This window comes from Canis lupus, chromosome 23 (genome assembly GCF_048164855.1).
Source record: "Canis lupus baileyi chromosome 23, mCanLup2.hap1, whole genome shotgun sequence".
Taxonomy (NCBI): Eukaryota; Metazoa; Chordata; class Mammalia; order Carnivora; family Canidae; genus Canis; species Canis lupus.
In genome coordinates, this window is record NC_132860.1 from 1,165,073 (window position 1) to 1,237,161 (window position 72,089).

Consider the following 72,089-nt stretch of genomic DNA (forward strand, 5'->3'; position numbering starts at 1 on the left):
TTGACATGGAAATTTTCTCCCAGACCTTTGCCAGTCTACTCAGGAATGTCTTTTCCATCAAGATGGGGCCTTATCTCCCAGTCTCGGCGAGAGGGCAGGACCCTAACAAACACAGATGGTCTAGTCACCTTGGCCAACCTTCCCCCTAAAGCCCTCCAGGGCTTGTCCACGGGCTGTTGGCCCCCATAGCAATCGTCCTAAATAATGTATCGTTTGCCTGTTTAGCTGCACCCGGTACAGTTTTTCTTTGACATGAGCAGGGGATGGTTCCGTCAAGAATCCGCAGTGAATGATCGCCAGGGCTTCGCTGCAGAGTCACTTGGCTTCAGATCTAGTATTTTCTTCCGTCATTCCCTTTCCTCTCATCCTCATTTGTTACTGATATTTGTGTCTCTTGCCTTTTCTTCTCCAATCTAGCCGTTAGAAGGGGTCGCTTGTGAACTCTCCTTTCATTGGTTTGTCAGATGGGGTGACGGAGCCTCGGTTCAGAGCCTCAGCCTTTCCTTCCTGTAAGAGAGGCTCGGCCTCGGGCCCGTAGACACTGTTCATAGTCTCAGAGGATCGCTTTGTTTAATACTCTAGAGGGTGCCCCAAAGCCTGTCGTTTGAAACAGTAGTAATGTGGACCCGAGATATTTTTAATTAAAAGTGTATTGTTCGGAGCCAGCCCTTGGCCTCCTATTCATCAGCAAGTTCCCAGCTGAGCGGTCTGCGAGGTCCCCAGGATACCAATGCCTCCTCGCTCCACAGGATGGCGGTATAGGTTAAGGTTAAACCTCATCCAACACATCCCTCCAACACCCCAGCAGGGTTTTGTTCCGAGCTGGCCCTCAGCTCTCCTGGTCCCCCTGCGTCCACAGCCGCCCGCAACCCCTGCTTTACACATTCCCCTCTTCCCCCCTCTCTGTTTCAAACAAAGGCAGCCCCTTCAGTTCAAAAAGGACGTTTATGAAGGCCGACTGCTGCAACCTCCAGCTGCATTAGGAAGGGCCCCCGGACCCAGGAGGCCAGAGGCCAGAGGCCCACAAAACCACATGCGACCAAGCCCTAGTTGGCGGCCGCTGAGTCGTCGTCCACAAAGAGCAGCGGTCAGTCACCCACTGTCAGCGGCTTGACCTAATCACTGTTGGTCAATAAAGTCACTGAAGTGCACTAGTCTCATCGGCGGTAGCCCGGCTCAGGTCCAGCTGGAAGGAGATGGTTTTGTGAGTGGTCAAATGGCAATTATCTCATCAGAGCCGCGTGGCCTCCAGCAGATCCAGTATCAAGAAATGACTACCAAGTCACATTTGAAAGCTCCTCCCTTTACTCCAGAAAAAAAGAAGTGAGGTTAATAAAATACTTTTGAAGTTGGGAAAATTGGGTACTTCTGCAGACTTTACGCAAGAAGGAACAAGGATGTCCCTGGAACAAATAATTAGAACTACATCCTATTCTTTATAGGGCAGCAATGTTCAAGACCTATCTTCTCTTCTTCTATCTTTAAATAGTAAGATGATCTCCTTAGATATACGTAGGTCAGGTATTACATCTTCTGGAAAAAAACAACTTCCCTACACATGAGGCTTCTTCAACTCCCACAATAATAATGCTTTCACATTTGGGAATTAATCAACAAGAAGTTATGATATTACTAGAAATGTGTCCTTTAAAGTATTTTTTTTTGTACTGTTCATAGAAGCATCTTTGCTAGTATTCCCTTTCCACCGGTCCTTTTTAAAAATGATATTATAAATTATTTATGTCTTGTTCTTCTTCATCTTCTACAGTGCTTAGTACAGAGTCATGACAGCCCTTTCTCCCTAAATATGAGTTGATTAGCTCATTGCTTAACAACATGAAAATAAATTGCTGGAGATCTTTATCTAACCGGGAAGTAGGGACCTAACATTTCCAAATTGAAAACTTTATCAAGGCCAGAATAGATACTAACACTCTGAAAAATCACTGCCCAGACTTCTTTTATTTTTAAATATTTTATTTATTTATGAGAGAGAGAGAGAGGCAGACACAGGCAGAGGGAGAAGCAGGCTCCATGCCGGGGGCCCAACATAGGACTCGATCCTGCGGCCCCAGGATCACACCCTGGGCTGAAGGTGGTTCTAAACCACTGAGCCACCCGGGCTGCCCTGCCCAGACTTGTTCAAGAAAATCTTACCCCAAAAAAATTCTTGGAAAGAATCTACTAAGATTACCATGGAAAGACCTAGAAATGAACAGAAAACAGGGTAATGTTTAACTTTAGCCTTTCTTTCAGGAAATAGAGGAGAATTATTACGGTATTATATGATAGAAGCAATTTTCCTAATATTACTTTCCAAATCTCAAATGTGTGTGTTTGTAGGCTTGAGGGAAATGATGTATTTTTGAATGCAACTGGAGAGGTTTAACAAAGAAAGCCTTTTCTGGTCCCTATGGGGGGAAAATCAGCTTTAGACTGTTAGCACTCACATCTAAAAGTTCAATGAACTTCAGTTAGTTGCTATGCCAACCAGCAGAAGACCTGTCCAGATATGAATTGATCACACAAATAAAATCTCCCCAAAGATGATGCTTGTTTGGCTTAAGGGCATAGTCTTTGTAACAACCCTTGAAAAATCATAGGTCTGTCAGGTTGGAGGATTTATTTGGACCACTATCCAAATGTCCTCAGTGTATTATAAAATACTTTAATTTTTAAAATATTTTATTTATTTATTTGAGAGAGAATGAGAGAGCAGAGAGGGAGAGGGAGAAGCAGACTCCCTGCTCAACAGAGAGCCTGATGGGGCGCTTGATCCTAGGACCCTGAGATCTTGACCTGAGCCAAAGGCAGATGCTTAACTGACTAAACCGCCCAGGTGCCCCTAATTTTTTCTTCATAGGAAACTGAGTAGTTACATCTAAGGGGGGGGGAGATATCTCAATTTTTTTCTTTTCCTTTCCTAAAAGTAGCAAATATAGGGGCAGTTACCTATAGGTTCTGATTGTGAGAAAGAAAGAGCAGATAGGACTAGAGCAGCACTTCTTAGGAGATGTTTTAAATTCCAATATATTATTTTATGAAATGAAGTTGGGCAACTTACCTTCATATTTTAATGTCACACCTCCCATACCCTGCCGTGGATAGTGTCCTTAGGCACTCTGTGAAAAGTCTCTGATGAATGTCTTTTGAAGAATATCTTTGTAGGATTTTCTTTGAGGTTTTGTGTGCTCCATATCCAGAGTGAACTAATTTGAGACTAAATAAGTAGGTGACTTTGGTATTGTGGTTATTGATACCAACTTTCAAGGGAGAAAACAGTGAGATGCCATCATATGGTTTCCATGTACATCCCCTTATTGTTCCTTTGGAAACCTAATTTGGATGATTTTGCTGTGGTCTTTAGACTACTCTTCAGGCATCTGAGGTGTGTACAATTTAAGAAGTGGAAAACAGTAGACAAACATTTTGGGAATTATAATGGCATATACGCATGTTCTGGATACATACCTCAATACATATGCCTGGCAACAGAAACCCATGAAATAGAGTCCCCAAGCATTTATTATGTCTGTTTTGTATATGACAAAACATATTGTCATGTTTTGGATTCAATCACATCCTTATTTTAATTCCACTTCCCTACATTTGTTCAGAAATTGGCTTTTTAACAGTTATCTCGCATTGCTACCACAACATTCACCTCTTGAATTCAAACATAAATTTGGATTCTCTAACGTTGATCCTTGGTGACAGATGCAGGACTCACTTTTGTAAGAATTACTAGTTTTTATTTCTGGATCATCCCACTTATTCCTGACTTCTTAATCTACTTTGCATAAGCTAATCTCGCCTTTGGCGTCTTCAAGAGCGGCTTGGATTTCCCCTCAAGGGGGTCCAACAAGGTGCACAGAAGATGGAATGGGATAGTAAGTGATTTCAGATAACGGTCCTCCTATAGTTCAGACTAAGAAAGAGATCAGTGACAACTGGGCATGGGGACTGCGATGGAAATTTGTGGAGAAAGATTATGACTAACTGAAACATGCTCAATGAAATTCACATTCAGTCTATGGGAATAAGAAAACAAGAAGCCAGAAGTGAACTGCTACATCCCAGTGGGTTTCCCTTATTCTGAAGCTCTCTTTTACATTATTGGTACATCAGTAACAAAGGAATGCCTGCCTTTAATAGGCAGATTGGTCTGTTTTCCCTGGATTGTCAAAATGGGTTATAGCTCTAACAATAAACTCATGGGGCTATTCCTCTTTGGTTCCCATCTCACAGGAAATAATACAATTCTCTGAAGCCCAAAGCAAATTTATTCCAGATTTATATCCCAAAGTAAGCCTGGCACTCAGAGATACAGAGCCTTCCACCTTTCTGCTCTTAAGTAATGGTTTAGATTCAAGAAATCACTTGGAGGGGAAAAAAAAGGGAAATATCTACATTAGATATATATTCACATGGTTACATATTCCCATAGGTAGCTCAATAAAGGCTGAGGCTTAGGAAACCTGCAAGCTGATGGCAATTCTTAACCTCTTTCTCTCTCTTTCTCTGCAATAAGCCAGGATCAGGCTAGTAAAGGAGAGAAATCTTAAATTAAAAGGTATTGCTTAAAAATGCTTCCAAAAAAATATTGCTGTTCAAGAACCAAGCTGTGCAGAAGCCACTCCTCATAGGGCGCCAACGTTTCATAACCGTTCATCCCCACCCAGTATGTCCTGGACTAGTACTGTGAAACCAGAATTGTCACGAGCGTTATTCTCAAAAGATGAATGTACATTCTTCTATTCCTAGTTCTTCCTCACCCCGTTCCCCATGAAAAATAGTGGTGAGGTAAAAGGGGGGCATTTTGTAGGGAATGGTTTTGGGGGCTGCGATGGAACAACTGGAGAGAGAAGTCTGGATGGCGAACAGAACCTTCTGATAAGTTGTGTAGCTGGTGACCATGAGGGGGACGGCGGTTATGGTGACGGCTTCATGCTTCCATCTGCTCTACGGCTTAGGAGGTCTGCACAGATGGTTCTGTATTTGCTGTGGAAATTGGTGGGGAGTGAGGAAGGACAGGTGAGCTTCACTTTAATCAGAGTAGCTTTGTTTTCACATTTTACGTATTGGGGTCCTGCAAAGGATTTTATTGGAAGAATTGGGTCTAGTTTTAAAAAAGGGGGAATTACCAATAGCAATTTCCTGTTGCTCATTGGAGAGCCCCGAAGGAACATCTGGGTCTTGCCCTTAAGTCAGTGAAACAATAAAGGGTGAACCTCTATGCCGTGATTCTTCATATCAGTAGTTCATAAAGTACAGTCCCTCAATCAATAGTATCAGCATCTCTTGGAAACTTGTTATAAATGTAAATTCTTGGACCTGACCCAGACCCACCTGAAACAGAAACTTTGACGTTGGGTCTAGAAATCTATATTTTAACAGACCTTCAGGTGGTTCTAATGGATGCTCAATTTTTTAGAAGAATTGCCTTAGAGCCTAATTTAGTTTACCAAGTAAAAGAAATGAGGTAAAATGAAAAGAAGTTATCAGTGCAGTTTCTAAGGAAAACCTTTTCCAAGTACTGAGAAACAGTCCCATCCAGTCTAAATATTCAAAGAGGATTGTTTTTCAGTTTCAGAAACAAGAAAATGGCTCTAGTCCTTCTATTCCTCACGCCCCACAAATATCTATCAAAATAAGGCAAGACCCTTACAATTTAAACCTATCAAATATCCCCTTGGCAACTCAACTTCAGCTCAAATATGTTCATTTGAAAATAGGTAGAATTATGTAGGAATCAATAATAAAATCACCAACAAATTCTAATTACCACTGGGTAAATTCATTCTTGTATTTTATAGATTCACTTAAAAAAATATATTGTCTAGGGCAGCCCGGGTGGCTCAGCGGTTTAGTACCGACTTTGGCCCAGGGCGTGATCCTGGAGTTCTGGGATCGAGTCCCACGTCGGGCTCCCTTGCAGGGAGCCTGTTTCTCCCTCTGCCTGTGTCTCTGCCTCTCTCTCTCTCTCTCTCATGAATAAATAAATAAAATCTTTAAAAAAATCATTGTCTATAAAACCTACCCCACCTGGGTCACTAGATGGTGTACACCTTGGAAGAGTGCTAAAGGAAGTTGTAGTCAGAAGGAATGAGTCAGTGTGAGGATATCCATTGCTTTCCAAGGACCAGGACATCCTCGGGGCAGGTGCCTTCCTAAAACGATGATACCTCTATGTGAGGTTGTTCCGAGAGTCTGATTCCACTAGAGTCGCATATGGACTTCTTCAAGGCTAACTAACCCCAGCCCTTCTCAACGTTTTAGATCAATGATGTTGCACCACTAGATGGCTCCAGAGTGTCTATCCGGCAGCACACGTAAGTCCAGAAATTTGAAAATCGGAGTGTACTTTGTGAGCCATCCCCAGCCTTCTTCCTCCACTATTGACTCCCACTCAACCAAAAGTGATGTCTCATTCTCTCCTCCATCTTCCAAGAGTAGTCCAGGGATGGCGTCTCTAAGGAAGAAAAAAAAAAAATGTTTCAGATCAGGAGAGTGCTTGGCTTCTCCAGGCTCTAAACTGTAAAACTCAGCTTCAGGCGAATGATACGTGTGTACTCAGAGTGTGAAGTCACGTCCTGTCCTTAAGCTTGATTGTCTCATTTCATGACTTGGAAGGTTGGGGTGATGAGGGAATGTAACCCTGCAACACCAGATCGAGGATCCCCAGTGCTCAAGTCTTGCTTCATCAGGGGAGAGTTATAGATAAGTTGCTAAGAATGATCACGATCTGAGCTGCCCTTTTATATCCTTTTTTAGAGGTCTGAGAGTAGAAACTGAAGTTGTGGGTTTTTTTTTTTTTGAATTTTAAAAATTATTGCAGTTGTTATTCTTTTCTTTTTGATCTATGATATGAACTCAGTTTCTCGTGAGCTCAGCTTTCTCTTCTAAATTGTTCTGATTTGATGACAGACTTTAAAATAGGCAGTCATGTCTACCAAACCCTACCAGTGTGGTAATAAATTGTTCTGGGGGTAGATCTTTGAACCAAGAGAAAAGAAACCACACACTGAAATTATCATTTAGATGCCTGAAAGAGAACTTGAACCAAGAGACAAAAAGCCTACGTTCGGAGGAAGATGGTTCTAGGGTTGGAAAGTCACTCTGTCAGGAGGAGGCTCGTGCAGACCAACACTATATAAGTTTGAGGTTGGGGGCACTGATGGTATGAATGGGTGGAGGAAGTCAGTCTGCAGAGTTGAACGGAACATGAATGGAGAAAATACCAGGTAGAGAAAATATAGACTCCGAAGGATAGACAGTGTAACTGTCTTAAACATGTCCAGTTCCTATCATCACTGCTTATATTTGGTTTTGTCAAATTCCACACGTAGTTCCCCGAGTCTTTTCACATCATCCCCTCTACTATCTTTTAAATTTTTTTCTTGAGCTGCTTGGCAGACATCTCAACAGGTAACTTTGTTTCCCGCCAACAAAGATCTGGAAGGCATCTTTTATCATGAGTTCACTCAATATTAATTTCCTGATAGTTGAGTTTACGAAGTAGAAGGAATTTCTGGCTTAAAAAAAAAACAACACTAAAACTTGCTGAAAAAAAAATCATGTTCACATTTTTCTTGCCCCTTGATTCCAAACTGATGCACTAACCTGGTAAGCAGAACTCAGGGACCGTGGTGAGTTGCTCTTCAGGCTTGTGGTCAGGAAATGTGCCCCACCCTGTCCACAAGCACGGTCTATGGTTATGCTACGTGTAGAGACAAAAGAACTGATTGAAAAGAAGACTGTCCCTGAGCTGTGGCCTCAGTTGATTTTTGGTTCTTTGTCACCACCATCTCTTGAAGGGATGACAGTATTGGTCTTTGACCTGATTTTTTCTTTGTTATTCTCCACCCTACATAAGAGTAAAATCTTCAAAGTGTATAGAGCTGTTTTTTTTTTTCACCTCTTGATTTAAGCCATCTAGCCCATGAGAAAAAATAATAACATAAACCAAACAAAAATAAAATAAGTATGAAGCTGTCATATGACCCTCAAGATCCTTAGTCTTGATCCTGCTCATTTCTCCAACCATATCTTAGAGGACTTGTTCCCTTCATTTTCTGTGCTTCAGCCATTCTGGCCTTTCAGACTCTAGGAAAAGCCACTGTCTTTCTAGCCCTAGGACCTTTGGATATTCCTTTCCTTCTTCCCACAATTTCCATTTACTTTTCCACTTTTCCAACTTAACTCTTTCACCCTTCATCTCTATCTCAAATGCTCCTTCCTTTGGGAAAGAACTCATAAACCAACACCAGAAAAAGTTCTTTGTAGCGTGTTGCTGGTTTTCTCTGTAACACTCATCTCAATTTGAAGTATTTATTTATTCATTTGAGTCTTGCCACCTATTCCCCCTCCAGACAGGAAATTTTATGAAAACAGCAAATTTTTAATGTTTTTGCTCATAATTATAAACCCAGTTACAGGAAGTTCAGTACATCTGACTTGAAGGAAGGAATGATTGAATTTGTGAATACTTGAAAACAAGGTCTGGGTCCTGGAGCCTATTCCATGGAGATTTTTTGTTGTTCTGCTTAATATTTCAGCTTCCTTTATTTCTGATATTTATTTGTTTTTGTGAATGTAGGCTGGTACAATGTGTCTACTTAGCATTGTATGGTTCTTGGAAGACCTTATATTTTGGAAGCAAAAACACATTCACTCTTCAGAATGTTTCATTATAAACAATCTCAGGGATACAAACAATTTTGTGAATTGATGTGTATTTCTACTTGAAGGATGAAGTAAGCACAACTATCACAAGAAGAGAATTGAAGGATATAGGCAGAGGTGTTGGGAACTCCAAGGTTTTAGAGACCTTTGGTTATTAACAAGATGGATTTAAATACACAATTCTTCTATTTCCTGGATATCTTTGGTCATTTCTCAGCCACTACCACAATAAAAGCTGACTGCTGGAATTACTTCAAAGGCTATGAAAAGCAGGATAGTCATTGCCTGCAATTTATCAGAATTTTTAAAAAGTAATGAATTTTTTAAGATGTAAAGAATTTTAAAAAAAATGTAAATAATTACCTACAATTTTTTCAGCATTTAAAGAATTTTTACTACTTTGTCTTCTGGGTGTGAAAAGAAGTCAAACATGTTCTAAGATAGCTTTTTAGACTGTCTAAAAAGGAGAAGAAAGCTTTGTGTCACTAAACTTTATCCTGAGTTGAATTCACAGAAAATTTCCTCAGTCAGGAAAGTACTTTGAATTTACTATTTTCCATGTTGTTTATTTACTTTTTTGTCTCATTCTGATGTATTGACTCTTTCTTTTTAAAAATCAATAAAATATACAGCCCTGTAGATAATTAGTCCTCCACTGCCCTCAATATTCAAAGTTTATAAAAGAAGTCTCCCTGTATCCCATTCTGGAATGTATTACTTGACATTTCTTCTTCTGAAAACTCAATACCATCCCTCAGCTTATGAGTATTGCTGTATTTCTATCAGTATTGTGAGATGCCTCTTTGCCTTTTGGGAAGTTTCTCTTTTTTGATTCAGCTGAGAAAATTAAGCCTTCACTTACCATTTTCCCTTTCTGTATTTTTGGAATTTATAACGCTAGACTGAAATCAAATGAAGCTGCCAATGTTTGACTATTTTTCATGCAAAAATGGCAATTTTATGTGGTTCAATCTAATAATAGCTAATATATATTGAGGAATTACTACATTTCACATATAAATACTTTGAATACATTATTTTATTTAAATTTCTCATTTTATACATGTGGAAATTAAGTGTCAGAAAAGTTAAAATAAATTACCCATAATCAAATCACTATTTGTGAAACTGGGATTTAAGCCTAGGTCTGTCTCCCTGTGAACTCCAAGCTGTTAAACCCTGTACTGTCTATTAAGGGTATTTTCTTTCTTTCTTTTCTTTCTTTTCTTTCTTTTCTTTTTCTTTCTTTCTTCTTTCTTCTTTCTTTCTTTCTTTCTTTCTTTCTTTCTTTCTTTCTTTCTTTCCTCCTTTTTTCCTTTCTTTTGGTAATTTTTAGAATATCATTATTGAATACTCCTTTTCAGGGGTGCTATCATTATCTCAGATAAAAGTGATAATTTCGGACAAAACATCTCCATCGTTCACAGACACAAAGCCAAATACAATGTACTTTCAAGGAGCTATACTTAGCCAGATGTTTCCAAATCACTGAACCATAAATTGCATTTTTCACTTTTTATTGGAATGGTTTCTCATTTTGTAGATAAAAATATTTTTATATGTTCCTAAAGCAATTTCTTTCTTTCTTTCTCTTTTCTTTCTTCTTTCTTTCTTTCTTTCTTTCTTTCTTTCTTTCTTTCTTTCTTTCTTTCTTTCTTTCTTTCTTTCTTTCTTCTTCTTTCTTTTGTTTTTTAGGAACACAATGATTTACAATCTCTAGAGACAGCATTCAATCCCTAAAAACGGAAAACATATTGACTACCCATAGTTGGCACTGGAGGAGAACACAAGTATCTGGGAAAAACAACCATTCACGCCATATCACTTGCCCTCACAAATCATCCTGGAAGTAAATCCACACTCTCTGTTTGTTAGTAGTTTTGTCTTGTTTTTTAGAAGTCTTTAAAAGTCATTTTTAATTACTGGGAATGAGGTCTATGTGTGGCTTTAATAATTTCCTTTTTAAATGTGGAAACTATAAGTTCAAAACTCAAATCAAACATGCTTTGTGAGGTTTAGAATAGGGGATTGTACAGCCATCTGGCCCCCAGGCCATCTCTGCATATAAGACATTAATAACATTTTAATTTAAATAATAGATAAATCTGTTTCAAGTGCCTCAGCATCCACTCTCAACATTGCCTGCAGATCAGTTGATCCTAAATAATATTTTCAAGCTGTGGTAAGGTTATTGGTGTTCTGAGCAATCTGGAAATACCAAGTTCTTATGCCAGGAAATGGGTCAAACTGTAATCTCTTCATGTTACTGTTTTGATTTCAGAAATAGCTCTGTCCTTCACATACTGGGAGCCTGTATATTTTACCCTTCCCATGGATTTGATTACAGCTGCCATTCTGTGTTTCAGTGAAAACTTTATTAAATATCTACTTTTAATTAACCTCACTGGTACTGGAGCCTCTCCACAACCTCGTTCTATTTTTAGTCTCTCAAAGCAGTTTCATTTTTCTCCTTAAATAGTCATTCTATGATACCCCATCCTCTAATAATTATTAAAAAATAGCACAGAACTTGCTCAGCCAAGAGAGACTAGACCACATGCGCTTCAGAGTCGGATTTACCTTTGGAGCTTAGCTCTACCTCGTGGGGCTGTGAGGTCCTGGGCAAGTTACACTCTACTTCTTGATGTCCTCCTTGGAGAGCTGGAGACTTCCTAGGAGGTTAGGAGGATCTCACGACGAGAGCAACATCAGGTGCCCTCAGTGCTGAGAACAGTTACTGGCTTTGATGCTAGTTCCTTTCCTTTCTGTTCACGCATCTCATAAAGAAAACAGATGAAATAAGACTTTTCTTTCATTCTCTTATTTTCTTAGTTTTAACTTTCCTGTTGGAAGAAGCTTGTGTTTCTTATTGTTGCTGATTGTTTTGTTTGAGAATTGTGCAAAGTCTGGTTTGCCCTATTCTTTTTATTATTATTATTATTTTTTAAGATATAGAAGTGCTGCTTTCTGAGATCATTCCTGTAACAGTAGGCCAAGCATGTGCATTTATACCGTACATATCTCTATCATGTGGCTATATGACAGCGTCTATGGCCTTATCTTTGGCTTTTCTCTTCATATTACTGGTGGGACTAAGGGTCAAGACTCAGAGATAAGGAGGGACCACAGACATTTGAATATGAGACTTGACTCTCTTTGTCGAAGCAGCACAATAAATCACAATCAACCACACTTTATTCACCTCTTTTTTTCTTTTAATAGATAGCACAATAAAGTCTCTGGCCAATACCAGGCTTGATATACTTACCTCCACTCCAATGGTGTCTATGGAAAATAGAAGGTGGAAACCCAAGAGAGCTCTTTATGGCTTGGAGGGTAAGTTTACTCTCAGCCACAGAGAGAAGATGGTGTTATCTAGAAAATGTTTCACATTGTTAGTGCGCCAGCTTGGCCTTGAAACATGGTCTTGAAACAAATTAGAAGTGGTTTAAAAATAGTGATTAGGGGATCCCTGGGTGGCTCAGTGGTTTAGCGCTGCCTTCAGCCTGGGGCGTGACCTGGAGGCCCAGGATTGAGTCCCACGTTGGGCTCCATGCATGGAGCCTGCTTCTCCCTCTGCCTCTGCCTCTGTCTCTGTCTCTCTCTATCTCTCTGTGTGTATCTCATGAATAAATAAATAAAATCTTAAAAAAGAAAAGAAATAGTGATTAGGTTGAAGGATTAGATGAAAGCGTACCCAACATAAAGGAGTTATCTTAGGGCTATGTTTGCATGCAAGCACATGTTCTTTAGGTGGGCCACCACCCAACTACCTGTAAGCCCAATGGTACAGCTAGAATGCAGAAACATAAAAATCTAGCATAACAAAAAAAAAAATTCATGGATGTTAAGTGAACTCTTGACTCTTGACAAGATCTGTCTCCCAGCCACATTTGACAAATATTTTAAATCTGTGGCTCTGAGATACCCTGATCAAGCAGGCTTGTCATTCTAATGGGTTAATTAATGACCCAAATTTCAGTATACATCTCTGTGAAATAGGAAAGGCGTTGGAAAGTCTTGTTCTCCTGCTTGTATCTTTGATCCTATATTCCCTTTGAACTGCTTAGTTGCAGGTTGAGTAGTAAATGCTAGTGAACAAGCTCATGGTAAGTGTTTACTATCAGTCTGCCAACTTGCATTTGCAGTTTTTTTTTTTTTCAATTTAGTAAGTGTGTTTATTTGTGGTCACTTTTGAGAAGCAATGGATAGAATGGGTGACTTTGTTTAGGACCCACCATGGTGTTGTCAGTCCCTTTTAGGATAGGTAAGTCTTGAAGAGAATCACATGTGGAAAGAGCAGCATATGAGAACAACAATATATCAAAAGAGAAGCCACAACTGAAGGGGAAAGGAGGAGATGATGCTGGAAAGGAGGTTTAATGAGATCCTAGAAGGTCTTGAATGCCAACTCAGTAAAACCCTAGACTTGTAGCAACATGGTTTTAACAAAGACACAGCTGTGTTTTAGCCACAGTCATAGGGAACCAGCAGCAACAAAAATCAGCTCAAATTCACCTAGTAAGGCTTAAGAAGAAATTTGCTAATCAAATGAAAGATTCTCATGTTATTCTCTGGACTCATTTTATATTTACAGCACGTAATTAAATAAAATGTAAGGCTTTGTAACAAAATTTCATTTTACTAAATAGCTGTCAGATAGCATTTATTTGCAAAGTCAAACTATTTATACACATACTTTACAAGAGTCAGTAATTAAGTCTACATGCTAACGCTTATTTTGATAGTTGTTTCCATGGTGTAGTGAATTTTTTTTTTTTTCATCTTAGAGCTTCAGTTCCATTAGGTGATTTTTGTTTTTTGTTTTTGTTTTTTATTGTTGTTGTTTTGTTTTGCTTTTTTTTTTTTTTTTACAAAATTGATTATTTTTAGGCTCTTATTCAAATGATGTAATCAGTAAACTAAACTGGCCATTTAAAATGTGGTAATTGATGATATAATGATTAATCTTCAATCCACCCTTTTATTCAACAGCAAGCTTACATGGAATGTATTACTGCGACCCCCATTCTGTAAACCTATGATGTAATATTTCCAACAATTTAAAATTTACCTATGTTTTGGGGAGAACTGACCAGATTATAGGATTACCAATATGTACTGTGGGTCATAGATCTGTTTCAAAATGGAGCATAAGCCAGAAGATTTATTGTTGGATCAAACACTTTTGTTAGAACTTTGAAATAACGTAATTCCAAAGCTGATCTTTAGATAGATTTGTTGATCATAAACTTACTTAAAAAGATCATTTTGTTTTTCCCCCTTTCTCTTTTTCTTATTTGTCAGGCCTAGGACAATGATAGACCAATAATAAGCACTCATTAAATATATGAATAAGGACTTTTCATGTTTTGCAATTGTTATGATGTTAAAAGAGGTGCCTGCTTCAAGGAGGAGCTCTGTAGGGTGGATATTTAGTATCCCTCAGACCCCATTACTCAACTCCTCCCCTTCTTTTAATTTAGGAAAGAGGAGATCAGGTTTATATATTTGAATGTAAAATCCAGCTCTGGCATTTTAGCTATGAGATCACGGGCAGGTTGTTTTCCTTCTCTGAGCATCACTCTCAGCCTTTTCCTGAAGATGGTCACATGTGAGGGCTGAGATTAACTTTACATATGTAAAGAACCTAGTTCCGTGTCTTGAATATAAAGGTACAACAGATAAATCTATGTCTTAGTAAAACAATGCTTAAGATTGAAACATACGGGCTCCTGATTCTGCGTCTTTGTTCCATTTCTAGCTCTGTGTATGATTCACTCTGGGAGGTAGGATCAACTAGTCTTCTTCAGCCAATGCGCGCTGGAGACGTGCCACAAAGACTGACATTTCATAGATGCTCAACTTTATCGACACCTTGCAATGCACCAGATCTCCTCACATACACTGTTGCATTTATTTTATTATGCCTAAAACTTTAAAAATACCCTAGTATCTCTGATAGCTTATTAAATGTTTGTTATTTCTATGAATGTTAAAAAAAATGGTCTTGAGCCTTTTTCTAGGTAAATTTTAGTCAGAAGCATTGCTAGTAGTACAGTTAGAAGAGAACAGTTTCCCCCAGGTCACAGTGCCATTTGGAGCGTTGTCTGACTCCTTATATTTGAGTTAAAGTGGTGCTGTTGCCACATGTAGATAAAAGTATTAATAGGATCTCAGGATGCATCCTCGTCCATGACTAGGTTCAAAGTGAAGTCTGTAATAAACTGGGGTAGCCTAGTAATGGCCCCAGCCCCAATATCCTAGATGATGCGCTACTATAGACTTTAAAAACCACTTGAAGATTCTTCCCATTACACCTGGAGCCATTTCCTGATCTTTATTTTAATATTGTTTGTACATGGATATTGTGTGATGCATCATCCTTCCCATAATGCATATTAAGTCATAATGCATATTAAAATGATGCCGTAAAGCATTTTTAGAGACAAATACCCAATCTCAGATGTCCCTGTAGAAATAGGGATGTTCTTTTTTGATACTGCTGGCACATTTGTTATATGCACAAAAACATGTGTTTGGAAGATGCAGCCTAGAACTTTGAGATGGGTGTTTTGCTACATGAAATTGAGTGAATCAATGGGAATCATACCCATGATGTAGGCTAAGTCATAAGAAGAATAAACATTTATTGAGGCAATACCAGATACCAAACATAGTACTAAGCACCTTTTTTTTTTTTCTTTTAAAGATTTAATTTATTTATTCATGAGACATGCAGAGAGAAAGAGGCAGAGACACAGGCAGAGGGAGAAGCAGGCTCCATGCAGGGAGCCCGTCATGGGACTCGATCCCAGGACCCTAGGATCACGCCCTGAGCTGAAGGCAGACACTCAACTGCTGAGCCTAAGCGTCCCAGTATTAAGCACCTTTATGAATTAACTTAAAATTTTTATAAAAATTTTGTAAAATTCATATCATTTTTTTTCCCTTCTCTTCAAGGTATGAAGGCTGGGGCTCAGAAACACAAAGTACGTAAACTTTCAAGAGCATACTTCAACTGAGGCCCTTCCCATTCCAAAGCCCATAGGGTAATACAATGTTATAGCTTCTGATTTCCATTAAGGCTGGGGAGAGCTCACCTATGCATCTTGCAAACTTCCTAAGTCTGAGTTTATCCCTACAGAGAAGGCCTTCATGGTGGTGAAGTTGTGTGTGGAGCCCTATTATCCATCAGCCTTCCCAGCCTGTGATTTCGGTTGTCTATGAGCAGTCACTCACTGGCTGGGATGGCTGGTAACAGTCCCACAGCACCCTTCACCCCCAGACTGCTGAGGCTAAAGGACTCCTTCCCAGCTGTAGAAAGACAATTAATTAGTTCTAAACCAGCCCACTCACATTAAACTCTTGTATGAACATAATAAATGACAAAGGAGTTTGAATCATCTATAGTGCATCTGTGGAACTTGAGGAAACTTTGCCACAAGACAGAACAGACAAAGCCAACTAGCATCTCTGATTAAAAATGATTTTTGCTTTAATTGAAATGATTGCTATGAACAGCTGCCAGGTGAGCTGGGTGAGTGTGGGTGGGAGGTGACTAGGAAAGTCTCCACAGCTGAGACCAGATCTAGTCTCATTTTTTTTTTAATTTCTCCCTTCCTCTCGTCTTTCTTCCTCCCTCTCCTTCTCCCCCTCTCTCCCTCCTTCCCTCTCCCTGCTCTCTTCTCTCTGCCCTCCCTCCCTCCACCTCCTTCTACCTCCCTTCCTTCCCCCTCTCCCCACCCTTTCACTCTCCCTCCCTTTCCTCCTCTCCCTCCCTCTCCCCTCTCTTCCCTCTGCCCCCCCTCCCCTCCTCCCTCCACCTCCCTTCCTTTCCTCTCTCTCTCCCCCTTTTTCTCTCTCCCTTCTCCCACTCCTTCTAGGGGTGAGGTGGGAAAAGAAAGGCAAGTATATACTGCAGAGTAATTTACTGAATCAATGAAAATGTCACCAAAAAAAAAATAAAATTCAGAATTGGACTGTGTGGGAGACAAACATGACTTTAGATTCTGGGAGAGGCTCAATATTCAGTTTCCACATAGGCGAAGAGAAATTCTTCACAAAACTTCAAGTAAGCAGATGAAGAGTACAGGATAGACAAACCACTTACAAAAATCTCTGGTATGATTAATTACAAGGGAAGTTAAGTTGCACATTCTCTCTTCCTTTCTTTCTCTTTTACTAAGAACAAAATAAAAATAAAATAAAATAAAATTCTTATCCAGGAGGGCTGCATATCTGAGAGTCCTTTGCTTCAGTTTCCTTAGCTTGAATGGGTAATAGAAACTTGGAACCATAAATGGTCATACACGTCACCTGACACTCACTTTACACAACACTGGGGCCTACTTCCCCCCCAAGAAAGGAAGAAATATATCAATTTACATAAATACTTGGTGAAATAGGAGGAATAAATAAATATTAAATAGATTGAGCCAATTGAAATGATCTGTTCTGGATCGCCATGGTGACCTTATATGTACCTTGGTCTTGTTTTTCTTTAGTTAACTTGCTACTTGTGAATTATGCTATCTCGTTTTAACACCATTTAATTGTTCCTCCAGTCTAAGAGGGGAAAAGTATAAGTCCTCCAGGTTAGTTGTGTTTTTTTTTCCTTCCCGCATACTTGGAATACGTAGCCCTTCTTTTACTACTTAATCTTCCCAGGGTAATGACTTATTTCATTAGTAGAAACATGGAAAGAATAAATGTTAAGTTGTAATTTGGATATACTTAATAGCTAGCATTTATTAAGGGTTTACTATTTGCTGGGCATTGTATGAACTATATATTCAAGCTTTTAAAATCCTCATAGCAGGCCTGTAATATGTGTGCAATTATTCCCTCCATTTTGTGTTTTAAGGAGCCCAAGACACAGAGAGGCTTGGTAACCCAAGTTGGACACTCAGCCCCTTATTCATTAACGGTAGTTCAGTTAGCCTGTAAAGATCACGTTTTTATTTTTATTTTTATTTTTATTTTTATTTTTATTTTTATTTTTTTTAAGATGGTGTTTTTAACACGTATGCTCTACACTTTCTTCAGTGTGAACTCTTTTTGCAAAAGAAAACCGATGTAAGAGATTAAATCACTTGCCAAGGCCACAGAGTCAAGAAGTAGTGGGGCCGAGACATGACTATAGGTCTGTCTCTTACCACGATACTGATCATCATGAGCTTCTAGGAACATCAGATGTTGGAGAATAAACAAAAGAGAAAGGCCAGCAGGATGTAGAGTGGGGCCTTATAGGGATGCGGTACTATAGAAGGAGGTTTTGGGGTGAAGCTGTAGTTATGAATTTGGAGGATCAGTCCCAGATTTTGTCAGTGTACCACCACAGGGTCGTTACAGGCTTGGGAGGGCCTCTAACTCATGGAACCCAGACGGGCTCCAGTCCAGTCCTGTTGTGTTGAGTTTCATAGCGGAAGAGATGGAGCACTTATGCCCTCTTCACTGCAGGGGAAACCAATAGCTACCGGAGTTCACAGATTCCTCAGTCCCCAGGCCCCTAGAGGGTGAGCGTGGCTGCCTCTACTGAGGGCCAAGAAGCGTGCGGGTCGTTCTGACTCAGAGATTCTGCCCTTTAATTTCTCAGCCGTCTTGGATACTTCTATTTACGGAGGCCCCAGGCCCGCACGCCCAACCCCAGCTGCCCCAATCCAGGTGTATTTCCATACAGCACACAGAGCAGAACCAACATTCCACATTTATCTTAACTCTGTAGTTTCCAAGGAAACAGTACTGCAAAGACAGACACTGAATTCCCAATTCCGTATCTGCCCAGGCCTGGAGTTAACCCTTCACACACAGGTAAGCAGACCGAAGGAAGCCTTGCCCCGTGCTGGCACCAGGTGGGCATCCAGGGAAGGATGAGGAGGGTGGGTGACTGTGTGAGGGAAGGTAGGTGCCATGAATGATGCCTGTCTCTTGATCATCGTGTCACGGTGACTAAACCCACTGATTTACGGATCGATTACTGTATAGCTAAGGAGGTCCTGGCAGATGAGTCAGCTCTGGGTATTTGCACAAATAGTTTTGTTTGTCATATATGCTAATAAAGAAGACCAAGTTTCGGATCTGAAGGTCTCTGGGTGACCAGGAAACCAGAGCAAGTATAACAAAAAATATACTCTTAATGAATCATTCCTCTTTTTAAGGTCTAGTGAATTCCCTTTGGCATTTCTCTCTCCACATAGTTATTATCCCAAGTTACATGTATGTTCTCCCTGAGTCGTCCTAGAGTATTGCTGGGAATTTCCCATTTTCAATCTATTTATAGTCACTTATTAACTCAATGAATCATTACTGAGCTCCTTTGGTATACCGTGCCCTCTGCTCGATGACGGGATACGGTGACTGGCGAGAACACTCATCTGCCATCATGGGGCTTGCTTTCTAGAGGGAGGATGTGCATTCAGCAAATATTTAAACAAATATATACAAGATGATGGAGACTATACATGAGGTGAGAGATGTTAGTGAACATACAAGAACATGCGTTATGAAGACGTGGATTTGTGAGTGGTTAGAGGACGGGGGCCTGAGGAGGGCCTACATCACCAGGTGTCGGCCTGGAAAGTAAGAGACGCTGGGAAAGCATTCCAGGGTTAGGCAATAACAGGTATAAAAGTCTCTTTTGTTGTGTTTTTATTGGAGTTAGATTTGCCAACCTATAGTGTGACACCCAGTGCCCATCCCCTCTGGTCACCCTCCTCCTCAGGGCTGTCACCCCATCCCCTTCTCACCACCCCTTCCGCGACCCTTTGTGTGTTTCCCAGAGTCAAGAGTCTCTCATGGTTTGTCTCCCTAATTTTTCCCACTCATTTCCCTCCTTTCCCTTAGAATCCCTTTCACTATTTCTTATATAAAGTTCTCGGGGCAGGACAGAAAGTGCGGGGCATTTGCTGAAAGTCTGTCCTTATATCGTGATGGGTAAGTTACGTGTGCCACTGCCAAGGCGAGAATGCTTTGAAGATGTACGTTTTCCGTAATTCTTTCAACAATCTACTTTGGCGACTGAACACATACTATGTATCGAGCACTGTGCTAATTGCTAAGGATACGTTATCCAGACATGTGGTTCCTTTCTTAAAAGTGCATATCAATGGAAACTCAAATGTGATGATTGTACCCATTGGGACAATACAGGTACAAATAAAAGGCATATGATTCAAATAGGGAAATGTCTTAGGGGAAGCAACATCTCAGTTGAGGTGTAAATGCAAATCAAACACTGATCCTCAGAGAACTTCCCAAAACACTTGCCTAGACTTAGGTAGAACCTTGCCCTTGTGAATAAGGGCAGTCTTGCAAACCATGTTTTAGCCTTTTTAAATTTTTATTTTATTTTTTTAGCCTTTTTTAAAGACAAGCTTTTATTTATTGACAGAGACAGAGAGAAAGAAAGCACAAGCAGGCAGAGGGAGAAACAGGCCCCCACTAGAGCAGGGAGCCTGATAGAGGACTTGATCCCAGGACCCTGGGATCACAACCTGAGCTGAAGGCAGGTTCTCAACCGACTGAGCCACCCAGGTGTCCATTTATTAGCCTCTAAAAAACTCAACGTATAGTTGACACACGATGTTACATAGGTCCACGTACACGACACGGGAGCTCAGTAAGTCTCTATGCTACGCTCAGGGCAAGTGTAGCTACCGCCGGTCACCATACCACCATTGATTCCATTACCTTTTATCCCCACCATGTATTCATTCCACAGTTGGAAACCCGTATCTCCCACTCCTCTTCACCATTTGGCCCTTCTACCCATACCTCTCCCCTCGGGCAACCACCAGCTTGTTCTCTGTATCCTAAGTAGGTTTCTACAATTTGTCCATTGCTTTGTTCTTTAGATTCCACATGCAAGTGAAATCACATGCTATTTGTCTTTCTCTTATTCCACTCAGCATCATACCCTCTAGATTCATCTCCATAGTTGCAAATGGCAAGATCTCATTCTTTTTATGGCTAATATTGCATTTATATTTGTGTGATACGTATGTGTGTATGTATACACGTCCCACATCTTCTTTATCCATCCATCTATCAAGGATCGCTTTGGTTGCTTTCATATGTAGGCTTTCATTGTAAATGACTCCCCGATAATTACAGGGGTGCATTTATCTTTCCAAATTAGTGTTTTCATTTTCTTTCCATTACAGGTAGGGTGGGTACCCAGTAGTGGAGTTACTAGATCATATGGTATTTTTAGTTTTAGTTTTTTAAGGAAACTGATGTTTTCCACGGTGGTTGCACGCCTCTATATTCCCACTAGCAGTGCAAGAGGGTTCATTTTTCTCCACATCCTCACCAAAACCCATTGTCCTTTTTATTTTAGCCGTTCTGACAGGTATATTTCCTTGATGACTAGTGCTCTTGAGCATCTAGTCCTGTTGTCTGTTGGCCATTTGTATGTCTTCTTTGGAAAAATGTCTACTCAGGTCATCTGCTCACTTTTAATCTGCTTATTTGTGTTTCTTTGGTATTGAGTTGTACAAGTTCTTTATATATTTTGGATATTTACCCTTTATCAGATGTATCATTTATAAATATATTTTCCCATTCAAAAGGTTGACTTTTTGTTTTGCTGATAGTTTCCTTCATTGTACAAAAACTTTTTATTTTGGTATAGTCTCAATTGCTTATGTTGTTTCCCATGTCTAAAGTGACATATCTAGAAAAAAATGTTAAGGCCAGTGTCAAAGGGATTATTGCCTATGTTTTCTTCTACAAGTTTTATGATTTTATGTTTCCAATTTAGGTCTTTAATCATTTTGAGTTTATTTTTAAGAAAATGGTCCAGTTTTCCCAGCACCAGCTATTGAAGAGACTGTCTTTTCCCCATCGTATATTCTTGTGTCCTTTGTTTAGATTAATTGACCATATAGGCATTAATTGACCATATGGGCTCTCAATTCCATTCCATTAATCTGTGTGTCTTTGTGCTGCTATACTATTTTGATTCCTACAGTTTTATAGTATATTTTGAAATCCCCTCCTTACTAAGAAGGTGGAGGGGGACATAAACCAAGGCACTTGCAAGCCCCTCTAACCCAGAGAGAATTCCAGTAGCTCCTCTACTGTTTGGCAGGATACAAGGGCTAGTCCCTTTATATTCCTGTGGCTCTTTTAAACCAGAGCCTTTTTTTTTTTTTGTGCCCCAGGTCAAATGAATCTGCTTACAGTTCCAAAGTACTATCCCTCCTACTACAGTTTGCAGCACCAGAGGTAGGTGTTCCTTTTGTTGTCATGTCTTGGCCTCGCTTGCCATTCTTTTGGTGTGCTGGAGCTTTTCTGTCAGCCTTCAGTTCTACTTGAGGATGAATTGTTTTATAAACAAGTATAAATTTGGTGTGTCCATGAAGGAGATGAGTTCAAGGTCTTCCCATATTGCCATCTTGAACTAGAACCTTGCCATATTGAATTAGAACCTTAGGTAGACTTTTGATTTGATTTCCCAGTGACTGTTTCACAGATGATTAATTTCATAATGTTGATTTTTTTTATAGCGTTAAGCATTTTTCTGACTCTGTCTCTAAATATATAGCCCAAAATTTTTGTACTTAATATATATGTGTATATATAAGATATAGAAACAGATACAGTTATGCAGAGAGAGACATATTGTCAAAAACATATTTTAATCCACATGTCTCTAAAATATTCAGAACTTCATTTTTAAAATGTTGAGTGACTGCTGGTTAATGCAGAGCCAAGACTAGAACACTTGGTCTGGTGTTATAAATACCTTTCCTCAAAAGGAGAAAGAGCAGCCCCCTTGAAAGAATTGCTATTGATTGGGTCTTTTCTTTGAATTGCTTAGAAACTGAAGTTGCTAGCAGAGATGTTATGAAGGATTTGCTGGAATCAACTTTGGTGAGATTTTCTTGGGAGAAATTTTGCAGCATATTTAATCAGGCGACCAAGAAACAACAGCTGCTTGTGTATGAAGCATCAGTAAAGCTGCTAAGATTTATATAATCTTTAGTGTTCAACAGATTGCTAGCATTTATAGGACAGTCAATGTATGCCTATGCTCATATGCAGTCATATAATACTACCTTTCCCATTGCCTCTGAATAGAGGGGCTTCCTAAGAGAGAAATGCTTTGCAGAGAGATGAAATGAGGATTAGAGGACAGAAGAACTGGTGGTCAAGTTCCAGGAAAGTGGTGATAATAAATTGCCCACAGGAGACAATGAGGGAAGAACCTACCTGTAATGGAAAAAAAAATCTTATTCAATTTAGCCTATATACCTGTAGACATCTATCAGTATAGCAGCAGAATCATTCCTCTGACATTTCTCCTTGTGGCAAAATCAGTGTAAAAATATTTATGTGCTGGTCTAAGTATGGGGACACTTCTAACTCTAGATGGTTATCAATCAGTCACTTCATTAAAAAGCTGATGATTATCAATTGTCATTGGTTTTAATTTTCCCTAAATAGGACTAGTGAATTCTCACAAAGGAACTTTGAGATGTATATGTGAAGACATACAGAACTAGGAGGGATTTGGGGACTATTCATGCTCTACCCCACACTTTAAACAGGAGATCCTTGTGGCCAGCAGAGCTGAAGCTATTGACAACAGCATGAACAATTCCAGGGCTCTGGACTCTTGGTCCAGTGCTTTCTCAGCCATTTTTTACTGTCCTAAAATAAAGTTCCTCACTCAAGCATTGAAATCCTCATGAAAATAGCTCCTCTTGCACTCTAATCATATATTCTGTGGATTCCCAGCATATATATCTCCTCTTCAAAAAGACTATTCTCCTGCCCATCCCTAAGGCCTGGTTTTATACAGCTTCCTTTACTTTTTGTTGATAATGCCCTACATTCTTCACCATTCATTTCAAGATTCAAGTCAAAGCCCAGCTACCTTACCATCGAGTCCTGGAGTTAAAAATGCTATCTGCTGCATGCTGAGTTTTTAGGCCATGTAAACTGAGTCATCATATAACAGATTTTTTTTATATTGCTTATTCGAAGTTGTATAATACAGTAGAAAGGGCTTGGTCTTTAGAGTTAGGAAAGCATAGACTTCAACATATAATCCTACCCTTTGACCACTGTATGTTCTCAGTATATTAGTAAGATGCGTGTGCATTTATATATGTTAGGATAGGCTCTGCTTTTTGTAAAAGTAAATAAATCCTGAAATCTCAGTTATTTAGTGCAAGAAAGATTTCTTGTTCATAATAAGTCCAATGCGTATTGGGCAACTCCTCCAAAAACTAAGGGATAGAGGGTGTTCCCATCCTGCGTCTCTGCCATCCCAATATGTGGCCTCCAAGTTTATTCAGAAAAAAGTGTGGAGGTACCATACAGGCTCATAAAGTCCTGGCCAGAAAGTGGCTCTTTGCACTTCAACTCACATTTCACTGGCTAGCTCTAGTCATATGGCTTGGCCTGACTTCAAGTCATTGGGACTTGTAGCTTTCCATGTGCCAGAAAGGACATGAAAACTGGCTAGATCACAATAGTCCTTTAAATAAGCTGAAATATTTGAAAAAAAAATAAATGGGCTGAGATGACTGATTTTTTTGTCAGAATAAAATGAGATAATAAAGTGCCCAGTAGCCAGTGGGTAGAAGCTCAATAAATGATCATCTCTCTTAAAAGAGCTTCTTAAGGCCAAGTAAAATCTCACATATTTACTTCTTTGGTGCTGAGCACATACCTGGCTAAATATTACTAATTTGTAAATTAATGCAGGGTAGGTTTTGATCCAAGAGAGCAATGTAGGAAGACCATGAGCCGCCCCTCCTTGCACCGACACACCAACTCTATACCTATCTATACAGCAATTCCTCCTGAAGACTATGTAGAGGATGGCAAAAAGACAGAGATGGAGACAGAGTAACAAAGGGAACCCGCACCTGGGACATGGTGACCCTCAGTAGGGAGAGAGTGTACTTTCGGACTATGAGCACCTTCTTCTGCTCAGAGCACAGACAGAGCCATGGTTCCGAAGGGCAGCGAGAGTAATGGAATCAGCCCTACCCCACTGTCAATGGAGAGAGAGCTGCTGGGGCTCTCTCTGGGTCAGTCGAGCTGGTGAGCCCTACAGTTTGTGTCCCTTCCACCCTGATATTGCGATGGGAGCGTCTGGGCACCCTAGCCACTCTGCCGCACAGTGAGTCACAGTGCCCGAGCCCACACCGCTGCCAGCCAACCCACCACGGTGGCTCTATCTTGGCATATACTGGGCACCCTTGGTCAGTGCTCACTAAGGTTCCTGCTGTCTCACCAAAGTGACACAGGCACAAAGCCCCCTGAACATCCGAGACTTGTACCACTTCAGGTGCAGATGACTGGCCAGGGCACCCCCGTGCTGAGAGCCCTTGGGCCACCCAGCCTGTATTGCTTTCACTCTAGCCACCCTGCCAGAGTGTCCTGTTCCAGCAACCTGGAACCTGCCAGAGCATACCCATCTAAGCTTCAGTTGCCACCAGGTGCCCCCAGCACGGAACACCCTATGACCTGCCAACAAGCACCTGCTTTGATTCCAGCTGCCTCACCAGGGTGCCCCCTCAGTACAGTGCTCCAGGATACTCCAGTTTGAACACACTTAAGCTTCAGTTTTCCTTTTAGGTTGCTTTTGTGCAGAGAGCCTAGGGACTATCCTGGCCCAGGCCCAATTCAGCTGTCCAGCCAGGGCACACTCTGTGCAAAGAGCACTGGGACTGCCACAGTCCATTCAAATCAGGCCATGACACCAGGGCAATTCCAGAATGGAGTGCCAGGGGAATCCCCTCCCCGCCCTAGCTCCAGACAACCAAAATCATTAGACACAAACACAGCCTGTGTAGAGGACAACCAAAACAAAGACCATTCCTTCAAGTTTAGGAGATGTAGCTGTTCCATCTAAATCTAGGAGAAAAAAAAAAGAGACAAACAAAATGAATAGACAGACACATACTCCAAATGAAAGAAGACATAACTTCAGAAAAAGAACTAAATGAAATAGAGATAACAAACAAGTCTACCTGATAGAATTCAAAGTAATGATCATAAAAATGCTCACAAGACTGTAGAAAAAGTGGATGAACTCAGAACTTCAACAAAGAGATAGAAAATATATATAAAAAAGTACCAATCAGATAGGAAAATACATTAGATTAAATGAAAAATATACCAGGAGGAGGCAGCAGTAGATTAGAGGATGCAGGAGAATGGATCAGTGATCTGGAAAGCAAGGTAATGAAATGTACACAATCTGAACCTTAAACAGAAAAAAAAAAGTTAAGAAAATGAGGGTACATTAACTGAACTCTTGGGAAACATCAAATGAACAAACCAGGGGTCCCAGAAGGAGAAGAGGAAAGAGGGTGAAAATTACCTATCTGGGGGAAGGAGATAGACATCCAGGTTCAGGAAATGTAGAGTACCTTGCAAGACCCATTAGTATGTTGCCTACAAGAGACTCACTTCAGACCTGAACACATACAGTCCAGAAGTGGGAAAAAAAAGAAAAAATCAAACAAAATAGACATTAAAACAAAGACTATAACAAGATGAAGGACATTACATAATGATAAAGGGGGTCAACCAACAAGAGGATATAATAGTTGCCAGTATCTACGCACCCAATATTGGAGCACCTAAATTCATAAAGCAAATACTAACATACATAAAGGGAGAAATTGAGAATAATACAATAATAGTAACACCTGCTTATATCAATGGATAGTTCATCCAGGCAGAAAAGAAATGATAATACAGTCTCTGTATGGCATGTGAGTCTAGATGGACTTAACAGATATATACAGAGCAGATTATGCATTCATTCAAGTGCACTTGGTACACTCCCCAAGACAGATTGCAGGTTAGGCAAAGAAGCCTCAATAAATTTAAGAAGATTAAAATCATACCATGTATTTTTTTCTGACCACAGTGGTATGAAACTAGAAATTAATCCCAAGAAATTAATCCCAAGAAAACTGGAAAAAAAGTAAAAACATGTGAAGGTTAAAGACATGCTACTAAACCACCAATGGGTCAGTAAAGAAATCAAAGAGGAAATTAAAAAAAAAATACATGGAGACAAATGAATGAAAACACAATGGTGCAAAATCTTTGGGAGTCAGATAAAAGCACTTCCAACTTCCAAGAGAAAACTTAAAATGATACTAGTCTACCTCAAGAAAAAAGAAAAATCCCAATCTAACCTTAAACTTAAAATCCTAGAAAAAGAAAAAGCTCAAAGTTATTAGAAAAAAGGAAATAGTGAAGATCAGATCATTAAAAAAATGAAAGACTAAAAAAATAACAGAAAAAAAATCATGAAACCAAGAGTGGATTCTTTGGGAAATATATGTGTATTCCCAAAATTATATATATTTTGGTGGGCTGTTATATATATATATGATAATATATATTATCATATATATGATAATATAACATATAATTATATAATACCTTTATATATATCACCTTATATGAAATATATATTATATATATATATATATGTATATATATATATATATATATGATAACCTTTAGTCAGACTTCTCATGAGAAAAGAGAAAGAGGACTCAAATAAGGGAACTAGGGAAATAACATTGACATCACAGAAACAATTATGAAAAATTACTCTGAAAAATTATATATCAACAAACCTATAAGATATGGATAATTCTTAGAAACATACAAACTTCCAATGCTGAATTAGAAAGAAATAAAAATCCCTAATAGATCAACTAATAGTAATTACAAAACAAAAGTTCAGGACCAGATGGATTCACAGGTAAATTCTACCAAACATTTTAAGAGTAGTTAATACCTATTTTCCTCCAACTATTTCAAAAAAAAAAAAGAAAAAAAAAAGGAGGAAGGAAAACTTCCAAATATATTCTACAAAGCTAGCATTGCCCTGATACCAGAAGCAGAATAACACTAATAGATTAAGTTAGATGCAAAATTATTCCACAAAATATTAGCAGAAAGCATTCAACAATGCATTAAAAGTATCATTCACCAAAATAAAGTGAGATTTATTCTGGAGACACAGGGATGGTTCAATATTCACAAATCAATGTGATACACCATATTAACCAAACAAAAGACATAAATCATCTAATCATCTCAATAGATGCAGAAAAATCATTCGATAAACTTCAACATCTGTTCATGATAAAAACTCTCAACAAAGTAGGTTTGAAAGGAACATATTATAATAAAGGCTATATATGAAAATCTCATAGCTAATATCATACTCAGTGGTGAAAATACAAGTGGTGAAAATGCTTTTCCTCTAATTGAGCATCAGACAAGGATGTCCACTCTCACCACTTGTATTCAACCTGGCATTGCAAGTCTTAGCCACAGCTATCAGACGAGTCAAAGAAATCAGTTATCCAAATTAATAAGGAAGAAGTTAAACTGTTGTTATTTCTAGAAGACATGTGACTGACTACACATGGAAAACCCTAAACAGCCCACCAAAAAAAAATTCAGAAGTAGTAAATGAATTCAGTAAAGTCGCAGGTTACGAAATGAATATACAGAAACCTGTTGCTTTCCTAAATGCCAATAACAAAGTAGCAGAAAAAAATTTAAGAAAATAATTCTATTTATAATTGCACCAAAAAAATAATTGCACCAAAAATAATAAAGTATCTAGCAATAAGCTTAACCAAGGAGGTAAATTACCTGTACTCTGAAAACTATAAAACACTGATGAGAATAACTGAAGACAACACAAACAAATGGAAAGATAGTCCATGTTCACGGACGGAAGAGTATTGTTGAAATATCCACACTACCCAAGGCAATATATAGATGCATTGTGATCCCTATCACAATACCGACAGCATTTTTCACAGTACTGGAAAAAAAAAAGGATAAAATTTGTATGGAACCACAAAAGAGTTAAAGAAATCTTGAGGAAAAATGAACAGATCTGGAGATATCATAATCTCAGATTTCTAGACATACTAAAAGGTATAATAATCAAGCAGGATGGTACTGGCCATAGAAATAGAAATGTAGATCAGTGAAATAGAATAGAAAGCCCTGATATATGTCCATGGTTAATTAATCCAGAACGGAGGGGAAGAATAATAATGGGGAAAAGACAATCACTTCAGTAAATGGTGTTGGGAAATTGGATAGCTACCTGCAGAAGAATGAAACTGGGCCACTTCCTAAAACCACACACACACACAAACACACACACACACACACCCTCAAAATGAATTAAAGACTTGAAACAAAATATAGGCAGTAATTTGAATATTTTCTTTTTAGTCTTAGCAAAATTTTCTAGATATGTCTCCTCAGACTAGGGCTACGAAAACAAAACCTATGTCAAAAGATAACTTTTGCACAACAAAGGAAACCAACAAAACAAATAGGCAACCAACTAAATGGGAGAGGATATTTGTAAATGACATATCCAATAAGGGGTTAATATCCAAAATATATAAAGAACTTATATAATGCTAAACCAAATCTAATTAAAATGGGCAGAGAACATGAATAAACATTTTTCCAAAGAAGACATACAAATGGACAGCAGACATATGAAAAGATGCTCAACATTACTTATCATGGGGGATTGCAAATCAAAACCAGTAAGATATCAGCTTACACCTGTCAGAAAGGCTGGAATCAGAAAGACAAAAAAAAAAAAAAGTTTGACAAGTTTGTGGAGAAAAAAGAACCCTTGTTCATGGTTGGTGGGAATGTCAATTGTTATAGCCACTGTGAAAAAGAGTACGTTTCCTCAAAAATTAAGAAAGACCATATATCCAGTAATGCTGTTACTGAGTATCTATCCAAAGAAACTGAGAATGGAAATTTGCAAAGTTATAGGCATCCTTATGTTTACTGCAGCATTATTTACAATGCCCTAAGAAATGGAAGCAACCCAAGTGTGAATTGATGTCACACACACACACACACACACACACACACAGAAGAATATTATTCACCTATATAAAGCATGGAATCTTGCCATTTGCAACAACATGAATGGAGCTAGAGTATAATGCTAATGAAGTCAGTCAGTCAGAAAAAGAAATACCATATGATTTCACTCACATGGAATTGAAGGAACAAAGGAAATATTAAAAAAAAATTAAAAAGGCTACAAACCAAGACACCGACTCAAATAGAGAACAAATAGGTGGACACAAAAGGGGAGATGTAGGTGGAGGGAGATGAGTGAAATGGGTGAAACGGGAGAAGGGGATGAAGAGCACACTTATCCTGATGAGTACTGGGTCATATATGGAATTGCTAAATCATTAGATCCTACATCTGAAACTAATGTAACACTGTATGTCAAGTATACTGGAAAAAATAAAGTAAAAAGGATGAGATTTTTGTCATTTTTGACAACATGGATGGGGCCAGAGGGTATTATACTAACTGAAATTAGATAAAGACAAATGTGATACGATTTCACTTATTTGGGGAATCTAAAACAAAACAAAACAAAACAAAACAAAACAAATGAACAAAGAAGCAAAACGCAGAAATAGATGTGTGATAGCACAAACCGATGGATGCCAGAGCCGTAGTGGGAGAGGAAAGCAAAAGGGATGAAGAGCACTGGGAGGACTGGGAGTTACAGGGTTCCAGTTATGCAGTCCTAGGGATAAAAGCAGAACGTGGGAATATGGTTAATGGCATCATAATAAATGGTAGTTACTCTTGCGGTGAGCGTGGGATGACACACAGAATCACCATGGTGTAAGCCTGAAACTAAGTGACACTGAACGTCACCTCTACTTCAGTAAAGAATTAAATAAGTGTATTTAAGCAAATTTAAGCTTTCAGGGAGTCTTTCCGTCATGCCATTCCTTCACTTGGTCCTATCTTCTCTTCAAATTTCTGTTGCTTTTTTCCAAGACATGAGACACCTGATAACTTTACTCAATGACTGTCTTACTTCCTTTCTTCCAGTGTAAAGTCTCTTCTTAAGACGGTGCACATAATTATGTATTTTTCATTTGTATTTATTCTTATCTGCCTACCTGGAAACCACATCATATATGGGTCATTCTTGGTGGAAGATTCTGGTGAATGTACCCCAGGCTTATAATCTCCTAAACGGTCGATCTGCACTAAGTCAGGAATAAGAGTTCAGTGAAATGAGCTTTTTTTCTTAAAGAAGATATGAATATTTCATGATATATGTTTTCTGAATGTTAAGATTCTTAAATACAGTATATAGATAAATGGGAAGAAATCTATCATAAATACAGTGAGGTTATACACATACAACCAAGTGTTGTTGATACCTTGTGCTCTGTTTACTTTGTGTGTGTGTGTGTGTGTGTGTGTATATATATATATATATGCCCATTAATCACAAATCCAATTAAAATAAATTTAAACTAGAATTATTTAACAATAAATTTAGTTCCATCTACATGTATCATTCTATAATTTGTTTTTTCCCTCAATTTTAAAGAATAATAAAAGCATAGAATTAAATTTTAATAAAAGTGATTCACCATTAATCTATCCACTCTCACGCAAGTGTTTCAAGTTACTATTAATAATCTTCCCCACTCTCTCTTCCAAAGATGAGGTAATTTTACATTCCGATCAGAAAGGGGCAGTGACTAGTTCATGGAGAACTTGCTGTCAACGGAAATTAGATTCTTTCTTGCTGTCCTTACCTATTCTATCTTTGGATCCTGTGTCATCCTCCTATTGAGAAGCCCCTCCACTGGAAAGGATTTGAACGTGTTCAGGCTTTTTATGATCCCCAAAGAGGGAATGAGCGTTAGCTCTTCCTTGCTAAATGGAATTCGTCTCTCACCTTTGCTTCATCTTTCTTTCCTCTTGGAACCTTCACTTCCTTACTGGTAATATCACCATATCTTTCTCCTTTTTTTTTTCAAGTTTAATTTAGATTTTTTTATTAAGTTTTTTTTTTTTTCTTAGCATCTGTGCTTCAGACAAAATTAAGCACAGCAGCACCAAAGAGGGTTAGATGTTAGTATTTTGATATTACAGTTTGGACTGAACACAGCAGTCCATTTAGAGGTGGTCATTCTAGCCATGAAGGGGTATATTTCTCCATTTGGGCCAAAAGATAAGGACATTTTCATAGCTTAGAGAAATTGCTTTGAGACTTTCCAGGAAATACACTATAAAAAAAGAGACATTAACACAGAAAATGTAGTGAGAGAAACCTTCAGTATTTCTGCTGAATAAAGAGCTCTTGGGCTCAAATCATATTAGTGATCACATTGGTGCCTTCAGTTATGAATGACTGAGGTGACTAATGGGTCACGGCCAGAGTCTGAGATCTCATACCATACCAACAGACCCATTGTAGTTTATTTCAACATTTTCCTCTATGTGAAGGCTGTTTGCTCCAGATTCTTAAAAGAGAAGCGTGAAGCCACTTACAAAAAATATTTCTAAATATATCCTTGGAAATATTGTTGCGGGCAGGTGAATCTTCTGCCCAGAATTTTTTGACTCTGGCTTTCAGAAATGCTCAGACCGATGGGATGTCTCCCCAGAGAGACCAGAGAGAAAACAGCAAGGGTTCCCAATAGAAGGATGCCTATTTATTTCAATAAAACAGAGAATTCAGATTACATGGTTCCCCTGGTTAGAGCCCTCCAAAGGCTCAGTCACACTAAAATGTGTAGTCTCTTCACCACATTCTGGAGGTTCCATGTTATTTGGCATCTGCTTCCCTCAGTAAACTCTTCTTCCACCACTTTCTCCTTTTCTCATATCCTCTGGTCCAAGTGACTTTCTAAGTTAGGATCCAACTTGTTACTCTTTTTCAAGGATATTCTGTTTTCATGTTGACAGATGAGCCTCCCAGGGATCCTCCATTGACCCTAACAAATTGGAATAATTGGTCACTCCACTTCTAGGAGTTGTTGGCACATACTTGTTAGCTCCTTGGGTCTTTGCACTCGTGAGTCTCTTCGCTTGAATGGTGCTTCCTCATATCATCACATAGCATGTATTCTCATTTTTGAACTTTGCTTAAATGCAGCTTCTTTTTCCTTACCATTTTGTATCTTAGAATAGCCTTTTCTTCTATCACTTGCTGTACCCTAAATCCATCCCTCTCTTGCCAGTTTTAACACCTAACACTATCTGCAATTGTGCTCTGTTTATGTTTGCTGCTGGTTACCTCTGTGAGAAAACAAATCCAATGAGCTTAAGGACTTAGTATATCCTGTTCACCTCTTTTGCTAGCATCTAGAAGAGTGCTTTGAATTTAGTAAGAGCTCAACAAATATTAGTTGAAAGAATAAGTAAATAAAAATTGAGGAAAATTTCATTTGTAAATTGGTAACAAAAATTAGCTTCTTGTGCTCAATTTACTTCCTAAATACTTTGTTATCAATATGGATAAATTACAAAATTTGCAACAAATAGGAAGCCAGGAATAATCAGCAGACATTATTTCCTAAGGAGACAACTGGTAGAAGTCCTTCACAATTTTAGAGTGTAAAGAATTCACAAATTTCCTATGTGCCTAATTTTTCCCCAAAACTATTTGTCATGCTTGTAGAATGAATGACCTTTATTGTATGATATTTCTGAGATTACAAATGGCAAGAGTAAAGCCATATAAGGCATCTGCACCGTAGCCAAAGTCAGCCTTCCATTCTGAGTCATATTTTGACCAGAGAGTGTGGATGGGGGAGAAAGAAAAGAAAAGATAAGAAGAGAAAGAAGAGAAGAGAAGAGAAGAGAAAGAAGAGAAGAGAAGAAGAGAAAAAGAGAAGAGAAGAGAGAAGAAGAGAAGAGAAGAGAAGAGAAGAGAAGAGAAGAGAAGAGGAGAAGAGAAGAGAAGAGAAGAGAAGAGAAGAGAAGAGAAGAGAAGAGAAGAGAAAAGAGAAGAGAAGAAGACAAAACAAAGCAAAACTCCACCATGCTGATTGTATGTAACAGAGTAAAAGGACCAGGAAGACATTAGTGAAAGAAAATTATTAGAGATACTTTTGTTTGAAGTGTCTTGGCAAATTTCCTTTAATTACAAAGCTGGGATCCTGATATATTGATTTGAAAAATGTGGTCATGGTAGCAATTAATCTCTTTCTCCCCAGTGGTCCCACAGCACTTGGTGTGTGCCTTTATTGGGGCACTTAACAATCTCTCTTGAATAAGAGTTACTTATGAAGGGTCGTCTTCATCCAACAGATTGTGCAGCCCCGAGCCAGGGGGCTCTGATTCATTGTGTGTGTGTGTGTTTATAATTTGGGGGGTTTTGCTATAGCATTTATAATTGGGAGGCAATAAGTAGTCAATAAATGGTTGGGTTGATAAGAGTGAACTGGAATCACGGGGAGAGAAGGCATCTGCGTCAAACAGAGGAGAGAGCTCTTATTAGATGCTCCTCTCATTTTCTTCCTTTTCGACAGAGAGCAGCAGGGGAGTTGCATCATTAAATAAGTGACTTCAAAGGTTTTCACGTACTACCTTGGAGCGTATGATATATTTCCATTTCCCTATATCTTTGTTTGATATTCCACTTTGGCAATCTTTCAACCTTATGTGTTAGATGGGTAAAAAAACATGTTTTATTTCTGTTTGGGTTTCCCTGATTATCAGTGAGATTAAGTTTTTCCATATTTCTCTTTTTCTGTAAACTATATTTTCATATATTTTGCCCTCTGGGAGGCTTGTCTTTTTTTTTCTACTGATTTGAAAGAGCTCGTTATGCATCGTGGATATTTATCCAGAATGCTAATGATGCTTATGCTAACCTATTTTTAAAAAATATTTCTGTTCATTTTTATGAACAGAGCAGAGGGGGTAATGTTTTTCTTAGACTTTATGGGCTTTGCATCTTTCTTAAGGAAGCCCTTCTCTACTATAAAATTATAAGATATTCTCCTATATTTCTCACAATATTTATGTAGTTTATTATAGTGCTTTGACCCATCACAAGTTGAACTTGATGCATGTCTGAGGTACAGCCTGACTTTATTATTTTTGTAATAAAAAGCAAATTATCTGCATATGATTTAATAGTCCATCTTTTGCTAAGAAATTTGAAATGTCATTGATCTGGTCTATTCCTATTCTAATAATATGATCTCTATCTCTCTATCTCTCTCCCTCCTCTCCTTTATCCCTTTCCTCTCTTTCTTTCTTCTTTCTTCTTTCTTTCTTTTTCTTTCTTTCTTTCTTTCTTTCTTTCTTTCTTTCTTTCTTTCTTTCTTTCTTTCTTCTTCTTTCTTTCTTTCTTTCTTTCTTCTCTTTTTCTTTCTTTCTTTCTTTCTTTCTTTCTTTCTTCTTTCTTTCTCTTTCTTTCTTTCATCTTTCCTTCCTCCCTTCTTTCCTTCCTTCCTTATTCCTTCTTCGCTCCCTCCCTCCTTCCCTTCCTTCTCTCGCTTGCTACTTTTGGTAGAAAAGTATTGAATATACTGAAATACTTTTCTACCATTTAAACTTGAAATAAATTGCTAAAGTTATATAATTCTTGTTTCCATTTTGATTAAAATCATCAATTACCTTGGGAAATTTTTTTGTCTATCATATATCTTCCTGTTTATGAACTTGGTATGCTATTTAATTTATTTGATATCCTATTTGATGGTTTTCTTAATGTAAGCCTTGAGCTTTTTTAAAGATTTTACTTACTTACTTATTTATTTAGAGATTGCAAGCAGAGAGAGGGGCAGAGGGAGAGAGAGAGACTCTCAAGCAGACTCACCCCTGAGCCTGGAGCCCACTGTGGGGCTTGATTTCACAATCCTGAGGTCATGACCTAAGCTGAAGCCAAGAGGTAGATGCTTAACTGACTGAGCCCCTCAGGTGCCCCTTGAGCTTCTTATATTAGGTGTGTTCCTGGGCATTTTATTATATTTTTTGATATTGCAAACAGAATTTCTTTGTTTTGGCACATAGAAAAAGCATTCATCTTTTAAAAATATATATTGAGTATGAATATGTCCTTTTTACTGAATTCTCTCACTCACACATCTCTTGGATGACTTTCTTGTTTTATAGGTAGATAATTGCATATGCACATAGTCAAAGTTTTGGTTCTCCCTTTCTGTTATTTATAACTCATTTATTTTCCTTGTTCTCTTTCATTGACTTGGTCAGCTACTATCATACTGAATAGTTGTGGTGATAGCAGGCAAATTTGACTTATCCCTGCCAAAGTGTCATCTGTTTAATAAGTATTTATTAGACTCCTGTGTGCCAGGAACAAGTTCTTGTCATTAAATAGAACAAGAAAAATTACCTGCATTAATGGGACTTATATTTTCATAGGAATGATACAGAATACATAATGCCCACAAAAAGACATAAATTAGGTAAAATGTTGGGAAGTAAAATTAATATGGACAAAGAAAATCCAGCACAGTTGGGGGGTTGGTCAGGGGGTAGTGGGGAGGTACAGGATAAACCTCAGAGGAAATGATATTTGAGTAGAGCCCAAAGGTTGGTAAGAGGGTTAACCATGCAGATGGATATCTGGATGAAGAACGGTTCAGGCAGAGGGAAGGACAGTGTGAAGGCCCCGGTAGGAGAGACGGTCTGGTACAATGGAATAGCAGTGAGCAGGGTGGTGTGGCTAAAGCAGAAGGAACAACAAGGAGAAAAGGAGATGAGGTTCAGCAAGTCATAGGAGAAGATCTCATAGGGCTGTGGAGAAAAGGACCCCGGCCTTTGTGTGGAATGGAAAGCCACTACAGGGTTTGGAGAGACAGAGGACATTTTCTGACATATTTTGAAAGGCTCACTCAGGTTGCTATTTGAAGATTTGATGACAAAGACCAAAGATTTTGTAAAATCAGGAAGACCACGTAGGAGATCATTTAATAATGCAGCAAGATATATGGGGCAGGTCATATGAAAAATGGCCACAGCATACTTTGAGACACAAGATGTGCTGCTCGCTCAGCAGTGAAATGTGAGAAAGAAGCCTCAAGGCTGCCATCCTAATGTCACTGTTTATTTTTTCTCTCACAGCTAGAGCTTGGGTTTCAGTCAACTGAGATTATGCAAGTTTGGAAGTGGGATAGAAGTTCATCTTTTGTTATGGTGAGTTTGCGGAGACTGCACAGCCCGATGAAATGGCCGGGTACACGGCCGGGGGTATACCTGGGGAGACAAAGCTGGGCGTCATCAGCAGAGACTGTGACCAGAACCATCAGTCCAAATGAACTCTTTGAGGAAGTGCAGGTAGGAAAGAAGCGACCCGAGGAACGAGTTAAAAGGTGTCCTCATGAGCCAAAGAGACCAAGAGGAGAGGCGGTCAGTGAGGTAGAGCAACGTCAGCAGAGCGGGCTATTCTGGAAGCCAAGTGGGCAAAGGGTCTCAACGTACAGGAGGATCGACTCCATCAAGTATTATCGACTTGAAATGTATTGGAGATTTAAATTCCCTATTTCAAAAGAAACTTTATCAATTTTTGTTTTCATAGAAACTTCTCATAGCACAGAAACGCCAGAAGCCAGATGAAGACACCTGTCCCTATCTGCATGTGGAGCCATAAGCAGTCATTTCTAACTTGGCAGCGCTCCTTCCAAGTGACATTTCCAACACCACCTAGAGGACCAGGAAATTCAGTCAGGCTGGCGACGCCAGAGGTGGGCCCGATCAAATCCCTCTTGGCAAATTCTTATTCAAGAAATGAGAAAAAATGGAAGACCTGGGCATAAATCCTGAGATGCTATAGAAACATTTTTGGAAGTAACTGCCAATTTATAAATATGCAAAGTTTTCAAGTTTTGCTTTTTTAGATATGGGAGAAAATAGTAATAATAATAATAATAATAATAATAATAATAATGACAGTCTTATTCTTTTTTTTACTATGACTACCAATACAGAACAAAGAGAATCAAGGAAATTAATTTTAATGACTCAAATTTTTTCCCTTTTAGAAACATATTTTCCCTCATTATGTGACTATTTCAAATAACCAGATCCTCAAAATGGCTTCTAGATCTCCCTTTCATGGCTGGGTAGCTTTCCTGTTTCTTTCCTTCTTCCCTCCCTCCCTCCCTCCCTCTGTTCTTTCCTCCTTTCCTTCCTTCAATTATTGAATACGTATATTCATAGATTAGGATACATTCGTAAACTTTATAGACATTGTCTTTGCCCTCAGGACTTCGTCCGGTGAGAGGATCACCCATCAAATTAAAACTAATACAAAGTGTTATATAATTGCAGTAGTTTGTGTGATAAAATATAGTATTATATTATATTAATTTTTAACAAGTCTGTAAGTTCAGGGAGGACTTTCCCAAAGGAAATAATAATATTCATGTTGAGACCAAAAGGATAAATAGTACATAAAGTAATCTCAAATGTAGGAGCCTCCCAGAAAATGAAAATAGCCACTGTGAAGACCTAGAAAATGAACAAAACTGTTTTTGATATAGTCTAGACTTAGGCCCATTGTCAATATTATATCAAAGATCGGTGATACTCTTTCTGCGATCTCCTTTTGGAATCCTATTCCAGAGAAAAGAGCATACTGTTAAACACCAGAAAGAATGTCATCGATATAAACAACCTAAATCTACCTGTAACCCAAAGCTAGATGATGTGTGTAGCTAAAAGAGCAAATAACAGCAAATATGTCCTAAGGAGTTAATATGACTGCTTTAACATACCACCACTTTGATTTATATTAAACCTTTTTGGAGGGGCAGAGGGAGAGACAAAATGTTAAGCAGGCTCCACACCCAGCACAGAGCCTGACGTGGGGCTTGACCTCACCGCCCTGACATCTTGACCTGAGCCAAAATCAAGAGTCAGGTGCTTACGTGACTGAGCTGTCCAGGCCCGCCTCAATTTATTTTATATAAAACATTTTATGTCCAAATATAATTATTTGCATCCCCAGTATCGAAGTACATTATTAGGGTGTAAGTTTGACTGCCATGATAGAGACTTAACAGAAGCTTAAATATGGTGGAAGTTTGCCTTTCTCTCCACTAACAGTCTAAGAGTACCAGAATTAGGATGGTAGCTCCATGGTGTGAAGGCACAGTCTCCTCATATCATGTTGCCCCATGTTCCCTAGAATGTTGACGCATCTGCATGTTCCAAGATGACTCATAAGGAGGGGAAAATAAGTCAAAGAAAGGTACAACTTTTCCCTTTAAGAGGTACAATCCAGGATCTTCTGATGTCATTTCTGGTATTAAATCATGACCTAGATGGACGTGGCCACAGGGCTATACCTAGCTTGGGAAATACAGTCATTATTCTGGGAAGTCATGTGTCCAAGTGAAAAAATATGAGAAAGTGATACCAGATAATTGAGGGAAACTAGCATTCACCACCACAATGAGAAACATGGAAAATATTATGATGGCCCAAGAGATACAAGAATGAGTGGGACTAGGTTCCTGACCTGAGGGATTCCAGGATCCAGTGGGTGGGAGACGCAGTAGGAATGTTGTAGAAAAGAGGTAGTATTTTAGTGATGAGGGAAGGCCACGCATTGATGCTTTGGGGGGGGGGGATTATTAAAGAAAAAGTAACAGCTAAGTTGGATTCTAAAGAATGCATCAGGTTTCGACAGGAAGAGATAGGTAACAACCTTTCAGGAAGAGGAAACCATGTTACAGCAATTTCCTTGTTGGGTCCACATGTACTTAACGTGCTTACTGCTGTGTCTACGTTTTATCTGTAGTCAGATGATTTAAAGGATTATCTTAATTATGAGTCTTAGTCAAAGTAATCAGTATCATCCATCTTAATATAAAAGTGAATCCTGAACGTCGTTGAATCATTCCAGAGCATTCCTGAGTGGCGAGATGCCACTTGAGAGAGACCTAACAAAAAGATTCTTCTTGGAACCATTAATCCACAAAGTATGTAGCCATAAACATAACTTTTCCTTTTACATTCTAAAGACATGCCCGAAGTAAGGTAAACAGAGAAGAAGGATCTGTAAAATAATCCGTTTCAATAACATCACAACTCATAAAAATTGAGTTAACTAAATTCTGGCAAGACGAGAAAATAGTGATCATAATTTCCACTCGTATATCAATTATGGCTTTAAAAAAGGGTATTTTACATACATCGCCAGTTGACTCTTAATGTAAATTTATAAGTACAAGTATTGTTATTTCAATTTTAAGAGTGATACGACCAAAGCTAAAAGACACAAGGAAATCAATAGCAAATATGAAGTGTTGCAGAGGTGAGATTCCAACCCAAGACATAACAAGATTATATATTTGCGGTTGTTGGAAAATAAAATTGTCCATATGCGTTATTCTCACAAGGAAGGCAGAAGTCAAACTAAATGTAAAGGGTTAAATGCTAATCGTCTAAATATATCCCCCATTAGCTCCTTCCTAATGCTGCCATCACGAAAGGACCATAGGTGCCCAAGTAAACTAAACCAATCGATGTGCTTCCTGAGAATCCTAGAAAATCTGGAACAATACTCTCATTGTTATATGTAAATCTTCCCAACAAGATTGCATGCTAGAATATTCTGGTAGGAGATTTATTCTATAAAGAGACAGTTTAATAATTTATTCAATTTAGTCATGAGAGTTTTATTTTTTTAATTTATTTTTTATTTTTTTGTCATGAGAGTTATAAAACTGTGTTGCTACAAAAGGTCCCTGATAGAAAGGTAGTAAAGATTCATCAACACACTGCTGGGTCCAATTAATTGGGGATGGTCTATTTTAGTGAATTAGTTAAAAGTCTGAACTTAGAACGTTTCAGTAAAGTATCACTTCTTTAATATTTTAGTAAATAGGAATGTACAATCTAATTGGAAATTCTGCTGAGTATATTTAACAAAACTTTTCAATTTGCAGTGCACACAAACAATGCCTAGAGGTTTTTAAAATGAATCTTCTCTATTCTTTTTTTTTGACATTTTAGTGTAGTTATTTTTTTAAGATTTTATCCATTTATTTGAGAGAGAGAGAGAGAGAGAGAGAGCACAAACAGGGGGAGCGGCAAAGGGAGAGGGAGAAGCGGACCCTCCACTGAGCAAGGAGCCCCATGCAGGGCTCGATCCCAGGACCCCAGGATGATGACCCGAGCCAAAGGCAGCCGCTTAACTGACTGAGCCACCCAGGCGTCCCTAAATCTTGTATTTTCTAAGGTAATATTTCTATTTGCTTAAGAAATCATTATTCTTTAGATACGTAATTGTTGCAAAGTTTAGCCAAGGCAACAGCTTATAATTTAAAATGACTAAAATGAGTGACGTATCATGTATTGAAGACAATATAGGTCATGATGCCTTTGAAATACGATTATCAATGGTAATGGTTCCTGTTTATTGAACTATATATGCCCCCCACGTACACGCGCGTGTGCTTATCTGTATATACCGATCGCACAGTCACACTGAAACGCACGTTTCGTCATTCCCACTTTACAGATTTAAGTGCTGAGGGTCAAAGAGATTAGGTGGCTTGACCAAAATCCCATAGGTTGTAAGTGAGGGAAGCACAGTTATTCCCAGGTCTGTGTGATCTTAGAATCCGTGTCTTTTCCACTATGTCACTATTTCTACTTACGCTTGTGACTGTGTCTCACACAAGAACATCGGTGTTGATAGCAGTACTTTATTTCTTGACTCAGGTGTTAATCGCACAACTGTCTGCATTTTAACTATTACTCTGTACCTCTTTTATATTCGCTTTTGTCCTTCTCTATGAGATACAATAATGATAAAATATTGTGTTTTTTAAGGGCAAGGTCATTGTGACAGAGCAATTTATATGTAGGTTAGGCTTTGGCAATAATCTGTTCCTGAGTAGATTGAGGTTGGGGCAGAGCACGGCGGGATGATGTCATTTATGTCCATTTGGAGCACGTAGATCTGGGGTGGGGAAAGTGGGGAGTGAGTGAAAGAGAAAATCACTGACGACCAATGATAGTGCGCCAAGTGTGCCCAAGTGTACTAACGCTTATTTAATCTGATGACTTCAGTACGTTTCCTACAAGTGAGTGGCTAAATGTGGATTTGCAAATAGATGTGTCTGACAACCAAGTCTTTGCAGTTATTGAGGATCAAGGGGTCAACCATACTGAGTAGTCAAATAAACTGATGGGGTGGGCCTTACTCAAGGCCCCCAAGTCCTCTATACTGCCTTCCTTTCTGAGGATCGGCCTACCAGGCGTCTGAGATGTTAGCCATCAGGGATCCGAAGTACCCGTCACCTGGAGTAGCCAAATGGCCTTAAAACACCAATGGCAGAAAAGGATGACAGGAGAACAGCGTCATCTCTGTGGGCTGTCGCCACACCAACACGGGTATCGATGCCCGTCTGTGTTCTACCATCAGCCCTAGTCCGAGCTCTCGTGTCTCGTTGGCCACTTCAATTCATCCTTCTGGCCGTTAGCTTCCTCTTTATGCAAAGCGAGAAGACGATCGCGTGTAAACACGCTTTGGACAACGTGCAGACCGTTGCAGGCACTAGACAGCCGGACCTCGGGGTGACAGTGCTCAGGTCACAACAGGGCAGCCCTCTCAGCCACCCCAGCGCCTTCTAACTGAGATTCATTTCACTTGCGACTCCTGTCCCGCTTATGTAGGATACAGGAAAAGGGGCATGGGGTTGCCGTCCCTAAATTAACTCCGGAGCAGTCTTCCTGAAACGCACACTTGGGCTAAAACGAAGAGTGGAAATAATGAAGTCTTTGAAAGCTAGATTCCTGATTCCGTATCCAGCCTTCCTTCACCTTCTGCAGCTGCCAGTTTGATTTAGTTCAAGTTTATCGAGTCTTAATTTTGGGGAAAGAGTTTTAGATGGGAATCCAACACAGTTTGGCGCTAGCTTATTTACTTTTCTGACCTATTCCCGCTCATAATTTGTAAGAATGGGTTTCCTCCCTAGAATAGGATCGTTTCATTATTTATAAACATCTCAGCTTGTTCGAGGCACGGTGTAAGTAGACTTCCAAGAGTGTCAACTGAGGGGGCAATAAATACGGAGTGACCACCTTAAACAGTTCTCTGGTCACCTAAAGCTCTAGCCAAGGGAAAGTGGCTGCAGAAACGGTTATGTCATTCGCTGCTTCCCCTTGACTCACTGCCGATGGAGAATAACCTTGCAATGTGACTAAGAGGTCGTGAAACAAAGTTTAGCAAGTTATTTGCTTAAAACACCAACTGGACAGTAAGCTGAAGGCCATAAGCACAGATACGTGAAGAACAAATTTGCTTTCTGAATCAGACGCCAGCATCCAAATACGCTGGGCCCTCCGAAGCATCTCTAATATTTACACAGTAATCTGATTCGGGAGCCTCCTTGCTCTTCTCTTTTACATTGATTTAGTCACCTCCCGGCAACTTTACGAGCTTCAGGGGGGTCAGGAGCCCCCTCACCCCAACCCCCAGTGAAACAATTTGCGCTGAAATCACAGGAAACTTGAGATGGAAAGACTTCTTGGTGCGCCCGGGGCACTCCCAGGGAACTGGGGGAGCGGACTGTGCACCGTGATGTACTTTCTATCCCTCGGTGCGACCTGGGTTCATATTCCCCCTGGGAGGTTGGCTGAATCACCTTCTTGGAAAGAGTCATCATTTTGATAGACTTTCCTGCCAGAAAGTTTGATTTTCACCCAACATTTTGTTGTCTTCATTTTCTGGTTAAGTCTCCTTGGATTATTCTTTGTAGCCTGGGGGAAAGGCTGATATTCTTAATGCTTATCCCTATTAGATAGCTCTGAATTTAGATTTGGCATCATTTTGGCTCTTCTTAAGCTCCAAACTACTGGCATGCATTTTTCTACGTAGTGTTTTTCCTTACTTTAGGATTTCAATGTTGTTCTCTTAGTTATAAGTTTCATTAGTCTTTTAAATGAAACCCAAGCTTTCTTGACCTTGATATTGCCAAAGCGTCTGGGGTTGTGTTTTGGCTATTTCCTTAATGAGGTGGCCTTTGCAGCAACAGACCCTGTGACTGCTTGATTGCCTTCTCACATGCTAGATGTCCCTTCTTACTTCCTGGATATCTTCATTAATATTTATGATAATAATGAACCATCAATAATACTAATAACTACACATATTAATAACTAACGATGAAGGATTCCAGATTTGCCTTTCATCTAGGATGTTCTCTTCCTCGGGCATAGACCATGATAAGTTGATTCATTTTCACTATGCACACATTCTCAGGATAATGAATCTGAATCACTTTGGAAAGAAACCCATTACTTTTAGGCAAAAAGGTGGAAGTTTAGAGAACAGACAACTAACCTCTAGGGAGCTCACACTGTATGCCAAACCCAGGGAACGGAGGGAATGATTCCTCGGCAGCACCGAGGAACTCGGGATTCAGTGGTAAGAGAGTATCTCCCATCGTTTCGTCCTCTTAACAATTCAAGAGAGTTATTATTGCCAACTTTCTCCCCATTCTTTCCATCTTATAAGTGATGAAATGGACTCATTGTGTAAGACCATTCGGGGGTAGAGGTTAGATTGGATCCTGGGTCTTCCTTGTTTCATACAAACGTCTATGACACCTCGAGGCTCTCTCTCTGCACTTCCAGGTCCGCAAAGCCGGGACAGGATACGTCTCCAATCTTCCATGGGAGCCACGTAGTTGTCTCTGGTAAAATTTCCTCCACCCCCCACGTACTTCCATATATTTAGTGGTCCCCCAAGCTGTCACTACACCCAGCTAACATGCTGCTCATAGGTCCTGGCCATTTTTTTCCTTCCTCCCGCATTTCAGACTTAATCACAAAAGTAACACCAAAAGTTTTCCCTCCAAAAGTTTTCAGGGAAAACCACACCAAGATTTGGGATTGATTTGTTAAAGATAAACTGTGGCTTATACTTTCCACAAGGATGATTCAGGGGACCGGCTTCCACCAGCTGAAACAGAGATAAGAAATAGATAGATACCTTGGCATAATCTAATAATCCCATAATCCCGTAATCTCTGGGTTCTCCAGCTGGATGGGGTGTGTTACCAGGGGAAGTTTCTCTATCCCCTTTGGTCTCAGAAGTGGTGCTTTGATTAAATCATTAATAATCATAGACCTTCTCCTGAGTAACTACCTGTCCCTGTGGTCCTAGACCAGCATCCCTAATGCAGGTAGTGTCGTCAGAAAAATTGTATTGAGGCCAATAGATTTGCTAACTAACAGGGGAGGAGAGAAAAAAAGTAAAAGAGAAATGGGCATGGAGGGATAATCCTTAACGTTTTGGCACAACTCTAGAGAGACTATCTCCTTTCCATTTTCCTAAGGCTTGGCAGGTACAGCTCCATCCACAGTACTTGAAGAAACTGCTCTCACTCTTTCAGCCACCCTGGGATTGGTAACCAAGGAAGAAACAGAAGAAAAAGGTCTTGTTATCCCTCTTTTGTCCAGGGTAAGAACAACTTTTGAGATAAAAATACTTTGTGGGTTTTTTTTTTTTTTTTGCTACCTTTGTCAATTTTGCCATTTTGTGATTTAGTCATTATATGTTTTTTTAACATAAAAGGCATTGGGGAGAGTTTTGTGGGTTATGTTAAATCATGGAACTAGTTGTGATTCAAACTCAGATAAAATCTCTCGAAATTGAGATGTATTCCTGCCAACATATCTTTCAAACTTGGAGTTTTTATTGCGTGCAGTCAGAATAAAAAGATTAGACAAATTTAATAAGACACTCATGATCCCAGGCAGACGTTAGAGGGGAACCAACTTTGCTTGGTTCCACTCGAACGTTCGAGTCTTATTTAACATGGATTGTGAAAGGAAAAACTATCTAGCCTTTGGGAGGATTGGCAGGAATTGTTAGCGGGCACATGTGCCTCCTTTAAACTGTCTTGTTTTTAGTTATCCTACACGCTGGAGAGCCACTGGCAGGTTCGGTTCCCCGTGTGTAGAAACGCTACACATCCTTTGGATGTCTGTCTCTGGATCCACATCTACATTTATTAGTGAAACAGTAAAAGAAGATCTATTCCTGCAGTAAAGGGCTCACGTCAAACTTGTCACACAGCTGAGGGGCCTTTTGTTATTTGAATCATCCCTGAATGACCTGTGTACACATTACAAAACCCTAAAGAGTTAAAAGTGTTTGTTTCACAGGAAATTGGAAGAAATTTATGTGCGCAAGTGAAGCTGAAAGGTCGAATGTGTGACTCACATCTATTGACAGATGGAATGAGCATAACATAAGCAGACAGTGACTAGAAAACAAGCCGGTTGTGTGAAAGTATTTTTAGAGACTAATTTCCACCCAGCTGTGTCATCTATGAATGGGAGAAGTTGGAGAAAGTTACCTAGGGGTGTTTGAGCTCAATCAAGTGGAAGTTAATGACACTGATTTGGCTTAAATATTCACTTCAAACTTTGATGCGCAAATGGAGCTGTAGTATTCGAACTAATATCCAGGGCGGTTACACTGTTCTTTTATCAAAATGACATGATTCTTTCCATCGGGACCTCATTTTAGTTCAGAAACCTGAGGTCGAGTCCCTAAGTCATTCCCGCGTTTAGAACACTCCCGAATGGTGGATCTAAAATATAAACCAGTTCCTCTGCTGGTATAACTGCTTAGTGTAACTAAGGGTGTGGCCTCTGGAGTCAGACTCTGCGGGGTGACTTCCAGCTCAGCAACTTACCAGATGCATCATTTGGGGCGCTTTTACCTTTCTGTGGCTCCGTTTCCTTTCCTTACCTGTAGAAGGTGAATGGAGACATCTACGTCTCACACAGGCCTTCCCTCTTGAGCCTACGCCAAAGGACATGCTCTTCCCCAGCTCAGGGGTAGAAATCCCCGCTCGAAGGCAGCGCGGCCTCTAGTTGAGGAGGGACAGATCAACATCAACAAAGGAACGTGCCCGGGTACCTGGTGTTGAGAGATGCTGTGGAGAACAATAAAGCAGGGAGGTGCTTCACTACGGGGAGGGCTGTGTAGGGGGCTCCTGTGACCTGAAGCCGTCTGGAGGAACCCATAGCACGCCAAATGACCAACGGCCAGCGCCATGGGAATTGGTATTTGCCTCTTTAGCGAGCCTAACAGGTTAGTGTACTTCACCCCCAGGCAACGACTGGTTAAAGGATGAGAACATAAAGCCAAATGCTCCAACCTCTGTGAATTCCAGGAGTTGTATTAGAGATACTGGAAAGATTCTGGGGAATCTGAATCTGGAATAACTCACGCTGAATATTTTGGCAGCCACGTTAACACCTTGCAGAACCTGAAAATAAAAGAGACGAGCAGAGTCAAAAGCGGAGACTCCATCCCTAGGACACCTTTCGAGTTCCCACCTACGCGTACCTACCTTTGACATTTTTTCACTGTGTAACGCAATAGTTTCTCTTTATTGATGATTTCAATTCACGTTGTGTTTTCTGTCGTTTGCCACCAAAAGCGCTCTCACAGACATAAGTGCAACGAGAGTGGGCACAATTTCCTGGCACACAGAACAGGCATCTCGATCTTGCCACAGAGATAACGGATATTACTTGTAGGGAGATGGATTCATTTTTCCAAATAGGGGGATCTATGGTATGCGTGGAACGTCTCAGTTTCCCGCCCTGGATCTCCCGGGTTATAGCCATAGTCACATCAGCTTAGCCTACAGGGGACTCTAAAATGAGGAAATATTTGTGCTCAAAGGGAACTAAAATTACTAAGTCCAACACCCTCTTTTTTTTTTTTTTTTAATAAGGAAATCTGACTTAGGAAAATAAAGATATTTCCCCCAAATTATAATCGAACTTCATAGCAAGACATATTTAGGCTCTCTCGATATCGAAGGTCCACGAATGAGTTGCTCTTTCCACTTCAGTATCGATTCTGCCTCCGTTTCCTTCCCTCCGCAGCTCCCCTTCATGGAGTGGATAACGGTATTCCTTTGGCTGGATTCTACCTCCATAAAAGCCGGGACTTTGAAGGGGTAACACAAGGGGTAACCACCCCGTCACTGTTGTTATTGGCCACTCTATGTTTTCTAGCATAGTCCTAGGACTGACTTCCCCAGTAGTGTACTTCTCCATGTGACCCCTTGAACGACCGCATTAGCAGGCGGCCACACCTTACTCCTTAGGTTAATCTTTATGCAAGACACAGTTTGGAAAGTCCCATCATTTTTCTTCTTTGCTGCTGATTGTGTGCTTTAAGGAAACCCATTCCATTTCCAAACAATAAGGTAGTTGACTCTACATCTTTAAGGCACATAAGTCAAATAATCACATTCATTCTTTTAGCCTTTTGAATATGGCATATGGTGCATTTGATCGAGGAGCAGCCTGGAATACATCCATCTTGGGAAATGAATAGAGGGAAAACTCACTAAGGTGTAGTCAGGAGGATGGAAGGGAAGGCCTTCCCACTCAACATCAATTACAGGAAGAATTGTCCATTACAGATCCCAACAGAAGAACCACCAGGAAGGGATCATCCATTACAGGCCCCAACAAGGAAAGATGGACATTGCATCTCCTGCAAGTTATTGACCATTCCCGCAACTCAGCCAATGAGGAACCATCACCCTGGACTCATGCTTTTCTCTAAAAGACTTTCTGTGTAAAAGACCCCCTTACTTCCTCATTATCCATAAAATAATGTTCTTCAACTTTGCTGGGCTTGACTGTGGTAGCTTGCTCGATCTAAATTGCATTTCTCTGTTACTTTCAAATACCGCCCCCCCCCTTTTTCTGGTAAAATAACTTGTAAGCTTAGCAATCTCTTAATAGTTGTCTGTGTTTTCACGTGCTCAGGATCTTTGAGGCTCCGTTTCTTCATCGATAAAGCAGAAATATTCTCCCTGTCAACTATCCATGGTTGCTATGAGTTGCAGAAACAGAGATTCTATATAAGATAGAGCTTCCAATGCTAAACAAACTCCATGCTTCATTATCATCAATCATTGAAGAAATTCTTACTACTGTTTTTGAAATGATGAGTGGTAAACTGAGGTCGTGGTAAGCACCAGAACACCACAGTGGAACACCTTAGAGGTGCCAACATTGAGAGAAATCTCTATGCTTATGAATTTTTAATGAGAAGCCACGTTAGCAATTTTTTTTTTCAGCGGTCTTTCTCAGTGCTCTCTCAGGTTGCAATGGCAGGTAAGAGGAAGTCCAATAGGACAGTGCTCTAGGGTCCTCTGTTTCCCTTTTCATGTGAGTTCACTTTTATTTAGGGATTCCTCTTGAGACACAGTTTCAAGAAAGAGCTTTTGGATGTTGTACCTATACTGCCCTACACCCTCACACAACGGAGCTTGAAAACACTAGATGGAGTCCAACTTCTTCAGTTAATAGATGATGAAACTGAGTTGCAAAGGAGATGAATGATTTTCCAAGGTTACTCACCCTCACTTCTCGTCAGGGGAAAAGTAAGGATTAAAACCTAAATCCTAACTCTTTGACCTTTACCATCTTGTCCCCCAGCTTCATGCCGTGACTGGGAAACTTTTCAAATTCGATAGTGTCACTTTTGATCTTATTTGTTTGGGAGGACATGGTATATGAAGTATACTATCAGATTGATCCACGTGTTACTAGCAATCCCAAATGTATGGCCTCAAATGATTCTCCTTCCACTTTTATTGTCAACTAGCTAGTTGTTATGCAAGTTGAGGCATTAATCTTATATTTTTATTTAGGAGAGAGAGAAACATAAGTAGGCTCCATGCCCAGTGCAGAGCCTTACATGGGCTTGATCTCACAAATTCTGAGATCAAATTATGAGCCAAAATCAAGAGTCAGACACTAAACCAAACTGAGACACTCAAGCACCCCCAGGAAACACCTTTCAAAATTAAAAATCAGAGACCACCTTTATTTTCTGGATCATCAGTAATCTCTTCTAATTTATACATAAATAAAATCGAATAAAATTGAACTTTTTACATTAAGCTCTTTTTGTTTGAAACTTTCCCAGTGCCTCAAGAGTAAAGTGGCCACAGAATTTATTGCTCAGATGAGGACAGTTGTGAGAGTTAAAGGAAACGCAACAATTACTCCGGGAACATCAGTGTATAAATTGGAACTTCTTTAGGCAAAGTGGTAATTGTAATCACCCCGTTCATGTACCATCCTGCAGACGTGTCTAAAATCAATGAGGGGGAAATATCAGTTAATTGAACATGACTTTCAGTCATAAGTGTTTAAGGATTGGCAATTTTTTTTCCCAGAAAGAATGGCAATAAGAGCAATATGCAGCTTCAAAATTAAAGCAGAGGAATAAGTATATTCATCCTTCCCCCCTTTCCTTCCCTCTCTCCCTTCCCTCTCTCTTTCTACACACACACACACACTCTCTCTCTCTCTCTCTTCATTATTTCAAGTTATTCCTCCCCGTTTTAGACACAAACTCTAAAAGCAATTTATTCTTATGGAGAAATAGGACTACCTCAACAAAATTCTATCAAAGAACATCCTTGAGAGAAACCACATAATCAGTCTAAACATGATTAAGAAACATCTGATAACTTCCCCTTTGAAGGGAAAACAAAGCAAGCAAAAATTCTAAAGAAAGAAAGACACCTGACCTAAGTGAGGAAAGTAAGTCCTCAAGAAATTTTAATGTTTGTGAATTTATAATGGTGACTTATAATCCAAGAATATGGATCTCTGCTTTGACTAAAAATTCTGGTCCATAGGATGAATAATTATTTTGCTGATACTGATTCATTTCACTTATACTATTTCGTACTTTTTAACAATAAAAACAAAGCAAAGAGGTGTTTATAGAATTTCCTAGCCTATTACAACATATCCTCAGTGTCTCTCTTGGTGACTTTTGGTGACTGCTTTGATATAAAATACATGAGATAGGAAAATTTAAGTGCACAAAGGGAAGAAAATACTGGAAATATCATAGAGGAATTGCTTTTCATAGTGTTTCTCCACAGCTGAAGTTTTCAATGGAAACTTCATGAGAGCAAGGACGTTGCCTATTTTCTTTACTGTTGCATTTCCTAAGTCTGGCGTGGTGCCTGGAATATAGTAGGCAGTCAGTATATATTTGATAAACACATACAGTCCTGAATGAATGATGATAATTAGCTATTTCATATTTAGTTCTTTTGTGGGAATCACTATTCCTATTGGATCGGGGGTTGAGTTGATTTCATATTTACAAAAAAATAATACAGCAACTTTCTAATGTTTTGAACTCATGGCCTTCCAGCTTATTGTCCATTTCTCCCAATTGTAGCACTTATTTAACTGGTAAAATTCAACCCAGCGTTATGTCCTTCATCCTCTTAACATTGTTTGTCAATGATCTTTAGCCACTTTAAAAAACTGCCTGTATCATTCCTCCACCTCCTTCCCTTATGCAGAGATGAAGAAGAGAAGTAATGACTTATAGGTAGAAAATTTGGTTTTATCATCTAAACTTAAGGCACCCCAAACAGACAATGGATATGTTTAGTGGTCTCTACAGATTAAAGGATCTGATCTATTCTAAAAGTCAAAATTTTTTTTTTCACTGACAAATAATGGCTTAATTTTAACCAGTTTGTAACCAACAATCTTATGTACTTCATCGTCTTGTTTAGTTTTCCTTGTTCACAATTTGCAGTATTTATCTAGAAATCCCTTATTATGTTAACAGAAGTGGCTTTCAAACTTTTTGGACTGAAAATTAGGAAGACAAACATTTAACTCCTAGCCAAGTACATAAAACACCCACAAATAAACTCAGAATGGGTTAAAGACCCAGATGTTAGACCTGCAACCATAAAAATCCTAGAACACAGGCAGTAATTTCTCTGACATCCATCATAGAAACATTTTTCTAGACATGTGTCCTAAGGCAAGGGAAACCAAAGAAAAAAAATAATCTATTGGGACTACATCAAAATAAAAAGCTTTTGTACAGAGAAGGAAACAATAAACAAACTAGAGAAACTATTGAGTAGAAAATGACACTGGCAAATGATATATCTGGTGAGGGATTAATACCCAAAATATATAAGGAACTTATACAACTCAACATGAAAAAGCACAAAAAGCAATTCAATTAAAAAATGGGCATAGGACCTGAATAGACATTTTTTTTTTCCTCAAGGAAGACACACAGCTAACCAGCAGACACATGAAATGATGCTCAACATCACTCATCATCAGGGAAATGCAAATCAAAACCACAAGGAGCTATCACTTCACAGGTTCCAGAATAGTTCGACTCAAAAAGATAAGAAATAATGAGCATTGGCAAGGAGGCGGAGAGAGGGGAACCCTCCTGCATGGTTGGTGAGGATATAAGCTGGTGCAGCCACTGTGGGAAACAGTATGGGGGATCATCAAAAAACAGAAATGCCATACGATCCAATAATTCCACCATTAGGTATTTACTCAAAGAAAACAAACAAACAAAAAACTAATTTAAGAAGATACACGCACCCCTGTTTATTGCAGCTTAGACATGGAAGCAACCTAAGTGTCCATCAACAGACAGCGGAATGAGGAGAACGTGGCGTATACACATGCATGCACACACATACATCTAACTGAATGTCATGCAGCCATAAAAGAGGATGAGATATTCCCATCTGTGACAACACGGATGGACCTAGAGGGTATTATGCTCAGTGAAATAAATCAGAGAAAGACGAATACCATATGATTTCACTTATGTGTGGAATCTCAAAAGAATTAAATGAACAAATAGCAGAATGACATCTCCCGTCAGTGGTGGCCAGAAGGAAGGAGGTGGGGGGGATGGGCAAAATGGGTGAAAGGAAGCAGGAGGTAACAGACTTCTAGATATGGAAGGAATAAGTCATGGGAATAAGGCACAGCATAGGGAAGACAGCCAACGGTACTGTAGTTGCACTGTAGGGTGACAGATGGGAGCCACCCTTGTGGGGAGCACTGCCTGACATATAGGCTTGTTGATCACTACACTGCACACCTGAAACTAAGGTACCGTTGTGTGTTAACTGTACTCTAAAAAAAATTGAAAAAATAAAAATAAACCTAAAAAACAAACAAAAACAAAGTTTCTTAAATCAACACATACCTTATTATATGAAAAGCATTGTCATTTTCTTTTTTTTTTAAAGATTTTATTTATTTATGATAGACAGAGAGAGAGAGAGAGGCAGAGACACAGGCAGAGGGAGAAGCAGGCTCCATGCCGGGAGCCCAACGTGGGACTTGATCCCGGGACTCCAGGATCAGGCCGTGGGCTGCAGGCAGCGCTAAACCACTGAGCCACCCAGGGATCCCCCATATTTTCTATTCTAACATGTGACATTCCAATTATTCGAAAATATGGTTTCTAAGTCTCTATCTACTACACTCACTGGTTTATGATACACCAGTGAGAATGCACGTGTTTAGAGAAGTTCTCAGAGCCACAATACGAAAATAGTGTTATTACCTTTATGCATATATTATTATATATTACATATATTTAACCTATTATTATTATTAGAGTCTACTATGAACGAACCTATAGTATTAGAGTCTTTCAGGCCCATGAGCAAACATAGTACTACGGGATGCTCACAAACAAAACATGTAGTAAGAAACAAAGTCTTTGACTTTTAGTTGCTTCTGGGGTAGACTTCCCAAGATGACCATAACGCCTCATTCTCCACGCTCTCCTTGCACTACGACGCTGGGACTTCCTTCTGCTGTGATGTGGAGTCTCTGATCCCTGTGGGTCCGCGGGGGCCTGTGTCTGCGGTGAGGCAGGCGCTGCGTGCCTTGGTCATGTCAGGCCCTACAGTTTCTTCCCGGAATCTCACTCTGCCCATCCAGTGACCAGGCTCTAGGAGGGAAGAGAGACGACGTGGAGAGTGTAAGTGTGAGTGTGCTGGGTGAGAGCCCCGGGGCCGTGTTTACACCAGGGAGCGAGCGAGCCCCCCGGGACCATGGTCCCACCTCTGACCACCTCCAGTCTGAGTCTTCCCAGCTGAAAGCTCAGACACTGCCAAACGGAGATGAGCCATCTGTGTTGTGCCTTTTCCAAATTCCTGACCCACGGGATAGATGAACCTAATAAAATTAGTTTTGTTTTTACATGATTAAGCTTATATAATTTTGTTTGTTATGCGGTAATAACACGGTAACAACTTTCAGTTCTATTTTCAAAATATTACAAGTTGACAGTCTTTCAAAACAAAACAAACTATTGAAGTGTGTAAGGAAAGAACCACCGCTTTGGACCAAAGTTTAGGTCTAGGCCACAGATAAAACTGTCTGAGGCTCATCATTAACTATAAAATATTTATTTCCGAATACTGTTGAATTTTCACGTTTGAATTATCTAGTTATCTTCGGAAGGGCTTTCTGGCTTCATTGAAATAATGGGACTATAGAGGCAAGAGGGCACACGCATTGTGTGCAAAAGATTTAATACACGGTCAAAGTCACGGCCAGAAATAAAATGCTTGTGTTCCTAATCTGCACACCTAGGAAGAACAATGGGTTAATTAATTGGTTAATTAAAATTAATTAATTGTTTGATTTTTAATCAAAGATTAAAAACAGATTAGGAACACAAGCTGCACACCTAGGAAGAACAATGGGTTAATTAATTGTTTAATTAAAATTAATTAATTGGTTGATTAAGAATCAAACTGTATCTACATATACTTTGAAGCATAATCATTATTAATTTAATAATGGCCTGGGTTTGACTCCATGAGGGCTTAGATTGTGTGCATCGTATTTGAAGTTATCTCAACACTGTCTTGCTCCTGTAAAATAGACAAATAAGCGTAACATGGATGAAATAAAAGCTTACTTATTAAAATTAAAAAGCCTAACCATTTTTATAAGTGATTTTTTTATTTCATTTTTTAAAGAAAGCAGGGTATCTTCTTTAAAAGTAAATAGCTTACCTTATCTATAGATGTATAAGGACTTAATTTTCACCGATTACTAGATTTATTTTACTTTATATCACTTTGCTTAGTCTTTGGCCTCTCTATAAGGAATAATTTATAAGCATGTGTGTCACTTTGGCATCTACATGTCCGCAAGAAGATAATCATAAAACTTAATCCTTGTGATTCTAGCACTTCAACAAAACATTGCCACTTTATTCTTTAAACATCATAAATGTGATAGTGATTTTGTGTGCCATGATCTATGAACATAAACACTTTTAGAATATACAGAAATCAGAAAGTATTATTCCAGTTTCTTTATAGTCTCTGGTGTTTTCAACTCTTAATTCCTACTATGCAAATATATTGTACTTTTTCTTTATGTTGAAGAATATTTTTGAATACGATGGGAAATATGAAAACACAAGATGTTGCATTACAGAAATACTCTATTTAAGGCATCTTTGTGGATTTAAGCACTGTACTCACTGTACAGTTTGTGTGTTAAAAAATTCTGTTTATAGAAACTGTACGAGGCTATTTTAACAACCACACTTCCTTTTCTCTACTGTAAGTCTTTGAGACGCCCAGCATCCAGCATCAGACGATCTTTGAGAAGGGATATGTCTACCTGACACCAAGCAGTTTGTTTTTTGAATTAACTATCTGGACAATTCGATAGCAAAGCAGTCATTTCAATAAGAACACACCATCGCAGCTTGCTTAGCTCCTGATCTCTTCGGCCAGGGAGTTAAGGGGAGGGAGAGATGGGAAGAAAGCATGAAAAGGATGCAAATAACAAAAATTCGGCTGCTGATTAAATAACTAGGTGATTTACCTGAGGCCTAGACCTTAGGTGATTGGAGTCCAGTGGATGTGCTGGGTTGCACGTAGCGTAAAATAGAAGTGGGAGGTCAGCCCTTTAAGGTCTGCGGGTGCAGGTGCACCCTGACCTCGTGTCGACTCCTAACTTGCGTGGCATCGTTAAGTGGGGTAAACAGCCCCAAACATTTTGAGTGGATCAACCTCAAAATTGTGCAGCAGGAGCGTTCCATATGCTCGAGGAAGTAAATGGTGGAGGTCGCTATGTTCCTAAAGGTCACGGACAGGGCCGAGGAGGGAGATGGAGGGAAGAGAGGGCTCTGAATATGAGAGCTGGAAGCTTCCATTCCAGGGAGGAAGATTTGCCTCCGTCTGAAACTGGGGAGACCCCAGAGTTAAGGAGCCACGGGGCTGGGACTGGCGGCCCACCCGGCACCGCACGGTGACAGGAGCGGTGGCTTGGCCGAGAGCCTCTGGCGACGAGGGGGAAGCGTCCTGCACCTGCAGGTCCTGGTGGGGGGACGGCACCCACATTGCTAAGTCTCCATCCCCGGATTTCCCCTGCAGGAGCTCTGAGGCAGCTCAGCCTAGCTCAGGGGAAGAACCGGGCCCTCTCTTGCATCTTCTGATTGTGCACTGACGCCACCCCCGCCACGTACATGTGTGTGCACGTTCCCATCTGCAGCTCTCCGAAGATACGGTAAGGAAGGAAGCAGTTAGATGGACATCCCCGGCCTTGGGGGGTCAAGAGGTGGGGCCTCAGTAATAATGAAGATTCTTCAGAAAATAAACGTAGATAATACTCCAGCCCACACACGTGGTCCTTTTCCTACTGCGACTGTCAGTCCACTCGGCCACGACGGCTCTATACGCACATATTTCTTTAGATTCACTTCGCTATAGCGTGAGGCAATTCTACTTACCTCTAACTCAACCATCTCAAGGCAGCTTGCTCGTGTCACTCTATCGTCCCAGGGTAGCCCTAGGTGGTCCCAGGTCACCAAGGCATCAGATTTAAATATCACACCAAGGGGCACCCATAAAAACACGATATTCTGTTGATCGACAAATGCATCTCGTATCATACATCAAATAATGTAAATATGTTTTTCAAACTCTGGTTTAGAAAAACACCTAAAGGGGATCCCTGGGTGGCGCAGCGGTTTGGCGCCTGCCTTTGGCCCAGGGCGTGATCCTGGAGACCCGGGATTGAATCCCGTATCAGGCACCCGGTGCATGGAGCCTGCTTCTCCCTCTGCCTGTGTCTCTGCCTCTCTCTCTCTCACTGCATGCCTATCATAAAAAAAAAAAAAAAAAATTAAAAAAAAAAAAATAAATAAAAAAGAAAAACACCTAAAGGCTTCTTTTGTTCTGTTTATGATTAAATTAATATACAATTATTCTACTCCCACAGAGAATCAATCATTCTCCACATTTCCCGTTTTATGGCAGCCAACATTGGCATCCACACACCTGGCTCTTTACAACTCTCACTTCCTCGCGGGTGCATATTCGACAACTTGAGCTTGCTACGGACCCTGAATTACAACTGGGGTTTCCACCAGTCGACTCACAGATAAACACTTCTAGGACACGCAGGTGGTGGTTTTCTGGCCAACAGAACACTTGGATCAGCATCGTCGTACTTAGTTATGGTGTCTGGAGTCACTCAAATGCTCAGTTTAGCTCCTGATCTCTTTTCCCTTAAATCAATGTGTTTCCCCTAAATTAAAAAAAATAAACAAAAAGGAAGAATAAAAGTTGAGGCTAGTCATGAAAGAGTTAAGTTTCTTTAGCTTATTAAAATAGACAAAAAAATAAAAAGTAAAAAAAATAAAAAAAAATAGACAAGGAGCCTGGTGTCCATCAAAAGATGAATGGATAAAGGTGTGGTTTATGTATCCAATGGAATATTCCTCAGCTATTAGAAATGACAAATACCCACCATTTGCTTCGACGTGGATGGAACTGGAGGGTCTTATGCTGAGTGAAGTAAGTCAATCGGAGAAGGTCAAACATTATATGGTCTCATTCATTTGGGGAATATAAATAATAGTGAAAGGGAATAGAAGGGAAGGGAGAAGAAATGGGTGGGAAATATCAGAAAGGGAGACAGAACATGAGAGACTCCTAACTCTGGGAAACGAACTGGGGGTGGTGGAAGGGGAGGAGAGCGGGGGGTGGGGGTGACTGGGTGACGGGCACTGAGGGGGGCACTTGATGGGATGAGCACTGGGTGTTATTCTGTATGTTGGCAAATTGAACACCAATAAAAAATAAATTTATTATTAGAAATAATAATAAAATAAATAAATAAATAATAAAAATATTATAAATATTATAAATAAATAATAAAATAAATAAAAAAATAAATAAAATAGACACGAGGGTGAAAATCATCAGGCCTTCCAGAAAGAGGTGATTATTAGGCTCAGACGCTCACTGAACTCAAGGTGGCGGACACTGGAGGTGCTCGATTTTGGAAACGTAAGAACGAACGAAAGCACATGGATGAGAAATGGTTGCTAAAAGTCGAAACCAAGGAGAGATTCGATATTTTAATCCTCTGTACATAGAAATTCTCTGATAACGTGCAGGTCTTTTGCCTATTTGGTCTCACCACAGGATTTTGAGACCTGGAAAAAGTTGGAAGCTGCTGCCTTAACCTAGGATGCGCAGCGTAGACAGTATGGACTTTGAAGTCAGGAAAAAATGTGGCTGCAAATCCTGACTCCTCAGGGTCCTCATATGTGACCTGGCCATGCTCGAGAGCACCTCAGTACCAACCTTTCAAGGAGTTGTGGGGATTAGAGGGACGTTTTAAAGGGTTTATTTGTGGGTCAAAATCAATATTCTCCTTGTACGTCTGGCTGTTCCGTTGTAAATAGCGTATCTTCCTCTTGTTTTCTGCCTCTCTCAATATCACCCATTTTGAAGGGCTTCAGGGTAGTCCCCATCTGATTTTCATTTTATTTTTATTTTTTTAAGGATTTTATTTATTTATTCGTGAGAGATAAAGAGAGAGAGAAAGACAGAGGCAGAGACGCAGGCAGAGGGAGAAGCAGGCTCCATGCAGGGAGCCCGACGTGGGGCTCGATCCCGGGACCCCAGGATCACGACCTTGGCTGAAGGCGGGCACTAAACCGCTGAGCCACCCGGGCTGCCCCCATCTCATTTTTAAAACCCATCTGAGACCACACACACACACACACACACACACTCACCTCTTATATATGCGTATATATAATATATATTTTTCCCCTTATTTATTTGTCCCCCGCTTTACTGAAACACGAGTGGCTTAAAACACTGTGCAACTCACAGGCGTGTGCATTGACTTGCCACACCCGTACCTCACGACATGATCAGCACCACAGTGTAATGTAACACCCAAGCCACGTCACAAACCCACGAGGTCCTTCAGGATCTTCTCCTGGCACCTCTCAAGTACATAATGCAACGTCACCAGTTACAGTCCCTGTGATCCACGTTAGACCCTCGAGCCCTACTCATGGGTAACCGGAGACCGTCCTCTTTGACCTGTGTATGCAGCTGAACACCTGGAACACCACGGGCTTGACCCTTGAAGTGGCTCACACGGTTTACCCTTAAACGGCACAGGTTGGAACTGCAATGGGTCCTTATTTGTAGACTTTTCCCAGTAAATAGGACACACTACGACAAGCGTACTTCCTCCCCCCTGTGGTTTTCCTCACGCGCCTTCTAGCTTCCTTTATTGTAAGAACACGACATACGAACGTGCGAGGCAGCCCCTGGGGTTGGGTGACTGTCGGCGTCAGGCCCGGGTCAAGGCCCCTACGGGCGGGCGGTCCTGCCTCGGAGCAGTCCCCTGGGCCCCCCGCCTCCACGGCCTGCATCCACCCCTGGCATCATCCAAGGGTCACCTCCTTCTAAAAACTAGGCTTGAGCCTCTTGTAACCCTGTCTATACGCTGACCTTAAGTCTTCCTTATAAACTCCCGTCTTATGGTCGATTTGTCTTTGAAAGTCGCGGGTTTATATAGTTTATCTCACCAGAAAGCCTATGGGTTCTTCGAGGGGTGCGTGGGTCTCAGCCCCCGGCTGACCTGAGGCACCTGGCTCGTGGCCCCCGTCGAAGGAGGCGGCTGGGGACAGACAAGAGCCTCACGGCCCCAGCTCGCTGCAGGAGGCACAGGATCGCTGCTGTCCGGACACAGGGGGTTACCCCCCGCCCCCCGATAGTGGGGACGTGGCCACATGGGCGCAGGGCTGGCTCTGCCCTTTCCTTATTGAGGAGTCCTCAGAGTGAGCTCCGGGGTGTGGTCTCTTCCCGTGTGGACATGAACCTGGACAGCCCTGGAAGAGGGACGCGAGTGCCGAGGCTCTGACTTGGCTAATTCAGGGAGGAAGATTACAGTCAAGAAAATCCTTTTGGGAAACCCTGAATTCTCTGGTTCTTGAGGCGGAGGCGAGCGGCCCCGAGGCAGGGCGGGAAGCCCACCCCACCTGCACCTGCGGGGCGGCCGGGGCAGGGCCGGGCCTAGATGGGATTTTCGGGTGACTCAGCCCCCAGCCCGGCCTGGCTTCCTCGGGGATGCTGGCGTGACGCATCCTCTGCCACCGGCTCCGCTGGCTCCTGGGGTCCCCAGTGTCCTGTTTACGGGGCCTCACATATGGCTGCTCGCCCGGTTTTTCACTTTGATGGAACGAGAAGATATTTGCCTCCATCCCTGCAACTGTTCGGTGGTTTCCATGGACGAGAAAGGCCATCGCACTCCGCCCCCCTCGCCCCGAGGGCCTACCCTGTCCTTGCCAAGCAGCTGACCCGTCCCCAGGGCTCCCTCGTCCCTCGTCCCTCAGGGTGCTGCTTCGTCCTCTTTAGAGGTCGGGGCGGCCTGGGCGGCTGACCTCGGCTCCTGCAGCCTGTTTTCAGCAGGTGACCCTTTCCTATTATATGGGGGGGGGGGGGGGGGGGGATTCTAACAGAGTTTTCCTTCTTGCAGCCTGAGCAGCGTCGCTGTCTATTTAGAGACCATCCGTAGGCTTCGATGCAGAGCAGAGGCCGCCGGCCTGGGCCCGCTGCAGCCGCGGCCGCTTTGGGAGGGAGTGAGCCGTGGGCCCATGGCTGGGGCTCCAGGGACAGCGCAGGCCCGGACCCTCACGGAAACTAATCAGCCCCCCCCCAACCTGCTCTCCCCAAAGCACCCCGATTCTGCAGTCCCTCCCCCACGCAGGCAGGGAAGGACTCCGAGGCCCACCCGCCTACACCGACGGCCTCCCAGCGGCCCGGCCCACTTGCATCCAGCGCTGGCCCTTAGGGACCGGTCCCTGTTGCAGTGGCCTCACCTGGGCCCCGATGCAGCGTTTCCGAGGTGGGGGGGAGCTTCCCCCCGCTGCCTTGCACGGGCCGTCTTGATTCAGCAGGAGAGATCTGAAGGTCGAGATGTCTGCGCACTTCCTGGCCCAGCACCCCCATCCACAGACACTCGGGGCATCCAGAGGGGAGCCTCCCCCTGCACCCTCTGGAGAGAACCACTCGCTCAAGTGACCGATGTCAGCATCAACCCCTTCTCTCTTTCTGAAAGATGTCACCCCCCCCCACCTCCCCTTCTGGCTTCCTCTGCATTCTGCTGGTTTGCCAACCGCAGTGAGTTAATGAAGATACACCCTAAGGAGCGCGCTGCGTGTGGCCGCGGAATCCCCTGGTGCTCTAGGGACCCCCACCCTGCACCCCGCACCCCCCATGGCCACGTGCCCGGCCTTGGAAGGCCGACTGTCAGGCTGTATCTGCAGGGAGAGTGCGAGGCGGGCAGGCGGCTGCAGCACCACGGCCTGCGGAGACCAGCTCAAGCCCGTGGCCACAACCGCTCCCATCAGCCCCGCATCCTCTAGCACAAGGACATTATTTCCAGAAATGAGGCTGCTGGCCCCCTGGCCTCCTCTGACCGTGTGGCCGCCGTGGGAGTCTTCACGCGCAGGCCGGTCACGCTCAGGGGCTGCCGGGGCTAGGCTGGTGGGCCCGCACCCCAAGGGGCGAGGGTGAGGAGATGGGGGGCCACGGGGAATGCTGACCTCCTGCGGCAGGTGTCACGGGGTGGGGGCAGGTGGAGACCCTGAGCGGCAGGTGTCAGGTGTGGGAGCGGGAAGCCAGGGACCTCGAGCAGCAAGTGTCACAGCGGGGAGCGGCGGGCCAGGCGGGGCCCCGAGCGGCAGGTGTCACGGGGGTCACCCTGGCAGGTGCTGGGGCAGCCCTCAGGCCCTCTTCCCCGCCCGCGCCCCATCCTGAGCTCGCCTCTCACTAGAACACTCAGACTTCTCTAAATAAATGCCGAGTGAAGGCGGCCCCTCCCGGCCTGCTGCAGGCCCTACCGACCCCTTTCCTCCATCCTCACTAGGGTGACGAGCCCTGGCTGGAGGGGCGGCCGGCTTCTGCGCTCCCACGAGACCTCCCCGTGGCCCTTGCTGCCACCGTCCCCCGGCGAAGCAGTAAGACGCCTGGCCTTTCCTGCAGCGACGAGCGCCAGCGGCGGGGGGCCTGCAGGGTGGACGTGTCCCCAGACGGCGTGCTCGTGTCCTGGGCACAGGGGCCGGGCTCGCTCCGCAGGCCACACGCCAGACGGAGAGGACACGGCTGTTTTCTTAAGAGGAAAACGAAGACAGTGACAGGATGTGACGGTCGTGACTCCCTTCAGTCCTTACAGGGCGGCCTCGCAGTGACCTCGAGAACCCTGGGGCACTGGTGGCGCCCGAGTGGCATCGTGAGCAGGTGCCACGAGGCATCTACGCGGCCCGGCCGCGGCCCCGAAGCAGATGCAGCGCTGGGTGCCGGGGCCTGGGAGGCAGAAGGGCCCGGCCCAGTGTCAGCCAGTGGCGGCCACCGGCCCTGCCATCACTTCTGCGCCCACCTGCTTAGGCCTGGCGATCGTCGTGTCCTTTTTCTTTGTCACGAAGGGTCTCACCCGCTTGACCCTTACACCAACCCGGTACCCTGCAGAGTCTTCCCTTCTACCCCCATTTGCTGCCGCAGCCTCAGCCTCAGTGTCTGATTGTGAGCCTGATGCTTACCTCACAGACGTGGTTCATACTAAACAAACTTGAATATCCCTCTCACGCACGCGCTTCCCAGGTTTTACCCCCACCCCTGCCCTGGGCTACGTAAGTGGCTGGAAACAACACAAAGTCCTGGGAATTGTCAAATCTCTTAGCTAAGTTGTTCTAGCGTCTTCTCCGGGCTATTTTCTTAAAAAAGTATTGCAAGGACCCCCCTTTTCCTCCAATGCTCCTGACTTTCCAGCCTTTCTGGGAGGTGAGGTATGCTTCTTACAAATCACACGTTCCACGTCAAGGGTTCACTGCTTTTTTTTGATTTTTTTTTTTAAGTTTCATTTCTTTAAAGAAAAGCACATCACGGGGGCGAAGACCAGGCCTTAGGGAAACTGACTACAAATACAAGTTGAAAATTCAGAGACAACTTCAGAAATTGGCTACGTCTAACAGTGGAATAGAAAATGGGGGGTCGCATACCTTGCTGATGGGAACCCAAATGCATTCCTGAGGAAATGTGTGGCAAAATATTTTAGTATATTTGAACTAGTATATCCCTTGACTCAGCAATTCCTCCTCTAGGAAATAATCTGAAAGGGGAAAGAAGCCTTTGGTACACCCAGGTGTAATGATAGGAATCTCACTGTACTTTACTTCTTGTGATAAAAAAAAATAATGAAAAGAAATTTACTGTCCAGTCATAAAAAATTATTTAAATTGCGATAGTTCCACATCATAGAACATTGCATTGCTTTCAGGAGTTAGCCCATGAAAAATATGTGATGATGTAGAAAAGTAAAGTATGTCTCATGTGAGGAAAAGTTTCTAATGTGGTATTACTGTTTAATATAGTTTCGGTACTATAAAGATGACATTTGCATGAAGAGTGTAACTGAATGACATAAAACCAAAAATTTATACTAATGGCCATTTTTTCAATAATATATAATAGACAAAATGAAGAAAACATTTATCTTGTTTAGATGTGTCTATATTTTCATATTTATAAATAAAAAATCGTATTACAATCATAATGAGAAAATGTTATTTTTTAAAAATAAAGTACTAGTTGGGCACCAAAAAGTTTATAGATTTAGGTTTTTAAGACATAATTATTTGTTAGTATAACATGTTGGTCACTGTTTTCAACATAAGTATACATGTAATTATACTATTATACTATTATACAATATCACCTAGTTTCAGAATAATTAACATATTTTTTAAATTTAATTTTAAAGTAAGGGAATGAGGGGCACCTGGGGGGCTCAGTGGCTGAGTGTCTGCCTTTGGCTCAGGTCATGATCCTGGAGTCCCGGGATCGAGTCCCACGTCGGGATCCCTGCATGGAGCCTGCTTCTCCCTCTGCCTGGGTCTCTGCCTCTCTCTCTGTGTCTCTCAATGAATGAATGAGTGGATGAATGAATGAATGAATAAAATAAAGTAAGAAATGAAGATACCATGTCACTTATTAACACATGATCTACTTAATTGAATATCGTAGGTACTCCACAATTATTACATATATTTAGGCATGTTTTTAAATCGAAAATAAATTTCTAAGTTCCCTATCCTCTAAGAGAAGTAACTGCACAGGTTTCTAATTTCCTAGATCATTTTTTTTATTCATATAGCTTTTTTTTCAGGCATGGCTCCTGCTTTGCATCTCAATGGCTTAGAAGTTAGCATCCCAAGCAATGGGAAAATCATATGTAAGACATGAAGTCTGATGGAGCCAATTGAGTTAGGAAAACCATATCCCATTTGTGGTGTCCGGGTTTATAGTTAATGTGGGGATATGGTGAAGGAGGAGGCTGAAGGAAGACTAGGAAGCATGACCTCATGCAGCTCCTGGAAAGCCAAGGCCCTTCTGAGTTTGGATCCTATCATAAAAGTATTGAGTTTTAAACTTCAGGGTGATAAGATCGTGTTTATGTCCTAGGAATATCATTGTTCCACAGCAAGGAGACTTGTATGAGGACTGGACTGAGAGAAACCTAGGAGGTTATTAAATAAATAGAGCTTAAAAAATAGGGCCTGTTTAGGCAATATGGATTGAGGGAAGGATACATATTTAAAAGAAGTTAAGAGGTATAATGATCTGCATTTACAACCTTTACTTGTGAGGTGATAAGAAATTTACTAATGATTGCCAGCTTTCTGGCTTAGGTAAATAGCTTGGGTATGTGAGAAATTTTCCCATAGTTGGTATTATAAATATGATTTTAAGATGACTTAGGGTCTTACAACTAGATTTTCTATTGCAGTCTCTGCTAATACCAAGAAATGTCTTAATTTCACTATCTACTTTACCTCTAGGGAAAGTCAAAAACTTGGCCAACCAGTTTGTACAACCAGTACAATATTTGTGCTTCATAATGTCTGGCACATCAGCACTTCTTAAAAAGCATTTGCTGTACCTGATTTATCTTCCCGGGGTAGCTACTCAAAACTTCCCTGTTTCCCTAAAGTTGGTTACCCAGGCTTTCTCAAAATGATTTCCAGATAATGCAAGTTTCTCAAATGCTTTGCAACAAAAAAGGTTCATGCAAAAGAGTTTGATGAGCATCTGGGTGGTTTAGTGGTTGAGTGTCTGCCTTTGGCTCAGGGTGTGACCCTGGGGTCCTGTGATCAAGTCCCACACCGAGCTCCCTACAGGGAGCCTGCTTCTCCCTCTCCTGTGTCTCTGCCTCTCTCTGTGTCTCTCATAAATAAATAAATTCCAAAAATCTTTAAAAAACAAAAGTTTGAGAAACACTGCATATATAATGAAATACGTTGACATACATAATAGCTTCTGGAAATATTGCTATATTATAAATATAGGCTTCTCCCAATGTTTCTCAGACTTATATTGCTTATTTATATTTGTATGTATTTATGTATGTGGGTGTGTATGTATTTAAGTATGTGTATCATTCAGAGTTCTCTAGAGAGAACATATTCTAGAGAAATAGAACGAATAAGATATGCACATCTGTGTGTGTGTGTGTGTGTGTGTGTGTGCATAGGGGGTGTATGTGAAGAAAGAGAGGGAGATTGGAAGGAAACGGCTCATTCAATGGTAGGGACTGGCAAGTCCAAAATCCAACCAATATTGAAAGTAGTCTTCTTGACGTATAGTCAATAGATTATAGATGTCGATCACTTTGAACACCACCTTCATACTAACACCTAGACAAGCAACCATCATAGTATGTATAGACGTATATAGAATTTATGTCTAAAAAATTAAAAAAAAGAATTTATGTCTACTTTGTGGAAAGTAATATTTTGTAGTGTATACTTTGAAAAATACAATTCAAATCCAGTTGTACCTTGATTGCAAGTCAGTTAAAAAATAAGTCAGTTTTACCTATTCGGGTCAAGACTTGCAGTAGAAAGGTTTTTTTTTTAACTTACTTATTCAAAACATTTTTCTATATTTATATTCTCACTTGTCCTTTATTCATATCTCTTAGGATTCACATTTTCTTTTCCCCCTACCTCTTTGGAAATTTCTTTTTTTAAAAAGATTTACTTATTTATTTGAGAGAGACAGAGAGCAAGTGAGTGAACACAAACAGAGGGAGAAGCAGAGGGAGAGGGAGAAACAGACTCCCTGCTGAGCAGGGATCCTGACTTGGGGCTCCATCCCAGGACCCTGGGATCATAACCTGAGCCAGAGGCAGATGCTTAACTGACTGAGCCATCCAGGTGCCCTTACTTAGAAATTTCTATAGAAAGTGACCATGTCTACTTTGAAAAAGATGATGCAACATGAACTCTCCTATGATCAAGTGATTTTCTAAATGGCCAGCCTGAAATCTTTAGCAAGCAGCCATTTTCTAGAAAAGATTCTCATAATTTAAATAGGTTAAAACTGATTATTCTTTTCTGATGATCCCAATATTTTCCATTATTAACTGTTACAGAGCAGGGCTTGGAGGAAATGGACCAGGAAATATGCAATGTCCCAGTTATCTACAGATGATAACAAAGCACTCAAAAACGCAGTGGTATAAAAATAATCCCAATTTGTTTTGCTCATGGACTCAGTGGTCCAGAATTCAGATTCAGCACAGTAGAATATTTTGTCTTTGCTCCATATAAAATCTAAGAGCTGAGGGTAGTGGAGATGGCTACTGATTGAAACATTTGGAGCTGGAAGATTCATGTCCAAGTTGGCTTTTTTCACTCACATGTGCACTCCCTGTGCTAGAAATACTTAAGGCTCTCCTCAGCAGAGTAATCTGTTGACCAGAGCAAATACACATTCTGTCTTTACATGGCTTGGGCTTTTCATGACATGGATGCTGGATTCCAGAGGGAAAGTCTAGAGAGGGAATATCCAGACATGAGCATTCCAAGAGACCAAATCAGAAGCTGCATGGCTCATGACAACCCCAGAATTCATATAGCTTTACTTCTGCCAAATCTGTCAATCAAAATAGTCACAAGCCCATTCAGACTCAAGGGGAGAGGTCGTAAACCTCAACCCTGATGGAAGAACAATCGATGAATTTAGCTCCACCAATTCCTATCCAAGGCAGTGACACAGGAAGATACTGAACTTACCTCCTCTACAAACACACAAAATCAACACCTATTTATAGAGCATATCCTCCTGAAGAAAAACAGGCTGACTAAACAGCTTCCACACAACAAAAGATAGAGAGGTCTCATAGACAATACCAAGAGACAGAGACATGGTAACAAAGGGAACTGCCAGCTCCCTATGCTGTGAATTGCAGTGAGTGGAGATAGTACTAAGGGACCTTGAGCAGATGCACCTGCCCTGGGGCATCATAGGTGGCCTGCTGCCTCATCAAGCCCTGTGCCTCTAGCCCATACCAGCCTAAGATGCCCTGAGGGACAGAAGAAAAAGCCATGGTTTAAAAGAGCAACTAGGGTATAAAGGAACCAGCTCTAGAACTCCGTCCAACAATTTGGGAGCTGCTGGAACCTGGTAAACACCATGGTTTTCATTCCCCCTCCACTTTGACAATGTAGATATAGCAGAGTCCAGGCACCCTGGCCAGTCTGCTGTCTCAGTGAGCCCCAAGCCTCTAGCTGGCATCAGCCCAAGCCGTCCCACCAAGCCAACCCAATGCTGTACACATGGAGGCACCCCTGTTCAATGCTTTCTACAGTTCTAGTTATCTCATCAGGGTGACACAGGCACAAAACACCCTGGAATAATCCAGCCTGCACACTTTCCCTCCAGTTGATTGGCTAGGGCACCTCTGATGTATAGTGCTCTGGGACCCCCAACTCTTGCCCACTTCAACTCTAGCCACAAAAAAGACACCTTCTGTAAGGAAAACCACAGGAAACCCCAGTACCCTTCCACTTCGCTCTAGCTGTCATGTCAAGGTGCCCCCTATGTAAAGTGCCCCAGGACCCCCTGGCCCATTTCCTGCCTCAGCTCAACTGTGCTAACAGGACACCCCTGCACGAAATGCCCCAGGATACCTGGGCCAATGCCTACTTTGGCTTTAGCAGCTCTGTCATGGTACTCCTTGTACTGAACACCCTGGGACACCCCAGCTGGCACCCACTTCACCTTCAGCTGTTGGACAAGAGTGCTCTGGTACAGGCAGCCCTAGGAAAACCCTAGTCTGTTATCACTTTAGCTTATCACTTTAGTTGCTTGTGCCAGAGCAACTCCCACACCAAAAACCCTGGGACTTCCCCTATCCTTGTAGGGTACCCTCTATGCAAAGTATTCTATGACCCCAGGCTGCCACTCAATTCAGCTTCAGCTGTCTGGCCATGGCACACTCTGTGTGGAGAGCCCTGGGACTGCCCCAGCCCACTGCCACTTCTGCTCAGGTCATCCCACCAGGGCAGTTGTAGCACAAAGTGCCCTGGACTCCTAGCCCATGAAAGCCACAGCTTCAGCCAGCCAGCCAAAATCACTAGGCATACACAGTTTAAAGAGAAGATGACCATACACAGGGCAAGACAATTTCTTCAAGTTTATGAGAGGGGGTTGTTTGGCTTAATTTATAGAAAAAAATACAGAGTCAAGAAAAGTGAAGAGACAGAGGGATGTGCTCCAAACAAACAAACAAACAAAATATAAGAAACTCCAGAAAAAGAATTAAATGAAAAGGAGATAAACTACCTGGTAAAAAGTTCAAACTAATAGTCATAAATATGGTGAATGGACGAGAAAGAAAAATTAGTGAAAACTTCTGACAAAAAGATAGAAAATACAAAAACCACTCAGAATTGAAGATTATACTAAAGTTAAATCTAAAAATACACTAGAGAGATTCAATGGTAGATTGGAGGATGCAGAAGAAAGGATCTGCAATCTGTAAGATAGAGTAATGGGAAGCACCCAAGTTGAACAGAAAAAGAAATGAAAAGAAAGAAAATAAGAATACAAAATAAAGATAGTAGGTTAAGGATTCAGGGATATCTTGAACAACAGGAAGCAGGCAAATAATTGCATTATGCTCATTCCAGGAGAAGAAGAAATATTATTTGAAGAAATAATAGCTGAAAACTCCCCTAACCTGAGGATGGAAATAGATATTCAGGTTCAAGAACCACAGAAACTTCCAAACAAATTGCACCCAATGGAGGTCCACACCATGATACATAATAATTGAAATGTTAAAGATTAAAGATAGAGAATTGTAAAAGCAGCAAGAGAGAAGCACTGAGTTACATGCAAGGGAAACCCCATAAAGCTATTTACTAATTTTTCAGTAGAAACTTTGCAGGCCATAAGGGGGGGCACGCATGATATATTAAAAGTGCTGAAAAGGAAAATGTACAACAAAAAATATTTTACCTGGTAAGATTATTATTCAGAATTGAAGGAGAGATAAAAAGTTTCCCAAACAAAAGTCACAAAAGTTCATCATGAGTAAACTAGCCTTATAAAAAGGGCTAAAGGAATTTCTTTAAGTGAAAAAGAAAAAGCCGTAATTAGAAGAAAATTATGAAGGAAAAAAATGTCTTGAGTAAAAGCAGCACAGTAAAGGTAATTCACTCATAGATAATTCACTCATAAAGCCATATAAAGCTTAAAAGACAAAAGTGGTAAAGTCAACTATATCTTAAAAATATTTTAAATGTAAATTATAACAATATATACATAAAACATGGAGGAAAAGTAAAAATGACATTTTTAAAGAATATGCTTAAATTAAACTGTCAATAAGAGTATTATATACATAGTATATTTTATTGAAATTCATAGTTCCCATAAGCCAAAAACCTACAGCAGATAAAAAATAAAGATAAAGAAAGCCAAGCATAATACTAAAGACATCATTAATCACAATGTGAAAGAGCAAGAAAGGAACAGAGAAGAACTACAAAAACAACCAGAAAATGAACAGAATCACAAAAAATACATACCTATAAATAATTACTTTAAATGTAAATGGTTTAAATGTGCCAGTAATGGACAGAAAACAAGACTCATCTATATACTGCCTGAAAGACACTCACTTTAGATCTAAAGATACATTCAAATTGAAAGTGAAGAAATGTACATAGAGTTTTTCATTAAAATGGAAATAAAAAACGCTAGGGTAGCAATACTTACATCAGACAAAATAGACTTTAATACAAAGACTGTAAGAGGAGACAAAGAAGAACATTACATAATGATAGGTGATCAATTCAACAAGAGAATATAACAGTTATAAATATCTATGTACCAAACACTAGAATACCTAAATACCAAAAGCAAATATTAACAGACACAAAGGGACATGAAATACCACCTTAATAACACAAAAGAAAAAAATCATATGATCATCACAGTAGATGAAAAAAAAAAACATTTGCCAAAATTCAACATTGGTTCATAATAAAAACCCTCAACAAAGTAAAAATAGAGGGAACATATCTCAACCTAATAAAGGTTTCATATGACAAACCTGTAGCCATACTCTGAAAACTATAAAACGTTTATGAAAGAAATGGATGACAACACAAATGGAAATACCATGTGCATGGATCGGAAGCGTTGATATTGTTAAAATGTCCTTACTACCCAAAGGAATGTACAGATTCATTGAAATCCCTATCAGTATACCAATAGCAGATTTTGTAGCCTGTAAGAAATAATTCTAAAGTTATTAAGGAACCACATAAAGCCCCAAAGGCCAAAGCAATCTTGAGATAGAAGGACAAAGCTATTTCAAGATAATTCCAGATTTCAAGATATACTAAAAGCTATAGTAATCAAAACAGTTTGGCACTGGCATAAAAATGGGCACATATGTCAATGGAACAGACTAGAGGGCCCATAAATAAACCCACACTTATACTGTCAATTAATGTAAGACAAAGGAGGCAAGAATGTAAAGTGGGGAAAATAATAAAACTACATGCAAAAGAATGAAATTAAATCGCTTTCTTACATCATATACAAAAATAAACCCAAAATGGATTAAAGATCTAAATGTGAGACCCAAACCCATGAAACGCCTAGAAGAAAATAAGCAGCAATCTCTTAAACATCAGCTTTTAGCAACATTTTCTAGATATGTCTCCTCAAGCAAGGGAAACAAAAGCAAAAATAAACTATTGTGACTACATTAAAATAAAAACAAAACAGGGATCCCTGGGTGGTGCAGTGGTTTGGCGCCTGCCTTTGGCCCAGGGCGCGATCCTGGAGACCCGGGATCGAATCCCACATCAGGCTCCCGGTGCATGGAGCCTGCTTCTCCCTCTGCCTGTGTCTCTGCCTCTCTCTCTCTCTCTGTGTGACTATCATTAAAAAATAATAATAATAATTTAAAAAATAATTAAAAAAAATAAAATAAAATAAAAACAAAACAAACATTTTGCATAGTGAAGGAAACCATTGACAAAATAAAAAGGCAAGCTATTGAATCCGAGAAGGTATTTATAAATGATATACCTAACACACAGCTAATATCTAAATCATATAAAGAACTGATATACAGCTCATTACCAAAAAGACCCCACAAATAATCCAAATAAAAATGGACAGAGGGCCTGAATACAAATTTTTCCAAGAATGATATACAGATGGGAAACTGACACACAGAAAAGTCCTCAGCATCACTCATCATCAGGGAAATGAAAATCACAACCACAATGAGATACCACCTCATACCTGTCACAATGGCTAGAATCAAAAAGATAAGAAATAACGAGTGTTGGAGAGAGTACAGAAAGGATGTAAGTTGGAGAGCCATCATAGAAAACTGTATGGAGGCTCCTCAAAAAATTAAAAAAAAATAGAAATACTATATAATCCAGTAATATCACTACTGGGTACTTACCCTAAAGAAGATAGAAACAAAAATTTTCAAAGGTGTAGGCAGCCCTGTATATATTGCAATATTATTTGTAATAGCCAAATTTGGAATCACCCCAAGTGCTCATCAATAGATAAATGGATAAAGAACAAATGGTATGTGTGTGTAAAAACATACATACATACACACATGCACACACACACCCCAATGGAATATCGTCCGGCCAAAAGAAATATTCACCATTGATATCAATATAGATGGACTTAGAGGGCATGTGCTATGCTAAATGTATTAAGTCAGACGAGAAAGACAAATACCATACATTTTCATTCATATGTGGAATCTAAACACAGAGTAAACAAAGAAGCAGAAGTAAGCCCATGAATACAAAGGAAAAATTGAGTGTACAGAGAGTGCATGGGTTGTGGAAATGGGCAAAATGGGTGAAGGTGAGCAGGAGACACAGGTTTCCAGTTTGTGAATGAATAATTCACAAGGTTAACACACACAGAATAGGGAAGGTATACATGGTTAATAATATTGTCATAGCACTGTGTGGTGACAGGTGGTAGCTACACTGGTGGTGAGCACAGCCGAACATAAAGACT

At 40.6% G+C, this 72,089-nt stretch overlaps 1 long non-coding RNA gene across 2 annotated transcripts; it reads left to right on the top strand.

Annotated features, from left to right (window-relative positions):
* Positions 1-18,411: 18,411 nt before the first annotated feature.
* LOC140615363 (uncharacterized) lies at positions 18,412-37,398 on the top strand. 2 transcript variants are annotated; one of them, XR_012016032.1, is made up of 3 exons: positions 18,412-18,498; positions 36,616-36,687; positions 37,070-37,398. It is a non-coding gene; the product is annotated as an uncharacterized lncRNA (long non-coding RNA). The 2 variants fall into 2 exon arrangements; XR_012016033.1 differs by lacking the exon at positions 18,412-18,498 and adding an exon at positions 18,501-18,539.
* The last annotated feature ends 34,691 nt before the right edge of the window (positions 37,399-72,089 follow it).